At 26.7% G+C, this 72,089-nt stretch overlaps 15 protein-coding genes across 15 annotated transcripts in view; 13 read left to right on the forward strand and 2 right to left on the reverse strand.

Annotated features, from left to right (window-relative positions):
* Nucleotides 1-6,113: 6,113 nt before the first annotated feature.
* OCT59_014683 (uncharacterized protein) lies at nt 6,114-7,985 on the reverse strand (the record flags this gene model as incomplete). Its single annotated transcript, XM_066150175.1, has 2 exons — nt 6,114-6,378; nt 6,628-7,985. 2 exons carry the CDS (start codon nt 7,983-7,985, stop codon nt 6,114-6,116), a joined length of 1,623 nt encoding a protein of 540 aa, XP_066002368.1.
* Nucleotides 7,986-14,032: 6,047 nt separating this feature from the next.
* Nucleotides 14,033-14,242, forward strand: OCT59_014684 (uncharacterized protein; the record flags this gene model as incomplete). The annotated part of the gene is made up of 1 exon (XM_066150176.1): nt 14,033-14,242. One exon carries the CDS (start codon nt 14,033-14,035, stop codon nt 14,240-14,242), a length of 210 nt encoding a protein of 69 aa, XP_066002369.1.
* Nucleotides 14,243-24,626: 10,384 nt separating this feature from the next.
* OCT59_014685 (uncharacterized protein) lies at nt 24,627-25,145 on the forward strand (the record flags this gene model as incomplete). The annotated part of the gene is made up of 1 exon (XM_025309723.1): nt 24,627-25,145. The coding sequence occupies one exon, from the start codon at nt 24,627-24,629 to the stop codon at nt 25,143-25,145; it is 519 nt and encodes a 172-aa protein (XP_025190060.1).
* Nucleotides 25,146-28,697: 3,552 nt separating this feature from the next.
* On the forward strand, nt 28,698-29,278 carry OCT59_014686 (uncharacterized protein; the record flags this gene model as incomplete). Its single annotated transcript, XM_066150177.1, has 2 exons — nt 28,698-28,981; nt 29,092-29,278. The coding sequence occupies 2 exons, from the start codon at nt 28,698-28,700 to the stop codon at nt 29,276-29,278; spliced, it is 471 nt and encodes a 156-aa protein (XP_066002370.1).
* Nucleotides 29,279-29,883: 605 nt separating this feature from the next.
* Nucleotides 29,884-30,405, forward strand: OCT59_014687 (uncharacterized protein; the record flags this gene model as incomplete). The annotated part of the gene is made up of 1 exon (XM_025329863.2): nt 29,884-30,405. The coding sequence occupies one exon, from the start codon at nt 29,884-29,886 to the stop codon at nt 30,403-30,405; it is 522 nt and encodes a 173-aa protein (XP_025190059.1).
* A 783-nt stretch (nt 30,406-31,188) lies between these two features.
* On the forward strand, nt 31,189-32,226 carry OCT59_014688 (uncharacterized protein; the record flags this gene model as incomplete). Its single annotated transcript, XM_025323717.2, has 4 exons — nt 31,189-31,303; nt 31,617-31,664; nt 31,743-32,040; nt 32,115-32,226. 4 exons carry the CDS (start codon nt 31,189-31,191, stop codon nt 32,224-32,226), a joined length of 573 nt encoding a protein of 190 aa, XP_025190058.2.
* Nucleotides 32,227-36,379: 4,153 nt separating this feature from the next.
* Nucleotides 36,380-37,443, forward strand: OCT59_014689 (uncharacterized protein; the record flags this gene model as incomplete). Its single annotated transcript, XM_025331016.2, has 4 exons — nt 36,380-36,407; nt 36,524-36,569; nt 36,653-36,908; nt 36,984-37,443. The coding sequence occupies 4 exons, from the start codon at nt 36,380-36,382 to the stop codon at nt 37,098-37,100; spliced, it is 447 nt and encodes a 148-aa protein (XP_025190057.1). The 3' UTR covers nt 37,101-37,443.
* A 3,094-nt stretch (nt 37,444-40,537) lies between these two features.
* OCT59_014690 (uncharacterized protein) lies at nt 40,538-42,032 on the forward strand. The gene has a single exon (XM_025312233.2). The coding sequence runs from the start codon at nt 40,690-40,692 to the stop codon at nt 41,650-41,652; it is 963 nt and encodes a 320-aa protein (XP_025190056.1). The 5' UTR covers nt 40,538-40,689; the 3' UTR covers nt 41,653-42,032.
* Nucleotides 42,033-47,085: 5,053 nt separating this feature from the next.
* On the forward strand, nt 47,086-48,806 carry OCT59_014691 (uncharacterized protein; the record flags this gene model as incomplete). The annotated part of the gene is made up of 3 exons (XM_025323716.1): nt 47,086-47,440; nt 47,514-47,636; nt 47,710-48,806. 3 exons carry the CDS (start codon nt 47,086-47,088, stop codon nt 48,804-48,806), a joined length of 1,575 nt encoding a protein of 524 aa, XP_025190055.1.
* An 8,617-nt stretch (nt 48,807-57,423) lies between these two features.
* On the forward strand, nt 57,424-57,804 carry OCT59_014692 (uncharacterized protein; the record flags this gene model as incomplete). The annotated part of the gene is made up of 3 exons (XM_066150178.1): nt 57,424-57,500; nt 57,578-57,663; nt 57,731-57,804. 3 exons carry the CDS (start codon nt 57,424-57,426, stop codon nt 57,802-57,804), a joined length of 237 nt encoding a protein of 78 aa, XP_066002371.1.
* Nucleotides 57,805-57,927: 123 nt separating this feature from the next.
* OCT59_014693 (uncharacterized protein) lies at nt 57,928-58,137 on the forward strand (the record flags this gene model as incomplete). Its single annotated transcript, XM_066150179.1, has 1 exon — nt 57,928-58,137. One exon carries the CDS (start codon nt 57,928-57,930, stop codon nt 58,135-58,137), a length of 210 nt encoding a protein of 69 aa, XP_066002372.1.
* Nucleotides 58,138-59,085: 948 nt separating this feature from the next.
* OCT59_014694 (uncharacterized protein) lies at nt 59,086-60,050 on the forward strand (the record flags this gene model as incomplete). The annotated part of the gene is made up of 3 exons (XM_025309722.2): nt 59,086-59,225; nt 59,304-59,427; nt 59,577-60,050. The coding sequence occupies 3 exons, from the start codon at nt 59,086-59,088 to the stop codon at nt 60,048-60,050; spliced, it is 738 nt and encodes a 245-aa protein (XP_025190054.2).
* A 4,979-nt stretch (nt 60,051-65,029) lies between these two features.
* On the forward strand, nt 65,030-66,445 carry OCT59_014695 (uncharacterized protein; the record flags this gene model as incomplete). The annotated part of the gene is made up of 4 exons (XM_066150181.1): nt 65,030-65,051; nt 65,118-65,188; nt 65,506-65,802; nt 66,110-66,445. The coding sequence occupies 4 exons, from the start codon at nt 65,030-65,032 to the stop codon at nt 66,443-66,445; spliced, it is 726 nt and encodes a 241-aa protein (XP_066002373.1).
* A 1,230-nt stretch (nt 66,446-67,675) lies between these two features.
* OCT59_014696 (uncharacterized protein) lies at nt 67,676-68,266 on the reverse strand (the record flags this gene model as incomplete). Its single annotated transcript, XM_066150182.1, has 3 exons — nt 67,676-67,782; nt 67,860-68,015; nt 68,257-68,266. The coding sequence occupies 3 exons, from the start codon at nt 68,264-68,266 to the stop codon at nt 67,676-67,678; spliced, it is 273 nt and encodes a 90-aa protein (XP_066002374.1).
* A 3,062-nt stretch (nt 68,267-71,328) lies between these two features.
* Nucleotides 71,329-72,089, forward strand: part of OCT59_014697 (uncharacterized protein) — a gene marked incomplete at both ends in the record, with an annotated part of 1,685 nt that continues 924 nt past the window's right edge. The window contains 6 exons of the mRNA XM_066150183.1: nt 71,329-71,333; nt 71,440-71,483; nt 71,563-71,582; nt 71,687-71,730; nt 71,813-71,833; nt 72,051-72,089. The exon at nt 72,051-72,089 is cut by the window's right edge and continues 7 nt beyond it. Coding sequence (XP_066002375.1) covers nt 71,329-71,333; nt 71,440-71,483; nt 71,563-71,582; nt 71,687-71,730; nt 71,813-71,833; nt 72,051-72,089 — 173 coding nt within the window. The remainder of the gene's footprint in view (nt 71,334-71,439; nt 71,484-71,562; nt 71,583-71,686; nt 71,731-71,812; nt 71,834-72,050) is intronic.

The following is a 72,089-nucleotide window of genomic DNA, read 5'->3' on the forward strand; positions in this document are numbered from 1 at the left end:
ATGAATTTTATTAATGATAATGTAAATTTTTCGGGTTTAATATAATTTCACAAATACTTATTGCGTATGCAATTTGGATATTAGATAATTGATTTTTTCCTTTAAGGATTTGTAAAATTCTAGACATATGTGTTTCCGGATCCGGATTATTAATTTTTTTGAATAAATTTTCGTAGCAAATTTTTACGGCCGCGCTCCCCTTCCATTTTGCGCTTTGCGCATATAAGAATTTTTTTGAATTTATAACACTGCTTCCCGTACTTTTAATTCCAGTAGAAAGCTTTCTAATTCTAGTGGAAAGTTTTCCCTATAAAAAATTTTTCAGAAAAATGATCACGTGTCTGAGTTTCTTATCATTTATTGCAGAATTTGCAGAATTTTTTTTATAAAATAACTAAATTTTAAGTCCTTCGTTCCTTCAATTTCGAAACTGCCTTTTGATATAATTCAAATTTTTTGTTGTTCACATCTAATAAAAGATATTGATCCGCTGTTCACATCCAATAAAAGACATTGATATGTTTGTTCACATCTAATAAAAAATATTGATCCGCTAAACGAAATAAAAACTTTCGCCATGCTGATCCATTTATCAGAGCTTATAAATTATAATTTTAATATAAGGAATAAATTGTTGTAAAATATTCCTATGCATCAGCTGTTCTCACATTGTTATTAATCAATCTTAAATAATAATCTTTTTATCAAAAATAATAATAATGTCCAAATTAATCTTTGACCTTCTATATCCCATCTTTAACGAGTTGCATAATACTTCGTTAATAAAATGTTACCCTATAAAAAATTTTTCAGAAAAATGATCACGTGTCTGAGTTGGTTAAAGGTATGTCGATAAGTCACGTGAAACTGCATAACGGCCTCATCTGTGATAACGAGTCTTCAAATATATTACGCAGTAAGGTTGGTTGCCGTAAGTAACGATTATTATATATCGAATTACAACATTTAACGGTTGTAATATTATAAACGTAAGCTGTAAATTGGCTGTAAATACTACACCATTGTGGTTAGCTAATAGATGGTAATTCTGCAATATTACGCTGTATGTTTGATGTCATAAATATTTTTATAAAATATCATTAAATGATAATTATAATATTAAAATATTTCCCAAGAAATTCCGGAGCTTTGGCATGTCGGAGATTTTTATTCAAATAAAAACTATCATTTTATTAAAAAATTTTTTTTTTTTAGATTATAGATACATAGTTGTGAAAATTGTGGGAATTTTGTGGGAATTGTAAGAGCTTATGAGATTTAGAAGTTTGTGAGAGGTTTTGATGAAATAATTGAAATTTAAAGGGGAAAATATTATATATTTTATTTTTTAAATAATTTTGGAGCATAGATTCTGGTGCCTTTAAATACATAATTAGATTTAAGATTGATAATATCAACCGTAAAAAATGTCATCTGGCTGAGCAGCGGAAGTTAAATGCTTTAACCGCTAAGCCGCATAAGGCTTTTGCTTTTAGAATTTGAATTTTATTTACTGATTTTTTTTTAACTACCTGTTTCTTGTAACTTGAAATATCGAGTTTCTATTGAAGAAATTTTATCATTTCTATATCTATAACATTGTTTTAAAAAAATAAATTTTTAACAGTAATTTTCACCGTTGATCATAATAGGTTAAAGATGTGCGTAATTTATCAAGACAAAATAACCAGACAATCCTAATTCTGGCCAAATTTGTAATTCCAGCATCCGTTTGTCAGGCAAAATCTCAGCCACTGAGATGGTTAATTACCGAAAAGGAGAAATCAAATTTCGTTTCTTAAAACAGAAAAATGGCCAGGAAATGTTCCGACTTCGCTAAGCCATTTCCGTACCGCCTATAGCAGCAAATAATCCAGGTGCTGTTTAAAAGAAATAAAATTATTAATACAAAGGATCCTCAAATATTCGAGTCGATAAGAGGTGTTAAAAAATAAGCCTCCATCGGTCCGTCCATAGTTACAATTCAACACTGCCTCATTACATGCGGATTTCATATGATTCGATTTCATAATTAGACGAATAACGCAAACCGTGAAAAAATTGGATTAATATATAAAAGTTATGCTCATTTTATTTTAGTAAAAAATTATGTGTAACATATAAAAAAATGTTCTCAATTTGGCCACCACATTTCTGGTTAAAAATTTAATTTTTATGCTTTTCAACATCAAACCTTTCATTGAAAAATAAGACAAGATTATCAATGATTATCATAATTATAAATTAAATGACACTATACAATTTTTCTTGAAAAAAGTAATAAATATATCTAAGTATCTGAAACAAATATTAATGTGAAAATAATGAGGAAAGTTTGTGTGGAAAAATGATGATGAAATTATACGGGAGTTCAAGTAGTGGTGTATTTTCTTTTTTAGAAACTAACATTGATAAAAATAAAAATACATTGACCCCTTTTTGTTTAAAAAAAAAACCTTTTTAAAAAAATTCGTTCTTTTTTTTTTAAAAAAAAAATTCTTCTCATGAAAAATAATTTTTTTTTAAAAAAAACGAATTTTTTAAAAAGGCTTTTTTTTTTAAACGAAAATACAAATTTTTTAATAACAAAAAATGCCCGTTCAAATTTCAACTATTTTGTTTATATCCGAATACAGGGAGAAAACATAAAGTGGATATTTGGTTATACTAGACTCGAGGAAGATGGTGAATTTTAATGAAATATTAGCAAATGTATCGTTCTTATACGATCAGGTGCTATGTTCTTATACGACGTATATGTCACATAATATAGGTCGTATAAGATAGTATGTCGTACACGTATAAGAACGATACATTTGCGAAATATTACATCCCACCAACCCGCAAATCAACTTAAATAGGAAATTTGTTAATGCTAATTTATAATTCGGGCCAAATATCACGTAATTTTCACGTGACAATCGCTTAAGTGCTCGAGCTGTAGAATGTAAATATATTAAATATCAATATTAAACCATAATGCTTTGAATATTTATTAAGTATGAAAATTATGTTTAACGGATAAGTATAGGTTGACGGTCAGACATTACCATTACGTATAACTAGTGATGGATTTTTGAACTAATTAATTGGATTAAACTTTTGTTCAATCTAAATTATCCAAATTCAAATTTCATTGAACATCAGAATTTCCAATTGTTACTTTTATATTTTAGTTAATTATATATAAACACTTTATAATATAAATAATAAAAAAAGCTTTAACTGATAAAAGTATACAAAAATGTTGGATGAAAACGATATTAATTAGAATAATAATATTTTTTAAAAAAAGAATAATATAACTATTAAGAATTTGGGAGCAGACATTGTGTATGACGTTAAATGACATCAAATAACATCAAATTCATCAAATGACATCATCAAATGATATTGAATAGTTTTTTATTATGAAAAAAGTATAAAAATGGTAAATATAATTTAATAATATTGCAACTGACTACTTGAAATGGACTATCTCCAATTAATCCAAGACTCCAAGTCCAAATAATCTAAAAGGTTTTTAATTCAATTTCATCACTATGTATAATTACTTTTAGTTTACTAGTATAATTTCAGTTATATACTTAGCAGCCATTCATTGTATTTCATTTTAATAAATTTTTTAATGTTCATATATGTAAAATCTAGTCCTGAAATGTTCATTCTCCTCCCAAAAAAAAAACCAATAACAATTACTTTATTTTTAAAAACATAACATTTCATGTACTCTATGATTCAGTATTTCATTTAGATATAAATTGTGGATAATTATTCGCGAAATATATTAAATGAATTTAAAATTTACGATCAGTTATATCTATATTTTTCAAATTTTACTATATTTATTAAAAATTGTTAGTACGTACATACAATACTTTAATAAATGCGCATCAAAGGAAATATGAGAGTGCATAAATTCTTCACCAATTAAAAGTTCAATCGTAGATATAAGTTCGCACATGAAATGCTAAATCATCATCAAATTTTGCCTAGAATGGCCGGAATTGCCTTTTTTAGTACCAGCAAAATTTGCAACCACTGAAATCTACGCATATATGGCATACAATATATGAGAGATTAAAAATCCATAAAGTAAAAAATTGTCTCGTTGCTCTTTTATGTTTCACCTTAAAAAGAGGTTTAAATTCTTTTAAAGGCATGTATGTCCGAGAATAAAGGCTATGAGGAGTAATTTTGTTCACAACAGTAGGATGCAATTCTGGATTTTAATAATTCATACCGAATACCGAATCGCTCGAAAAAAACATTATGATGTATGATGCTTTCTTTATTATATAACAAAAGAAAGGTCAATTATTGCTCTAATTGAATCTCCAAATATACAAATTGCTTTAAATCCAAAAAAAAGTCATGAACAAAAGATTTTATAATACTTATCCTAAAAAAAAAAGTATAACAAAATCAGCTTGAAAAAAGCTACATAATAAAAGAATATCAATATTGATACAAAAAGAAAACACAAAAAGATTCAAAAGATAATATCCGTTATTAATCTTATAAATTACGCACATCGCATTTTGACATGAGATCATAATTATGCAAGCTAAATAAATTTTAACTGGCAAAACATTAAATATAATTATTATAAAACATTAAATATAATTATTATAAAAACATTTTAAAAATATAAAATTATAAAACATTAAATATAATTAAATGAATTGTAAAGTCCCAGACCTTTTAATCTAATTTTTTATAAAAAAAAAAAAATTTTTTTTTTATATTCATAATTCATAATTATTATAAAATCAATTAATTGTCTGTAAAAATATCATGAAATAATTACGATTTATTTTTTTAATATATACAAATAAATAAAAAAAAAAAATTACACAAAAAAAAATATCAAGTATAAAAAAATTTTTAATTTATAACATTTATGGTAACATTTTCAAATAATAATTGTAATAATAACAAATAAACATTACGCAATTTTAAAATAAAAAAAATAGTTTTTTTTTATTTAAAAAGTAACACCAAAAAAAATAAAAAAAAAGAGTTCTCATTTATAAACAATGATATTTTTTTGTCGTTTTTTTTTTTATTTTAAAATCAAATTTTTTTTCGATTCAAAATTTACTTATTAGGAAATGTTGATAAAAATGTGATATCAACGTGGTGTAATAATAATGCATCGTTATGTAAAGTCAATCATCCTTTTTGTATATCTTTTTTTAAATGAATATTTTAGCTTTGTATTCTTATATTAACCTTTTCAAGGAAAAATACTTTTTTGATGATAATCGTTTCGTATTACGTTAGTATAATCTTTTCTTTCACGGAAGAATTATGTAACGAAAAATTCGTGAAAGGTGTTACTACAATGACTTTTTTTGAAATCCTTCCTAAAAATTGAATAAAATCCTTATTGTTGAAAATAATAATGATTCTTAATTTGAATAAATTTAAACGCGTTTCAATATGACGTATATATTGTACATATCTGACATTATCAAGAATTTCTGGAAAATCCGAAAATCGCGTAAAAAAAAAACTTTACATACTTTAACATCTTTAACATTCAACGTTTTTGACGTTATCCGCAAATTTATAAATAAATCGTTGATTATGATTTAATTACGTCAAAATGATTCAGTAATTTTCAGGGGAGATAAAAAATTTTTTTTTACGCCCACATAATTTAAAAAAGTTTAAATTTTTTTTTTGCGTTTATTTTAAAATAGCAAAATGTATATATATATATATATTATATATTATTTTTTTTAATTTAAATCATATGTTATAAAAAAAAAATGTAAATAAAAATAAATATTTGTATGTTATAAATACAGTACATTAATACAAGAATAATAATAATAATAAAGAATGTAATACCCCCCTTTGATGTGATTCTAGAGAAGAAAAAAATGAATTTTGACTTTTTTTTTTTTTTTTTTTTTTTAAATAAAAGTACAAATTTTTACATTTGTACACACAAAAAATAAATAATAATACAAAAAGAGAAAATTATATACAAAATCAGTATCACTCAGGTGGAAATTTTTATACAAAAGAAAATTATTATAATCCAAAAAAATAAAAATGAAATCTATAAATAAAAAATAATTAATATATAATATTTAACAAGTCTAGTCATCAAAATTATAAGTATATGCTTCAAATTGAGAATGACCACGTCCACGATATGGTGGAGGAGAAGCAGGAGATCGTACAGGTACTTTCTCATTATTATGGTGGTTATTAGGAGGAGATCGTCCATCAGCATAAGGCGGTAATTTTGATGAATTAGGAGAAGGATTGGGCGAAGGCATACCATCGTAAAGATTAGGTGTGGAGATCGGTGGTATAGGAGTAGGTGGTGGTCTAGGTGGTGATTTTGGTGCTACGGTCGGACTAAGATTTGAGTGAAGGGAATTGGAAGAAGACGTAGATGGTGTTGAAGCACGTGAATAATTGTATTGAATATTATCATAAACGTTTTTTTGTTGTAAAAGATGTTGTTGTTGATGTAATAAAGCTAATTCAATCTTTTTTTTGTACAACAATAAATCATAATATTCTTCTTCAATATTATTACTAACTATAGAATCAGTGTAAGAATCACGTTTGTTTCTATTATTTAATGGAAACTTTTTTGCATACCCTTCAGGATGATAATGAAATGGAGGTGGTAATTCGCTCGATAGTGATGGTCTCCTAGTACGTTGTTGTGGTATCATTTGTTGTGGTATCATTTCATAATGACTTTTTTCAGAATATAAATATCGATCATTATTATTATTAATATTACTTTTATTAATATTAGTACTATTATTATTACTATTATTAATAATATTATTAATACTAATAATATCCTTATCCCTTATATCAATACTAATTTCATCAGGATCATAAACTGATTGATTTGGAGAATAATGACTATTATTACTATTATTAGAAGAATCATAAGGTGAAGGTGAAAGTAAATTTCTATTAATTTGAGGTGGTGAAGAAGAAAGTTGTTCATTAGGAAATTTTTCATATATATTAGCTACTCTAACACTTTCTTCAATTTGAAAGTCCATATCAGCACCCCATAAACAAAATTTAAGACATAATTGATGAGTGATACTTATAAATCTACCAGAATAAGTTGGTTGTACACTACGAGGTAAAAATAAGTTTATAGTATGAACACATTCTCCTTCATAATGATGAGAAAGAGGTTGTAAATATCTAATCTCTTGTCTTGGAATCACGAGAAAAGCTGATTGTTCCTTAACATGACGAGTTTCATTTGGATTATTACATCTAAAATCCATACAAGTTTTTAAAGCAATTTCAACCCTTTCAACACTTATACCAGGTCTTAAGAAACGAATTCTCATTGGTATAGAAACATAAGTTCCTAAATTAAAATTTTTATTTGGAGGTAAAACAAAAGTATAATCTAAACCACTTCTAGATTCTCCTCTTAATTTATAAGGAGTAGAATTTGCATTATCTAAAGATATGGTTCTTTTAAGAGGACATTGAATTTCAACAGATTGAGTTGTAGAAGAGACCAAACTTCCTTTCCTATTTACAATAGCACGTAAAGTATAATTTACCGTACCAATTTCTGATACGATCGTTTCAGGAAGATTATAAGGTAATTTCACCTTAAAAGGAATATCAAGGTGAAGAATTTGAACCTCTTCTTCGGATTCCCAAATCTTGTAAGGCTGATCAACAAGAATTTGTTCACCAGTGTATAAAGCCTTTGATCTCGCTTGAGCTTTATGCCATGATGTCCTTTCGGCACCTTTTAAGTGTAAACTTACACTTTTGATTTGATGTTGTTTTTGATAACTGAGATGTAAAACACCAGTCAAGAAACTATCCGTATCACCGAGAGTTCCTTGTTGAAAAGAAACCGAATCAGATTCATAAGAAAATGTAATATTTTTATGAGGTTTTATATATGAACTTAAAGGAGGACGATTTGTTTTTGTTGGACTTGTTGATGATGGTGAAGTCATTTTATTATTAAGGTAGTTACGTTAGGTATTTAATATAATATTCGTAATATCTTGATAGATAAAAGGATGGTTAAAATTTATTCATTAAATTATTATAAAGGATTTCTTTTTTTTTGAAAAAAAAAAAATGAAATTAATTTTTTGTTTATTTCGAAATGAAAAAAAGAAGATATAACTATTAAAAATGAATGAGTTATAAAATAAAAAATTATTTTGTTTTTTTTCTTAAAAGTTTAACGAATAAGGAGAGAAAGAATTTTTTTTCTTTTTTTTTTTAAAAGAAAAAAAAAAAAGAAAAAGAGTTTTTTTGATAATGTGTATAAGTAAGGTAAATAGTAATTTATTTTTTTTATTTTCTATTTCAACAATAGAATTTATTTTCAGATAAGAAATGGTTCGAAAAGAGTTTTTATAAAAAAAAAAGTATAGATAAAAAAAAAATTATTTTTTTTTATTCACTAGAAAAAAAAATTTTTTTACAAATATTTTGGTCAGCGTAAATGGATCACAAATTATAAATATTTTTTTTTTATATATGCACAAAGCAAAAAAAGATAAAAATTTAATATAAAACTATCTAAAATTAAAAAAGATTAGGCTTCATGCAATTACATACATTGATACAATTGATATATGGGTTTTACGAGATTCCTGATAAAAAATGGGATTGAGCCACGTGCTGATGCAAGGGTCAGAATAGTGTAACTTATGGAATAATTCTTTTTGTTTATTTATTTTATTTAATAAATTTATATTACTGATAAGAAAAATATGCATGATTAGGAATTGTAACAAATCACACATTTATTATATGTTACGAAACATTTCTATTTATTTGTATTGTACAACAAATTCAATTTCTAAATATTTTAAAATATATATTTTAATTATATTAATATTAATAAATATATTAAATATTTTAATATTTTTCATATTTTTCGCCGAATTTTCGATCAACTGTAAATATTTTATTACACGCGAAAAAACAATAATATAAAAGATTTTAATGGTTATTTTTACTGATAATAATTCTAATATTTTCACGTCTCTTTTTTTTAAAAAAAAAATTAAAAGAAAATTTTTTTTTCTTTATATTTTTTAAAACCACATGATATACTTTTAAAGCTTTCAATTATACTTAAAAGAGTAGTTTAAAAAGGGGGTAAAAATTTTAAAAAAAAACTTGTTTGAAAAAAAAAACACGTAAAATACTAAAACTATGAAAACTATGAAAACTAATAAAACATATTCAATTTATATAATATTAATAACGTATTACGTAAACTATATAAACTTTAAAAAAAAAAAATTTTTTTAAGCTTTTTTTAAACTTTCATTTAAGCTTTTTTTAAACTTTTTTTTCCTTTTTTCTTACCTTTTTTTTTTAAAACAAGATGCTTAGATTTGTAAAAAACCGTTTTTAATAAAAGATATAAAAGATATAAAAGATATAAAAGATATGATAGTAAAGATAGTATTACGTTACATTCTTTTTTACATTTTTTTATGATATCTGGTATCCCTTCATTTTCCCCCTGTGAGAAAATACAGTAGAAAAAATAGAAAAAATGAACTTCTAAATCATGACATATTTAATGATCAGGGAACGTGATAACCAAAATATTTTGTCGATTCCTTAGACGTTGTTAAATGCTGTATGAGTTTAGTATATACATTTAAACAATTATTAATGAATACTTATTTGGTTTGTCTGTAATCTATAATCCTATAGTTTATGATAAAAAAAAGAAAAGAAAAAGGAAAAAAAATAATAAAAAAAAATAATAATTTAAAATAAAAAGTAACAATAAGAATTCTTTTTAGGAAAAGTCCGACTTTTGTTTTCCAGAGATTGGGGGAAAAAGAGGAATAAGTTTAAACTTTAAAGAATGATTATTACCAGGCGCCAAGCGATAAGAAGAAATTCTTGGCAAAATGATGTTAAACAAGGGTTTAATGATGTTTGTCGTATTTCATATGAATGACATATTTTAAACTTTTTTTTTTCTCCCTTATTTTTACGGATAATTTTATTAGTTTAAGATTATAATAATAATGACATTCATAGAATCCATCTTCGTTTCGGAATTATAGAAAGTTAAATAAAGTAGAATATTATTAAATTGAATTTGTAATTTTAGAATTATTATTTTTATTTATTATAGTAATTATTATTAATTTATATATATATATATATTGATCGATTGTCAAAGGAAATAAAAGGAAAATGGCCGATCAATTTTCAATCAATCAAAATCACATGATATTTACCTTTGTTACCTTTGTTACCTTGGATGCTTTGTACCTAATGTACTTCATTATTAAATTTACTAAATTTACTATAGTAAATTTTTTACATTGAATGAATGAAATATTCATTCCACATTTCGAATAACAATAAAAGAATGAATGTATAATATACGTACATGATATTGATATTGATATCGATATTATGTCTGTAACGTTATTTTTTAATATATATAATATATATTATTATTACCTTCCTTTATATGAACTTTAAATTTAAAGGATATGTAATACAATATAATTAATATATCCAAAACGAGCTTATCTATAAAAAAAAATAAACAATCATGTGGTGGAACGATAGACATCCCAAAAGATGATTTTTTTTATGGTTCGACTGGTTCGTTCTAAATGAGATGAATAATGAAGTTGATATTTGTACAATAATATCCGGGCGTACATAAATAATAAAGTTTAAATAAAAAAGAAATTTTATATCATTTTGTAAATTATTAGTTTTGCAAATATTTATCTAGCTGTCATTTTTTTTTTTAAAAGATGTTCATGATATCCGTTTTCTTTTGCCACGTTATTTTTTTACGAAAATAAAAATCTAAGAGATTTTGATATTTATGTAATCTGATTTTTATCGTTATGTTCACCTATGACAAGTGAACTTTTTGAAAATGTCTAATCAAATCTATATCTACATATTGATTAGATCATTGTTTATTGTTACTCAAAATGGCGGTTACAGATAATTAGATAATTCCGATCAATAATTTATTTTTAATAGGATTGGTATTAATTATTCCGATTGCATTAATAATGATAGGTAATTAATAGGTAACACTTTCCAGCTTGTTTCCTTAAGAAATTTTTTGATTCGCTAGAGATATGTCAACTAATTGCTACAAGGTATGATATTACATGGGTTATTTATCATTATTTATCATAAAAAAACAAATATTAAATTTCCTATTGGTACTCTACTTTATAATATTTTTAAAAACAAATTAATTAAAATTTCCATAAAATTTTTACATTATTAAATGCTGGAAATAATATTTATAGAAAGTGAAGTTACAATAGTTATGAAAATAAATGTACGGAAATTTATTACGTTTCAAATGTGTATGGTGCAGAAAAAAATTACCGTAATTTAAACATAAACTTTATAAGGAAAATAATTATGTACAGGTTTCGGGAGAGGGAATGTTAATGTGTGCAACAAATAGAAATTTTACGTCACGTACTGCGTAACAAATTGTCAAATGGTAATTTCTGTTAATAAACAAATAGTTGATGTTATTAATTCGTAATTCAACAAACCTATTATTGAAAGTTTGGTCCCGTCCGTTCAAAACGTTCTTGTATCAATGGTATCAATAAAGGTCCAATCAAATTTATTCAGCTAAAATTTTGATCTGCGTAAAGTTACGCAGATCATTATTTTTTTTCAAAATATTTTTTATTATTTTATTTTATTTTATTTTTTATTTTTTTTTTATATTTTTTTTTATTTTTTTATTTTTTTTTTTTACGCGGGAAGTAGAAAAAGTTTAAATCCCTGCATTTCTTATTTTTTGTTTTTGGTAAAAATGAAAAAAAAAATTTTCTTACTTTTTATTCAACCCTACGTTATACAGCGCATTACATAATGGCAGATCCCAGACGATTTGATTTTTCCCCTGCTTTCTTATTTACTTATGTGAATAAATTACTTTATAATGCTTGGTTCTTTAGTTCTTTCATTATTCTAGTGGTAGTTCTTGATTATTTGTTTTTTCCTCATTTTTTTATTGTTTGTTTAATTTTGTATAAATTATTTTTGTTAAAAATTGAATCCCTTTTTTTTTTCTCCTTTTAGTCTAGTTTAGTCTAGTTTTTTTTGATTATTTAAACAAAATATCAAAATATTTATTTGGTAAGTTAATTTTTCATCCTATTGTATTTCAATTAACTATTGTTTTGTTAAAAACAAGTTATGCAGCTTACATGAAAATTTTTTTTGATAGGAAAATAGTTCGGGTAAAATTTTATTTATCTAAAAAATAAAATTAATTTAGAAATTCTTTCGGCCTTCTAAAAGAAAAAAAAAATCAAACGATTAATAATAAATGCATCAAATATTATTTATTACTTCGTTCTAATCTTTTTTAATCTTTTTTTTTTTTTCAGTTTTTTTTTTTTTTTTAACCTACAAAAAGGTATCAAAGGATTTTTCTGAAACGAATATCCTGATTATCTAAACAGCTTTGATGTTCATTTGGGAATTTTTAATTTTTAATTTTTAATTATTCTAATTCTAGATTTTTCCATAATTAGAATGATTGCTCGATTTTTACTCGATTAAGTATTAACCAAAAAAATAAATTTCATATGAGGGGAAATAATTTTAACTATATATATATATATTTAATATACTCGTGGTTAATTAGATTTCGAACATAAGATCTGGCCATCCAAGTGAAGTGATCCAACCCATCATGTGTATATTAAACTTTAAAGATTAGAGTTTAGCCAAAAATTATAGTTAATTTTGACCGGAATTAACCCATAATTTAACCACTTTTTAAAATTATACTTTATATATATATCGGTAACAAGGTCAAAATAAATACAGTAAAATCTAATCTTGAATTTGTATTTAACTGTTAATAGATACTGTGACTTTTTTTAATCTACATATATATAGACTAGAACGAATCGTACAGAATTTTGTGATTATCTCATTTATTCTATTTATTCCGTAAAAAAAAATGAACGCTTTTTTTCTCAGAAGGATTGTATCAGAATTTAATAATTATAAATAAAAGTACCATTATTCAGAGATCATTATTAATTAACAAGGTACTGTATTCAATGCTATTTTATCAAAATACATTCATTATAAATAAATTTTTAGCTTTTTACTTATATGCTGTAAATCAGATTTATAAATTTTTTTGAATGAAAATAATAAAATCGAATTTATGGTACGTCATTTTTAATTTTATTAAATTAGAAATGAACGCATACTAAACTTTATACACTGTGATATAATAATATATTATCCAATTGATTCAACTTTAAAAATCTTCATTCTCTTAAAACTTAAGTTGTCCAAGTAAAGTGAATGTCTAGATACGAAACATGGATGGTTATGTTGTGCCTCAGATCGATTCAATTACACTTCGGATATCCATTATCCGGATATCCGGCGGATATTTGGATTCTAAATCCATTATTACAACATCACGAAATAAATTATTAAAAAATTTATCATTATAGATGTTCATTGGCTTAATGTCCAACTGCTAAACCATTTAAATATACAGTCTTTATTTGATCATCCAAAATTATTAATATTTCAAACAACGGATTCAAACTCTACCTCTTAGAAAAAAAAAATTTATATATAAATATTTTTTTTTATTTACATATTCCTATAAAATTCACTTTTTTTTAAAAAAAATATATCAGTAATCATGCAAAATTCGTATCCTGAATACTCCGAATACTCCGAATACCCCGAATACCTGAATACCACCCTCTTGAAGTCACTAATGATCCACCAAACGAAAACGAATCCGTCACTTTCTTAACACATCCATCACTAACTCAACGAATTATTTCTCAACAAAATAATAACCTTTCCATGCATCAAAATCTCCAAATCCTTTCCAATTCTATTAATGCATTTGAAGAAAATATTAATAGACAACTTCAACAAAGTTAATGAACTTAAAAGGTTATTAAATCAGATAAACCAATTTATTAACGCGCAACAACAATAACTACCACCACAACAACCTTCTATGTCTATTCGTTATGCTACGCCAACTTACCGTCATGAATGTTTTACTAATATTACCGAACAACTCGCTTCACCGAATATTCTTCCTTGTCAACAAACAAACGTTCCTACTGAGACAATTGATAATGAAATTTTCTCCCGATATTATGGATGGAGTACTATCACAGGAATATTATTTTATTTAAAATCATTTCTAATAAAATTACTATAGAATTTGTTCTTTATTTTTTTTTCTTATTTCATTTTTATACTTTATATACTTTATAAATATTTGATAAAAATTTTGACAAATGACAAGGAAAATAAGACGTGAACAAGAAAAATATTAGCAAAAATTAAGAATTTGGATTGAAATGGTTACAACCGCATCTCGATATAACGAACTCGCATTTTCATAACACGTGATATTTAACCAGTAAATACTCCATATATCGTTATAATGAATTATTAACTAACTAAAACTGACGCGGAACGACTCCTATTTTGTACATATATATCTATCTATATATACTGTATATATAGGTAGATAGATATATGGGGTTAGGCAGATACTTATCTATTAGAATAGTCTAGTTACTTAGTAATTTAGCGTCTTCTTATTTGTACTCTCCTCTGTTCTCGTCGGTATAATAAAAATAAAATTAACCATCTAAACTTTAAATTCTTTTATATAATCTTATAACGAATTTGAGGTGAAAACCAAAGGAGTTTGTTATATTGAGAGCTGATTGCACGTTGAGATTATGTTGCCCTGTAAAAAAAGTCAATCCGTTTTTTATATTCCATTTTTTTTCCGTAAAGGGCTCATATTTCCGGAATTAATAACCTTATATCGCGGAATTTATCGAATTATTTACATTTTCCGTGAATGGATCCGTGAACTCATTTTTGTAGAGTTTTTACAGAAATAACGGATAAAATTTTTATAGGGTTGCAGAAGCCTACATTAATAACCCTATATGACATCTTTAATTGCGTCAAATGATAGGAATTTTTTATTTTTAATTGACATAAAGTAAAAAAATTTAAAACTCATTGTATTCAATCAAAAAATTAAATTTTATTATAATATCGTCTTTTTCCTTTTTCATTTATGGGGTCATTACCTGCGGAAATCAGTCAGTATGTAAAAACGCTCATCTCCTTATGACAAAACCTCATATGAACAGACCAAAAAGAAATATCACCTTCGTTCAAACAAACAAAAACGTTCTTCTGCCGATGTAAAATTAATTATGATTAAATTATAATAAATTGTTACAATTACCCGAACTACGGTAAATGTTGCGTTTAACAAAGCATCAAACAGGTTTTTATCTCACAAATCTTTACTAAAGTACATATTAACATATGTCATTAGTAAACTATAATGTGGGCCAAAATCTATATTTTGCTCGCAACAACCATCACTACCACAACAAACTTCTATGCCTCGTCATATATACCAAAACCATGTCCCCAGATCTCATCCTTATTTGAATAAACGCCTTTTAGTTTCTTCTCGTACACCAACCATTCGTTATGCTACGTCAACTTTATACCGCCATGAATGTTTTACTAATATTACCGAACAACTCGCTTTCACCGAATATTCTTCCTTGTCAATAAACAAACGTTCCTACTGAGACAATTGATAATGAAATTTTCTCCTGATATACATCTGCGGGATGGATGGAGTACTATCACAGGAATATTATTTAAAATCATTTCTAATAAAATTACTATAGAGTTTGTTCTTTATTTTTTTTTTCTTATTTCATTTTTATACTTTATAAATATTTGATAAAAATTTTGACAAAAGATAAAGAAAATAAGACGTGAACAAGAAATATATTAGCAAAAATTAAGATTTTGGATTGAAATGGTTACAACTGCATCTCGATATAACGAATTCGCATTTTCATAACACACGATATTTAACCAATAAATACTCCATATATCGTTATAATGAATTATATTATTAACTAACTAAAACTGACGGCGGAATGACTCCTATTTTGTATATATATCTCTATATATACTGTATATATAGGTAGATAGATACATGGGGTTAGACAGATACTTATCTATTAGAATAGTCTAGTTACTTAGTAATTTAGCGTCTTTTTATATTCTCTTCTGTTCTCGTCGGTCTAATAAAAATAAAATTAACCAACTAAACTTTAAATTCTTTTATATAATCTTATAACGAATTTGAGGTGAAAACCAAAGGAGTTTGTTATATTGAGAGCTGACTGCACGTTAAGATTATGTTGCAGAAGGACATCTCTAATTGCGTCAAATGATGGAATTTTTTTTAATTGACAAAGTAAAAAAATTTAAAATTCATTGTATTCAATCAAAAAATTAAATATCGTCTTTATTTTGTTAGTTTACGTCTCATATTTCACCATTTATGGTGTCATTACCTGCGGAAATTATGAGTTTTGGTAAAACTTGTAAACTTGTATACAGACAGCCTATTACAGTATACAAATTATATGGCTTTATAATACAGTCTGGTGCAAAAGTCTTTGGACAATAATCGGCAAAATTAAAAGTCACACAGATCGGCCAATTTAAACCCAAATCAAGTTAAACTTTGTACATCATTCATACTACCTAATTACCATCTTAATTGCTAAGCCACACTTAAAAAAAAAAAATTTTTTTTCATTACAACAAAGAAATGAATAGTAATGCGAGTGCACAGGCCCAATCTATCTTACATTTATGGAATATCGGTATTAGAACAGCTGCCAAAATACAACGTAGGACAAACATAGCAAGGTCCACAATATATTATAACTTGAATAAGTTAAAAAAAACTGGGGATACCAATTGTACTAGTACAGTACTAGTACAGTATAGTACAGTACTAAGTACTGTACTTGTACTTGAAAATTTAGTACAAATACAATTTTAGTACATACTATTAATAAATTTTATTGGTTAATTTTATAAATATAAACAATATTGATCACATGATATCTACCTAAAATGGTTAAATTATATCCTAAAAAGTAATAATTGTATTAGTACAGTGTACTTAGTACTTGTACGAAATTTTTGCTAGTACAGTACGTACTAGAATTTTGCTAGTACAGGTGTACTACCACAACCCTGCACTAGGTCATCCCAAAAAGATCACTTCGCAAAATTCAATAGTTGTTGGGCAGTATATTAGAAGAAATTCTGCAATTTCTTCTAGGAATTTGGCATTAAAACTATCATTAAAGGATATAAATGTGTCCTATAGCACAGTATTGAGACATTTAGCCAGTTTAGGCTACGATAAAAAATGTGCCCTTGCAACTCCAATGTTAACCAAATTGCATAAGGAAAAACGAATGGAATAGGCTTGAAGATATCAGTCTGCTTGAAGACATCAGAATGATGACTGGAATCACATAGTCTTTACAGATGAAACATCCTTTTGGCTATTTAGTAACACTATGCAATATTAGTATCAAGGTCAAAGACCAGTCCATCGCATTCTAAAATCCAAACGAAAGTTAATGCATGGGGTGGATTTTGTGTCTGGAGAAAAACTAGTTTTTACTGTTTTCGTGAAAATATGACTGGAACTATACATGCTACTCAAATTATTTTGGACTGCCATAATTATAAGTAAAATCCCAAATTCAATTATGGCATCCCAAATTATTTTGGCACTTTACATAGTAAATTATATATAAACCGAATGAATTATAGCATTCCAAATTATAATTATGACATCCCAAAATAATTTGGGCAGCATGTATAACTGAAACAGTTTATGTTGAAATAATAAGAGATCATTTTCCTGAGATCAAAAGAATGTTATGTGGCAATTAGCATCTATAACAAGATAATAACCCTAAGCACATGAGCATGTTGTGAAGGAATTCCTACAAGAAAATGTCACAACTGTTATAGACTGACCTTTCAACAGTCCTGATTTAAACCCCATCAAAAATTTGTGGTTTATTCTTAAAAGGAATGTAGAGTTGTGGCAACTACGAAATATTGGGAAATTAGAAAGTTTTATGGAAAAAGGATAGTCAAAAATTCCTCAGAACATTATAAGAAATTTAGTTGGGTCAATGAAGGAGAGGTGTAGACTTGTTATTGAAAATAATGGAGAATGTATTCCTTATTAATTTTTTTTTAAATAAATCTCCTGCTTTTTGGCTTTCAAATGAATGCTTAATCACATGATTTGGTACAGTAATGATGTAGCTACAGGAGAAAACATTTGTTCAAAGACTTTTGCATCAAACTGTAAAATAAGATTATAGAGTTTGTTCTTTATTTTTTTTTTCTTACCTCATTTTTATACTTTATAAATATTAATAAAAATTTTGACAAAAGACAAAAAAAGTAAGACGTGAACGAGAAAAATATTAGTATGAATTCGCATTTTCATAATATGTGATATTTAACCAATCAAACAACGAACTACAGTATATGATTTGATCTGTGAATATGAAATCTAAATATCTATGCGGGTACACAGATATCCAGATATTAATTTTAAATAACGGATAAAAGATTACAAATATACAAATATCCATGGATATTTATACTAAAGTTGCCTGCCTAAACCTCTCCAAAATTCTATGATTAGTTTTTCCAAAATTTTACTATAGTTTAATTATAGTTTCGATAAGGTTTTGGCAGTTTTGGCATTTATAATAAGTTTCATCAGGTTTTGCTTTTCTTCAGAGTTTCGCCAACTTTTTAATAAGACTTTCATATAGTTTCAGCAAAGGTTTGCCATTTTGGCATTTTACCAACTTGCCAAAACTCCTAGTTTCTCCAGCAACCTTAATCTATACAAATATATATTAGTTTTGTATAACTTTATTAATCAAAAAATACGCTATAAAATACATTGAGCAAATGTGCGTCAGTGATTAAAAAAAGGCTTATTATAGTCTAGTCTTTGTTATAATAATATCTAGTAAGAAGTTGGCAGAAATTCTGCAACTAGAAAATCTTGAAACCTTAACTTGTGGGTCAAAAAGGCTAAGGCAAAGGATATGTAAACTATTAAATCAGCAAAATTTAGCTCTAAATGAACCTTTAATTGAGCTAGATAGAGTCAGACACAGATTCTACAAATAACTAGCATAAAACTGGCAAGAATAATAAGAAATGCAATAAAGTTTTAACAAAAACTGATTTAAATAAAATAGCTGACCAACTAATTTTAATCCTAAATGCCAAACCACCAGGACAGAGTTGGATATGGAGTTACTTTGAACAATATGAACTAATTAAACAATATAGAAGGATCGTAAAGTGTTTATTTTAAGTTCAACAGACAAATGATGTAGAACTATGTAGTCATTTTATGGGTTCTGATAGGGTATATAGCAAACATGTATTGTATGGTTAGCTTTGTATGTATTGTATTATTAAAACTTTTTAATGTATGTAATGTATTGTCTTTTTCCAATTATGTATGTATTGTATGATAAATGCATATGTGGTTATTGTTTGATTTAAGGATAACTTCTTGCCACACTTATTATTACCAAATTTAACTATTTCACATTTTTCATTATGATTGTGTACTGGCTAAAACAATTCAACTCATATTATTATAATCTTTCTTTTCTTTTTATTTAAAAATAAGTATTTCTACCATGTTTATTACTACTTTTTCATTTAAAAAATTTAAAATAAATATTTCTATCGCGTTTTTATTACTATTTTTTCATTTAAAATATTTTTATTACGTTTATTATATGTTTAAGTTATTCTTTCAGATATTGAGACTGTATCTGATGACGAAACTATATCAGAAAATGAAATTTAATTCCTTATGAGTCATCATCTATGAATATTGTAAATGTTTGCATTATCTCTAGTATTACATTATGAATATTTATTTTATTTATAATAAAAAATAAAATTTTCTGTTTGTAAATCCTAATCTTATGTATGGCGAAAAATAAGTATGCCATACATAGCATACGTTCATTTTTAATATCCATACATGTATGGATACAATAAAAGCATACATAAGCATACAATACATACAACGTCAAGCATACACTACATGTTTTATAATCACCTGTTCTGATAATTCTACTGGCAATTTTATTGTTCATCTTTCTACACATAGAATTACTGAAGAAAGCCATAGAAGAAGGATGAGTGAGATATGAAATAACAATTAGTTATCACAAACCCATATAAATGAAATTATTTGAAATAATCTAGACATTAAAAATAGTCAGGACAGGAAGTTTGAAATATTGATTAAAGATAATAGATCAATTAGTATATGTAATAATGAAGGTTTTGTTGAATTTATTCATGAACTTGATCCAAATTATCAAATTCCAAGTGATAAAACAATTCAACAACTAATAGCTGAATTATACAATCAAATCAAGATTGTTTTAACAAAAAAATTTAGTAAAAATATTATTTCTTATTCTATCACAACGGATCTATGGACAGCACGAAGTAGAAATGGATATATTGGTATTACGTGTTCTTTTATTGATAACAATTTTAATATCTGCGAAGCAATTTTAGCAGTTCAATATGTTTTATATCCTTATACAGGTGATAATATTTGTAAAGTATTACGTGATATAGGGTCTTTGCAATAAAAAGGTACGAAACTCAAAAAAAAATTTTAATTTTACTTTATATGCTAATTATGTTTTTTTTACTGAAATAAATGCAAATTTAATATTAATTCAATTTTTAATTTTTTTTGAGTTTTGTACCTTTCTATTGCAAAGACCCCATATTATTTCAAATTGGAATTTAAATGATAAAGTCTTTACAATAATGACCGATAATAGTTTCAATATAGTAAAAGCTGAAAAATTAATAAATGAACTTACAAGATTCCCCTGTACAGCTTATACATTACAGTTTATTGTAGATAAAGGATTAATACCAGCAGAAGTTTTAATTGTATGAGCTAAGAGACTAATAAATTTTTTTACATCATCTAAACAAATGGAAAAATTACTGGAGATTCAAAAAAATACTAACCATCTTAATAATAATGAGGTAATTAAATTTTTATTTATTACTAATTTATTAGATTATTTATTACTCTATTATGTTAAAAAAATGCACTCCATTTTATTAAATCAATTTATTTAGTATTAATTAATGTATTTTCTTCAAAAAATTATTTTATTACAGAATTTAGAAAATAATGATGGATACCTCTGAATGATTGCTAATGTAGAAACTCAGTGAAATTCTAGTTATCTTGTATGGAAACGTTTAATAAAAATCAAAGATCTTATTGATGTCCTAGTATGATCTACTATGTTGATTGATTCTGATGCTTCAACATGACATGATGGAAAATGACTAAAAAAAATAAAGATGCACCAGAAGATGAATCTATTTCTGGACAACCTATATGTAGAAAAATTAATATTAATATACCACAAAATTGCATCAATTTTGATAAATGTGTTAAAGCAGCATTATACTAAGCAATGAATCATTATTGGAAAGTTCCACAGGAGCAAGGGATGTTAGCTACTTTATTGGATCTACAATTTAAAGAACTTGGATTTGCGTCTAATTCATTGTGCCTTAGATCTCAAGAGCAATTAAGAATGCATATCAAAATATGAGGATATTATTGTAACTGGTGAAAATCAAGAAGTTGAATTACAATCAGTTTCATCAAATTCATTATTAGCAAGGATATTTCAAGATAATGTTACTCATGTTAAAGTAGCTAATTATTTAGCTTTACCTAAGATTCATCATGACGATTGTCCTTTAACATGGTGGAAAACTAATAAAACAAGATTTCTGGTACTATCAAAATTAGCAAGGAAGTATTTGGCCATCCCTGCCACATCCACTCTAAGCGAAAAACTTTTTAGCGAAGCTGGTAATGTTATGACCATAAAAAGAACACAGTTGGCGCCAAATATGTTGGAAAATTTGGTGTTTTGTAAGAAGAATGAATTGGCATTTGGTTGGAGAGATTTTTCCTTTAAATATTAATTATGCCAATTAATTACACGAAAAGTATTTAAATCTTTTTGTTCTTTTATTTTTTTTGAAACTTTATTTTTTACATTGTATTGTGATATAATAATGGATAATATAATAATAAATAACAATAAAATAATAAACCATACTGTGACTATTATTTCAACTTTTCAATTATAATAATAAAATTTTTTTATCCGTTGTTATCTGTTTATTATGTTATTATCTATGGCAAGCCAAATCAGACAAAAGTCTATCAATGCACAGATGAATTATCACAGTTATTTCTTTCCATTTTTGGTAATTTTTCACAGATATTTTACATATATTATTTGCAAAACTTTCCAAAAATTTTTACAGACGTTTATTCTGAATTTTCCCATTTTTTATTATCTGAACTTCAACAGATAATTTATCTGTATGTTAACAGATAATTATCTGAATATTAACAGATAATCATCTGGGTAATAGCAGATAAATTATCATCAGATTTATATATTTTTTTGTGTAATAAATTAAAAAAAAATTTTTTTAGAAGTTTAAAACTTGTCAAATATAAACTTTTTTCATAATTTTTTTATTTATTGCTTTACAAGGGAAGTTTTTAATGTTTATTAATATACTTTTTATAATATTTTATTAATAAATAATAATTACTTTATAGTTTTTGATACATAATTTATTTATATTTTTATTTTATACTATAACAGAAGTGAATTGTTTTTTTTAATATCTCAATTGTACTATTTGTTTTTAAATTAAACAAATAAATTTTTAAAAATTATTTTAAATTAATACATTTAATATTATTCTCTCTAAAACTAAAATACAAATTATTGTCTTAATAATTAGAATAATTTTATCTGTTAATATTCAGATAATTATCTGCTAACGTACAGATAAATATGCACAGATAATAAAAAATGGGAAAATTTGGAAAAAATATCTGTAAAAATTTTTGGTAAGTTTCGCAGATAATATATGCAAAATATCACAGATCATCTGCAAAAAATTCCCAAAAATGGAAAGAAATAACTGTGATAATTTATCTGTACATTGACAGACTTTTGTCCGATTTGACTTGCCATAATTATCCGGATAAATCTGCAATCCGGATTATCTGTGAATTGCACAGATTTATCCGGATTTACCCGGATTTTTTATTGGTAGAAATCCGTAAGGTCACGGATTATCTGTTCGCAGATAAATGGATATCCGGATCGGACCACTAATTTGAGTAGATACAATCTTATTCTTCACACATTATTTGTCACCGCACTGTTCACGTGACTGTGCATAATTCCGTGATAACGCTAGGGTAGTTATTAAGAATTTTTCAGAAAAATGATCACGTGCCTGAGTTTCTTCGGAGTTTTTTTTATAGGAGTATAAATTCTTCGATATGACCCTTCAGTTGAGGTGAAAACCAAAGGGGTTGTTTCTGTATATTGAGATTGAGAGCTGACTGTACTGTACTTTAAGATTAAATGACGAAATTTTTTTAATTGGCATAAAAAATTTTAAAACTCATTGTGGTCAGATTTATAATGTGATTTATTCGAAATTTATTACCAAGTCCACCCAGAATTTCGGCAAAATTTGATCATAAAATCATTGAAGGAATAACACATAATCGTTTATTAGTAAGTAGTAACAGTGGTTGTTTAATGATTCCGTATTCATTCTAATTAACTATAATCGTAATTAAATTCAACCAATTAATCTCTTCATAAAAAATATCGTCTTTTTCTTTTTAATTTATGATGTCAATACCTGCGGTAATCAGTTAACTATGATAGTTTACTTACTTTACTAAAACAAAAATGTCAAAATTTCATTTATCAACAGAAATCATTTAACATAAACAAAAAAATTAAACATACAGTAGCTCCATTATACACGGATCAGATTTCGGTTTTTATAGTTTCGGAAATGATTTCGGGTAGTTTCGGTTTCGATACCCATGTTTACTGCTCCATTAATGCATGATAATTTAGTTTATGAAAAATTCCCAAATACGTAAAAACAGCGTAGAAGCGGCAAAAAGATTACCGAATGTTGCGCAAAAGTATGTTGCGCAAAAGTATCAGACTTGACCCTTCTGGGGGTGTCATCTTAGTTAGCACCGCGTCGCGGGGCAAGTCCGATACTTTTGCGAATGCATTTGACAAAGAAAAAGGAATGTATAAACAGATTTGACAAATGAATTAACAGGTTTGAAGATCAGGCCATCCCGCCTGCTTCTAAAAATAGATTTCATTTGTCACACCCCTTCGCATTCCCGTAATCCAATAAGTCTTATCTGCGTCAATATACACACTTAGTCATCACTTTGTTGTTTCCGCGTTCACGTGTTGGGACTGGTTGGGACGTGTTTAATTAGTAAAATCTTATTATTAGAAGCGGGTGACATTATCTCGTAATCCGTAAATCTTTACTATTTCTTTATTTATAATTTATTTCAAATGCTGAGTAGGAAAAATTAAAGGATAATTTGGATTATCTTCAATGAAAAAGTGATATAAATACTCCAGTGGCAAAAATAAAATAAAATAAAATAAAATAAAATAAACATTTCTTTTTTTTTCCTATAAATTCACACTGTATTTTTTTTTTAAAAAAAAAATATAACATTAATAATGATGCAAAATTCTTCAACCGAATACCCCGAATACTCCGGATACCACCCTTTTGAAGTCGCAAATGATTTTAATGATCCGCCATACGAAAACACTCTCTTAACACACCCACCACTAACTCAACGCAATGTTTCTCAACAAAATAATAACTTTTCTATGCACCAAAATCTCCAAATCTTTTCCAATTCTTTTAATGCATTTGAAGAAAATATTAACAGACAACTTAATGAACTTAAAAGGTTATTAAATCAGATAAGACAATTTATTATCGCGCAACAACCACAACAAACTTCTATGCCTCGTCGTATATACCGAAACCATGCCCCCAGACCTCATCCTTATTTGAATGAACGTCCTTTAGTTTCTTCTCGTACGCCAACTATTCGTTATGCTGCACCAGCGTACCGTCATACTACCGAACAACTCTCTTCACCGGATGCTCTTCATCGTCAACAAACTAACGTTCCTGCTGAGACAACTGATGATACTCAGGATTATGAGTTTTGGGAAAACTCGTAAATTTGTATACAGACAGTCTATTACAGTATACAAATTATATGGCTTTATAATAAAATACGATCTATGTTCTTTATTTTTTTTTTGTTTTTTTCTTATTTCATTTTTATACTTTGTTATTTCTTTAATATTTATATTTTATACTATCATATTTTTTTTATATCTTATCTCATAAATACATAATATAAATTTATATCAAGAAGTGTGTAGTTTTGTTTCATGGAAAATTTTGCATACAAGTTATAAAAGTTGAGAATTATTTTTTTGCAATTAGAGATTAATAGTCACGCCGGCTACCATTCTCAATCGTTAATTCTAGTGATATCATAATTGAATAATTTAACATCAAAATATAAAATAATCTGTTTTTCAGAGAGTTTTTTACTTTTTAAAAATAAAAGTCTAATTCTTGGCCGCATTATGTTTATAGTAAAGCGTCAGTTAATCTTACAGTGGAAAAAGTTCAGTTTCGATGTGCAAAAAATGTTGTTTATACTGTAGTACATTTCTTATAAAAAATACTCTAGTAATAAGATCCTTTGATAAAAAATACATATTCTTATAAATTTACACTAAAACATATATTCTAACAATCATGCAAAATTCTTCAACTGAATATCCTGAATACTCCGAATATCAACCACCCTTTTGAAAAGTTAATGATCCATGAAAACGAATCAGAAAAATTCTCGCATTCTTTGAGTATTGGTTTCGAAAGACTTATCGTTATTGAACCTCATTTGCCTTTATATAAAAAAAGCGAAACAATATTTTTTTTCTTTTTTTTTTATCGAAAATTATGTGTTGCACTCCTACATAATTCTATTCTCAATTTGACCAATAAAGCGGGTATAATCAGCCAATTTCATAATATAGTAGGGAACACCCATCATTTTACTCCATACCAATAATAAATAAATCTTTTTAACAAATAAGATATTGATTACCGAGCAAAAATATTACAAAAAAAAAAAATTACACTTTCTGAATGAAATCGCCTTCTTATCTTTTATCGTGTTAGATAATTTAAATAATCAGGAAATGCATATATATAGTATATATATACAGTATATATAATATATTATGTTTTATATGAGAGAAACTCAAATCTAACATATAGTTTTTGCCTTTATTCTGAACTTTACTGAGTTTTACCGAATGTACCGACGGTCCAATATAATACAAAATAAACAATAAAGATCTTAAATATTAACAATTTCTTTCTACAATTCTACCTCACCAAAATATGATTTTCGTATTTCTAGCTATTTGATTTAGGAAATTGCAAAAATTTCACGGAAAATGAGAGATTTTTAATTGTAGGAAAAAAGAAATGACAATCTATAATTTTTTTTTTAATTTATAGATAAATTACAATCATTGATTATTGCTACAGTCAATTGATAATACTGAATAAAAGTTTTTGACCTATTTGCTAATAAATAAAGAAATACTAAAAAAAAATAGTATCAAAATCACATGATAAAAAAGGAATTTACTGACTGACTACTAAAAAGTTAACATAATGCGGCCAATAATCCGCAGCTAATGACATACTCTCAGATTTTTCTAGAATCTAGCAATATGAATTTTTTTGTTACACATGTAAGTGCAACCTATTTGCGAGTTATTTACGGAAAAATCGTTTTAGTAAAGATTAGCCTGTTTAATGCGGAGCAACTTACAGTAATTACAATAAGAACTTTTTGAATTTAATTGGTTCTATTTGAGAAAAAATTTCATTTATATAAATTATCATACACTAATGGAGTATAAAACTCTTGTATTTGTAAAATCATTATATCTACACGTGAACATTTGGAAGGACCCAATGAGTCACTGAGTCACATCCAAGAAATAGAGTATACATACATTTTTATCATATGACCTTGTATGTATTAAAATATTAAACAGTCTTCGACAGATATCCCACATCCAATAACTATCGGTCATTAGGAATACTGCGGTGACCAATATCCTAATATTGATTCAATATTAGATGACTATTAGATGTCTCATAAAAATATCGGATGACAAGATTCTTGAAAAAAAAAATATAATAAAATATACCGGCATTTCTTTTTTTACATCTTCCTATAAAATTTACACTATCTGTTTTCTTTAAAAATATATATATATATATATTTATACCAGTAACCATGACGCAAAAATTCTCCTTGAATATGATTTTAATGATCTCTTAACACCCACCACTTACACAACAAAAACTCTATGCACCAAAATCTCCAAATTTTTTCTAATTCTATTAATGCATTTGAAGAAAATATTACCTTTTTTTTATATCGGTGTAAGCCAATATCCTTTTGAAGAAATTTAATAAAGTTTAAAAAAAACTGTTACTATGATTCGCTCATAGTCTGAAGGTATTACGTAAACCATTTTTTATACGGAGTAACATCAGGAGATTATATGAGGCGAATAATAGTGTAAAGTTGTCAAATATGTATAATCTCTGGAAATTTATAAAAATCTATAAATATACAATTATAGTTATTTAATAAGAAGCATCTTAAAAAAAGTGTCATAAAATTTTTATGAATATGTAGTTTCAAGTTTTATATCTTGAAATAACTTCTTGAATTAAAAAAAATATTTCGTTGATTTTGTATCTTAAAAAGTTTCATAAATTCTACATAACAGATAAGTAGTTTCAGCGATCTACGCTCTAGAAATTTGCATAAATACATGATTTTGCATAACCCACGCGAAAATGTAAAAATATTTTGAATAATTTTGTATTTAAAGAAGTTGCGTAAAATTTACACAAATAGGTATATACGCTAAAAAAAAATTGCAGATATTAAATAATAATATATGATAACAATTAAAAATATTTTATGAATGCAAATTGGTATTTTTATAAAAAAATTATATAAATACATTTTTATTCTAAGATAAATACGAAATATAATACTAATAATAAAAAAAAGAACAAATAGTGTAGTGGTCGGATAATGAGACTTAATATATTAATAGTTTATCTTGAATTCGGTTCGATTCTAAGGTATTCAGTTTGACTCTTAGTGTAAGTAAAAAAATAATAAAATGCATTCAGTTCAACTCTTAGTGTAAGTAAAAAAAAATAATAAAATGTGAAAAAATTAAGAGAAAAATTTTATTAATTTTACTACATTATTTTTTACTATTAAAAAAACTACGTCATTTTTAAAAATACACTATTTTATACTATTGAAAATTCCCCTAAATTTTTCACACTTGTATATCGTCGTAGATTTGCGTAGTTAGATCTACGCTTATTTTATTCTCCTGATGAATTTTTATTTAAGATTGATTTATGGTAAGGATTTACTACAATACTGCGGTAATATTAATTAATGATGTGTAACAAATTTTGAAAAAGAAAATTTTTTACCCTCTGAATAGACATTATGTAGGTGTTATAGAAATCTTTCACCACTGTCTTTTCCTGTAATGGAAATCTGTTCAATTAACCAGTTCTGGATAAATTAAATAATTCGTCAAACTTTAACCAAATTGAGATAAATGACAACTTGAACAAATTAATGAACTTAAATGGTTATTAAATCAGATAAGACAATTTATTATCGCGCAACAACCATTACCACCATAACAAACTCGTCATACTGTATATACCGAAATCATGCCCCCAGATCTCATCCTTATTTGAATGAACGCCCTTTAATTTCTTCTCGTACGCCAACTATTCGTTATGCTGCACCAACGTACCGTCATACTACCGAACAACCCTCTTCACTGGATGCTCTTCATCTTCAACAAACTAACGTTCCTGCTGAGACAACCGATTTCTCTTCTGATATTCAGGATTATGAATTTTGGTAAAACTTGTAATATGACTTGTATGCAGACAGCCTATTATACAAATTATATGGCTTTATAATAGAATATTAGATTATACATTTTTCAGAATATGTATCATTTTATTTAGGTTCGAAGAAATTCAGTCTGATATAACAATTTGGCAGGAAATTGAATGCAAACAATCATTCGTAATGAATGAATTTAATGCTAACTTGGATGTTTTGTTAATAGATAATTCAGATAATGAAGACTCTGATACAGAATTTTGTGAAAATGCGCTAATCAAATTCAACAATTTATTATCTTTTATTTAAAACTAGAAGCAAATTTAGCAATTAATAACTGTCATTTGTTGCTTATCACGTGATTAACTATACGTATTTTTTTAAAAAATTGATTTACATTAATGATCGACTAGTGTAAGTAGAATTTCAATTTTTGGTCTGTTAAAAAAATAAAATAATAATAAAATTCGGATAATGTAAATATCTGGAATTATCCGAGTACATATTATACGTTGTATATTCAAATTAACAATGTCAAGAACATGGAAGGACAAAACTAAAACACATTCTATTGGTAGTAGTAAAACAATAATAAAAAAAACCGAAGGGTTGTTACACAATAAAAGTGCAACATATTTCCGCCTCCATCTGTTTATCGTGTTTATCGGAGTATTTTCTTATATTAAGAATGGTGTAACACTTTATAAGTCATATTTTCTGAATAACACAGTAACACCGGTTATGCGGGGATTCATGAATTCCCCATTTTTTTTTTTTTTAAAACGATATACAATTTTGATATAAATACTCCAATAACAAGATTCTTGAAAAATAAAATAAACATTTATTTTTTTTTTTACATTTTCCTATAAAATTTACACTATTTTTTTTCTTAAAAAAACATACCAGTAATCATGACGCAAAATTCTTCAACTGAATATTCTGAATACCACGATGCAAATAATTTTAATGATCCACCATACGAAAACGAATCTGTCACTCTCTTAACACACCCACCACTAACTCAACGCAATGTTTCTCAACAAAATAATAACTTTTCTATGCACCAAAATCTCCAAATCTTTTCTAATTCTATTAATGCATTTGAAGAAAATATTAGTAGACAACTTGAACAAGTTAATGAACTTAAAAGGTTATTAAATCAGATAAGACAATTTATTATCGCGCAACAACCATCACCACCACCACAACAAACTTCTATGCCTCATCGTATATACCGAAACCATGCCCCCAGACCTCATCCTTATTTGAATGAACGTTTAGTTTCTTCTCGTACGCCAACTATTCGTTATGGAGCACCAACGTACCGTCATACTACCGAACAACTCTCTTCACCGGATGCTCTTCATTGTCAACAAACTAACGTTCTTGCTGAGACAACCTCTTCCGATATTCAGGATTATGAATTTTGGTGAAACTTGTAATTATAACTTGTATACGGATACAGATTATATGGCTTTATAATAAAATATTAAATTATACATTTCTCAGAATTATTTCTCTTTGTTTTTTTTCTTATTCATTTTTTATACTTTATTATTTCTTTATATTTATACTATTTATATTTTTCTATGCTTAGTATTAAATAAACTTACTCATCTTATCTCATAAATACATAAGACAAATTAAGTTTTTGATTTTTATCAGGAAGTGTGAAGTTTTGTTTCATGGAAAATTTTGCATACAAGTTATGATAGTTGAGAAATTTTTTCCCGGCAATTAGAGATTAATATTCACATATCATTCTTTCGCATAAATGACAGCGGTAACATCTTGCGATTCTCTTTACTCCATTACTTCTTCCCATATTATTCCCATTCATACTCCTCTCCAGAATACAAAAGTGAAGCAAAAGTATCGATCCTGACCCTGTACGACATATTAACTTTGATCATTGGTGATTCAATATTACTTATATTGTTAGCTTATCGTAACAATTTCTAGATTCCCACGAATATTTTTTTGTTGTTGCACAGCAAACACTAAAAAACCAGGAAATAGGACCGATGAAAAGGCGTAATTTTAGAAAATAGCACCTGATGGATCAAGAGCGATACATTTGCAAAAGGGATGTGGCACGGACAACAAATATTTTTCATGAAAAATTTTCACTCACCCTCACGCGGCGGTACCGTGACGTAAAGTTACGTGTCTGTCGTTTTAATTTTTTTTTCTTTAACCTTTAACAGTGATACACGATGCATCATCAGCTTCAAGAATATCTAGAAGGAAAAAAAAACGAAATCCGCGCAACGAAAGTCATTTGTTGTCCTCCAATTCCAAAATATAGCGAATCGAGTTTTTCCAACAAAGGTTTAAATCAAATATGATTTAAAAAACTTTTTATTTAATAGAAAACTTTATGATTGATTAATTTATCAGAATTCTATTAATAATTACTCCATTCCTTATTTTTTTTAAAAACATATAAAAAATATATATATATATATATATATATACTGTACATAAATGATATATGTACGCCATATTATAACACTTTAGAACATATTTTCTAACATGTAAAAAATTTTCAAAGTTTTCCAAAAAGGTACTCATTTTTTCAATATTGCAAAAAAAAAAAAAAAAAAAATATTTAATTTATCAAGTAGTTACTGATACTTTTTAGTACCTGAAGAAACACCTATACAAAAACTTGCCCGAAAATGGGGTAAAAGTATGTATGATACAAACATTAATAATCAATAATCCAATTTTAGATGCAATCATCGAGTAATATTTCCTATGTATTTAGTGCCATTGGATCTACCCGTTGCGCTTAGAGATGATAATATAGCCAAGATTGCACTTTATGCCGTGAAAAAAGTAATGGCAGTCGAGGATCCTGCGATTGTTATACAATGGAATTTCGCAGGATTCAACGATGTTCCCGCGGTGCCCGGATTTAGAAACGGTGATATGAACCAATCAAAGCAAGCTATAGTCACACACTTTATAGAACATGGAGGAGTAGATGTCAAAAATTTAAATACTGTATTTGTGTTTAGAAGTAATAATGAACTTGGAGAGGCCGAAAACAAACTTCCAAAATGGTATGAAAAAATTTCATTATATATAAATTTATAACTGAATTCCATACACATGTTTTTCTTATTCTTTATTATAGGGTTCGCCATCAGAATGGTGTCCCGGATGTTTGTGAATCTGCAGTAATTCACAAAGTGACATCATCAGGTCAAATTGATGTTACAATTTTCAGGTATGCATTTAATCGATAATAGAATGTAGTGAAATTAACGTATGTACTTCATCATAAGTTCTGTTTATACGAGTTTTAATAAAGTATTTTTAATAAAATAAGAATCATTTCATAATTTTTATCGATCATATATTAACATAATTATTGTTTCAAAACTATTAATAAAATGTAATTGTAATTTATTATAATAAATCTCGAAAAATCGTAATCGTTTTATTAGAAGATTTATTTAGTATATCTTTTGAAGTACATGATTTGAGAATTTTTTTGTGGTACTTTTGATGATTTAGTTTTTAAAAGGGCAAGTAATTAAACCATATCTATATTAACCAAAAAACTGATCTATTGTGGGTACTTATTTTTACGATTAGCGTAAATTATAAAGTTAACGATCGATAATAATACACTAATAGGAAAAAGAATCACAAACGTGATTGCTACAATTTTATTTGACATGTATATAAAGACTTACTTAATAATTTAAATCGGCATCCTGAATACACTTTTACCATAGTGTACGGTGAACTTTCTTTAATGACTATTCTGTTACTCATGAATTTATTATTTTTAAATATAATTCCATCAAATTATTTTGATTTAAATAGTTTTATAAGCATTAAAAATAGAGCTTCGAATCTGACCTGGCAGATCGGGTGACCCCACGGGTTGTCCAGAAATATTCATCAAATTCATGACCCGTATTACAAACCATTCATACCCCAGTGTAAAGGGTAGTCCTGTGGTCATGGTAAACTACGGATACTAAAACGGCGAATTGTATTCCGAAATAATGTGCCATCACCCGGGCACCCACACCTCTACCTTCTATATTGTAAAGCTGATCTATTTTTGTTCCTTTGGATTTGGTAACATATCTTTTTGTATTATTAGGTTTAATGACATTATTAATTTTTTCGAAGTTGTTATATTCAATTATATAACCAGTATCGAATGTGGTTTAATATAAAAAAGTATCCCATTGATTATGATGATTATATAATAATAATAATAAACACCAAAACAACACAGGGATAAAAATAATTTGCAGGGGAGGAAAAAATGCACAGCTCTAATAGCACACCCATTATTTTTATTTCACCTTTCTTTGCTACATGTCCATGATTCATTTTTTCTTTAAATAAAAAGTTCCATAATGACTCAATGCAAATAGGGAGCTTGTGAAGGTTATACAACTAAAATTTATAGAGAAAGAAATTAATGAACAAAGTAGATACCCTGTATAATATGGAAGAAATAATTGTACTTACCCTTTTAAAAAATAATATCGTTGTTCAATCCAGTAGTGTATTCATCGTAATTTTTCCCACAAATATTACATCCATATTGTTCACAATTTATGATCTTGATTTCTCGAGATTTGGTTCAAATTATCCATTATAGATAATGACGAATTCCACTTTCGACAGCTTTCGACAGGCTGGTTTGAATCTTTAACTCTCATGGAGAACATTAACCAAAAACAGCTGATAAATTCTTTTGAATTTCATTGTTAGGTGACAATATAGTTCGGAGAATCTAATACCACAGTTTGCTGCAATATAAATCTGGCTAACTGACTTAAATAATGTAAGTTACTATGACGGTTCTCTAAAATATCTCAAAATCTTAAAATAGGCACGTTAAACAAGTGAGTTTGAATGAAACTTTTATGTTTTCAACTCATTTAACGTTGAACTGAACCAATACTTACATACAGTAAGTACGTTCTAATAATTAGGCGTAGTAAATGTAAAAAATTTTTACATCGGATGACTGAAAAAAATAGATTGGAATAAAAGATTGTTCACCCATATACTCTGGCCTTTGTGGAAGCACTTTTGTAAGGCTCAGCATTAAATAATAATTTATCTATGTTCTTAATATTAATAACGTCTTCCTTCATCTCAGAAGAAATCCTTGATGAGTCTCTGTATAATCTAATTATTATGCGCTCTTTTTTAACTAATTAAAAATATATCCTGGGCTTTAGGGTATATCCATACCCTTCAAAGAGTGGAAGAGAGTAATTATGTGTAAAATTGGTCTTTAATATGCTGACTATAGGGAGAAATATAATTCTGCTGGAGCTGATTCCCAGAATAAGGTGTAAAAACGTTACTCTTTTGTAAAGTTGAGCCTCTGTATAATCTAATTATTCTGTGCTCTTCCCTCTCCTTTTTTAACTTATTATTAAGAATATATCCTAGGCTTTAGGGGTATATCTATACCCTTCAAAGCGTGGAAGAGAGTAATTCCGTGTAAAATTGTTCTTTAATATGCTGACTATAGGGAGAAATATAATTCTAAATTGGAGCTGATTCCCGGAATAAGGTGCAAAACGTTACTCTTCTGTTAGGATGAGCCTCTGTATAATCTAATTATTCTGTGCTCTTCCCTCTCCTTTTTCAACTTATTAAGAATATATCCTGGATTTTAGGGTATATCTATACTCTTCAAAGCCCAGAATAAGGTGCAAAAACGTTACTCTTCTGTAAGAATGTAAGGATGGACATCTTAGAGATACTTGTATAATAAATATCATTGATGTGGCTAAATCTTACCTCATAAAAGTCTATAAAGTAGGATTTTGAGTATTGTTGTTGTTTGAATTATTTAATTTGAAACATTTTAAAGTTAGGGGTTGAGTCTAAAAGCGGATATCTTGGCCATTAAGGACAAGAACTTCAGAAGTACTTGTGAACCATCAGGATATTCTTCAAGAATTTTACGTAAACAATTAGTATAAGTTCATACGATATCATATTCAGTTGTTGAACATGATTTGAGAACGTTGTTGTATCCCGGACGTCTCGCGGTAAATAGCAAATTGTTGCATAAAAGACACCATAGTTCCGTCATATGGCTGAAACCAATCAAGGCTCAGCATTAAACCGAGGTGCGAGTCGGACACTTTAATTTGATAAATTTTTTTTTTAGTATTGAATCTAATGTTTGATATAAATACAATAAAAAATAAATTCATGGTAAACGTGAGAACTTTTTAAAAAAAAAAAATTGTAAAAATTTTTTACCTATAACTTTAAGAATCGTGTAAATATTTATGACATTTTTGAAAAAAAAAAACATTTTCCATTAACTATATTTATAAATTCAAGAATAATTACTTATTCTTCAATGTCTATAAACTATAAAAATGATCATTAATCAGAATTTTTCTCAGAAAATTTTTTATAAGGTAAAAATTATCATGTTCTCCTTATGTAAAGATTAAATAGATTAAATAATTCATCAAATCTGGCTCTTGATCAATTCATAATAATTACAGTTCATATGTTGTTTAAAGAATCTTTTTAACACTTTTTCCTTTGTACGAACATCCTTTTCTCAACATAATTCCATAATAAATTCCTTCTTTTGCTCTATAATATTTTCACTATAAAATTATTAAAATAAAAATTTTAAAATATGAAAAATAAAAGTAAAAAATCAATATAAAAGTCACGTTAAAAAGAAATATTATTTACCAATTTTTCATTTTCAAGAGAATACGTAAGAAATATAGTTTTAGATCTTACAAAAGGTTCATTAATATATCGTTAATGTTTGAAGATGACTCAAGGTATTTTGTTGACGATATTTAAAAATGTGATGGGTAAAGAATCTTCAAAAGGTTTTCCCAACCAGTTTGAACTTTTATGATAACCACCACGTGAAAAATAAAGACGACTAGTCTTTTTTCAAGTAAATAGTATTACGTTAACAAGAGCATTTTGTTTTAACCTTACTTTTTCGTCTCTATTCTCGTAACGTTTAGAGTAAGATTATCGGTCGTTTACGCAATTGAATACAGTCCTAAATAAATTACCTTATTTGACTAATTTGATCGTATTTCATTAAAATTCACGTGAATAATTTGAATTTTAGAGAGAAACTAAACTAAATTCAGGAAGTTACATCAACAAAAATGGAGAAATGTAATACTTTTTATAACTAAAAAAATATGTTCCGATGCAAAATTTATGTACGAAATTAATTAAAAAAAAGACCGAAATAATTTTTTTTTTTTCAAACTTTGATTCGTTTCATTCTTTTCACACTTTTTTTTTTAAAAAAAAAATAATAATTTTTTTTTAGATAATTTATTGATAATTTTTTTGACTTTTTGTAAGGGATTTATATACAAATTTATATACAATACAAATTTATAAACAATGGCCGATTGTTCTGACCCTGAAATTCGTACGTATCAAAAAAAAATAAAATAAAATAAAATATATATATCAATAGTTGATCTTTAATGGTAATCATTATAATCATTATTGTCTAATATAATGAAATAACTAATATATTCATAGGTGAAGCATATGATGAAGTACGGGATGATAAAAATCCAACAAAATGGTAATTTAATAACATATTCTATTTTAATGATAATATTATTTATTTTATTTATATTTCCCTATATTAAACGGTAATTATAATAGGTTACTTCTTCAATATGCATCAGATAAATCCGATAAATTGGTGCTAAAATCAAAGGGAACAGAAGGATTAAAAGAATTTGTTGATTCACTAGATGAGAATCAAGCAGCATTTGGTTATGTAAGAATTAATGTATCAAATGATGAATTATCTGTAAGAACAAAATTCATTTTTGTTACATGGATTGGAAGTGGTGTTAAAGTTATGAGAAAAGCCAAATTATCTGTACATGTTAGTGATGTAAAAAACATTCTTCGGGTGAGTGTTTTTATATGATTTTTATTTTATTAATATTCTGAAATAATTCATTATTTACTTTTCTTTTTTTTTAAGGTATATGCTATTGATGTTAATGCTCGTGATAAATCGGAATTTAATGAGGAAGAAATTCTCGTACAACTTAGAAGAGCTGGTGGTGCAAATTATGATAGACAAGCTCACGATTATTAAATAGAGAGGGGGAAAATTTTAGTTATTAAAAAATTATTACTATTTATTTATTTGATTTTTTTTTTTAAAAAAAAAAATTAATATATATATATAATTTTTTATATTGACTTAATTTATATATATATATTTTGTTTATTTATTTATAGATCAATGAATTTCTTTTTTATTTTCAATATCTTTTTGAGATGTTAAATAATTTTTTTTGGTGATGAAAGAAGGGAAGTGAAAAATTGTTATATATATAATACATGTTATTTGAATAGATTGATCTTTTTTTTTAAAGTTGTAAATTATTTTCTTTTTTTCTCCTATTTTATAAAGTGTTCTATTTTATTATATTAAATAAAAAAAAAAATTAAGAAAGTTAGAAATTGTCATGTGATTTAGATTAAAATTCTATTGGATTAACGTAAATACAACGCAACACCGAATTTGATTGGGTAAAGAATTTTGTGTACCAAATCGATGGGAAAATTACATTCGGATATCCCCTCAATCTTTCTTGCAAAAAATCGTAGTGAAACGTTACAAACCTATAATGTCAATACGCCATTATTATGTCATTATACAATTACATCATGAATACTCAACTAAAACCTAAAAATTTTTGTGAAATTTGAATATTTTTATTTGCGAATAATATGGTATAAAAATGGTTCAGTAATCCAAAAATTCGTTTTTTGTACAATGAGTTAATTTATTCGGATTATTCGGATTATATTTTATGAAAAAAAAAAACAGACAAATAAGAAATTAATACTCAAAAGACAAAAATATACGCCAAATGACGAGAGTAGAAAATTTTTTTTTGGTTTCAGAAAGTAAATCAAAACCTTAAATAGGATTCATTGCGATCCTTGATCTGAAACTTTTGAATGTAATGACTAAACATAATTTTCCCCTATTCTCCTATTCTACCTAAAGGAACGAAAGTGTGTAAAATTAGATAATAATATTAACCTAAATAACGAAATTATGTTTTTGTAATATGTATGAAACTACCAAAACAGTAGGCGTATTGAATATTCATGTTTTGATCGAATACCTATTTTTAACGCCTCCGCACGTATTCAAACGCGGTTCATTCTTATTAAGCACGGAAAATTAAATCTTTCATCCTTGAATACGGTAACTATTTATAAAATAGTGAGTTTCCATCAAATTAATATTACATATTAGTAAATTTAATTAAGTACATTAAATTTTCAAAGTAATCACGATACAGTAATTCTGTAATCACATCCAATAATCACAATAATTGATTAATCACCTTATAAAAATTTATAGAATTAAAATGAATTATTAAAGGAATAAAAAAACCTTATAAAATATAATTATTTAATTTTTTTTTAAGAGAAAAAGAAATTTCATATGTTAATTAAGTATAGAATTGTTTCAGATCTCAAAAAAAAGAAAAATCAAAACGCCTCAATCATGCAGCGTTTCAAGTTTGAAATATAAAAAAATGTTTAAATTGTAATTGTAACAATTACAATTATAATTAAATAATTAAATATGTAATCTTATCTAATTTGATTATTATTGACGAATAAAAATGATGTAGTTGATCTCATTAGATCATCATTGTCACACGAAATTTTCGCGTATAGAAACTCCGAATTACTTTTTTGAATTTTAATAACACCAAATTTAGAAACTTCATTGAATTTTATAAATTTCTTCCATTATTCTATTCTATTAATTCTAATTACTTAATTATCTCTTTCATTTATTGTTTATGTTGATAATATGATAATATGATGAATATTATCAATTTATGGAATAATAATAAAAAAAAAAAATACAATTATTTAGAAACAATTATTATTACCTTCCAAAAATAACTAAATTGTAACTACGAAACAGTTATAAACAATTGAAAATATCTAATATAAATGAGGTTAATACTTGGATGCAATTGACTCATGCTTAAAAAAAAAATCGATCTAATAATTATAAAAAGATTCTTTGATTCTGTATCAATAATTCTCTTACATTTTATGAGAATTATTTATAATTTATTGTATCTAAATTTACTTGAAAATTTTATTGGATCTACCCAAAAAATCATTTTTTTTGGTAAACATTGTATAGATTATTAAAGTAACTAACTATATTGGTTGAAGATCGATATCCAGCCCACACACACACAGTAAACAACGTACAATGATTCTTTTTATAGTAATTTCATAGTAATGTGAAGGCATGCGGTTTAAATGGGCGAAATCTAAAATGTTTTTAACCGAGACATGAAACAAAATATTTTTTAATCGATTTACCTTTTAAATATATACGGATATAAAATGATTAAGATAATGTAATGATCATAGTAAAAAATGTTTCATTGTTAAATTATTTATTTTTTTTTTCGGAAAAATAATATCCCGATTTTTTTGGTGAGGTTGATTCTATTTCCAATAAAGAAAAAAAAAATAGAACAATAAATATATCCTTTTTCATTATCTTTAATGAAGAAAAAGAAAAAAAATAATTTCATGTCCTATTTCATATTTACTATAATTTTTTTTGTTTGTTGACTAATAAGGTAATCAGGTGACATATTGAATGGAGTACAAGACGAAAATCAACTTTTTATACTATTTTTGGAGTGATATTAAACATTGACCGTTGTTTTTTTAAACGAAACTTCAATGGGATCAAGTTCTATGGGAGAACTAACTTGAAAAGGATTGACATGCTAATCATTATTTAAATGAATTATGATATCAAAGTTTATAACCTTAAAAGTATATTCTATTGATTAAAAAAATATTCTGATTTGGATTAAAATTTAGTAATAATTAAATTAACGGATTTTTTTTTTTTGATATGATACATTAATAACGATCAGAAGAAGATTAGTTAGTAATTTAATAATTTTAGTAATTTAGTAATTTAGTAATATTACTAATATTACATATTGAAAAATATTTTAAATATTTATGTCCATATATATTATATATACTTTTTTTATACTCCTTTTTTTTCGCGGAGAATGAAAGTTTAAAAGAGTTTATCAGTTAAAAAAATAGTCCAAACTTTAAAAAGTTTAATTTACGTGACTGTGATTTTACTTAACATCACTGATCATCAATAGGAATATATATACTGTATAAATAACGACCATTTTTAATTTTAATAGTAAACTTTCATTAAATTTAAATTGTTTAAATTAAAATTTTAATTTATTCTATTTACTCCTTTTTTTATATTTTATAATCATCATATTTTAATACCTTTATTAATTGTTCAGTGTTACATTATAACTATATATTTTACTAATATTATGTTTATATATAATAATAATAATAAGTCGGTTCAATCATTCCGGATTTCCTTATTTAGTGAACTCTCATTTATTTTTATTCAGATAAATAGATGCCGTGTTGTTTGATTTTTTTTTTAAGAAACAAAACATTTTTTTCTTTTTTTTTTTAAAAAAAAACAATACCTCTTTTTTCAAGAAAATAAAAAAAAATTATTATTTACATTTTTATAATTTTTTTTTTTTAACAATTAAAAAGAAACCAATAATTAAAAAGCAACCAACAATTAACCCATAGATAAAATCACGCAAGAAATTCATAATATGGATACTTCAGAAACTCATAATATGGATATTTCAGAAACTCACAATATGGATGTCTCAGAAACTCATAATATGGATATTTCAGATGTTCAACCATTACAACAATTCGTTCATAATGATGATGAATATCAAGTTGATATACCACATTTTACAAATCCTGTAACAAAATCATTCATAAGCGAATCTTGGTTAATAGAGAAAGATTTGGATGTAATACTTTCAAATATTTCAAATATTCAATCTACTCAAACTCAAATTGCTATTGCTACTTCAAAAAGACAAGAAAATTCTTTGATTTCAACTCGTGATTCGATAATGGATTCCACGAGAAATTTATTAAATGATACAAAAAATAGAATAAAAACACTCGAATTACAAGATTTAAGAATAAGTAGAAATTCTATTACTTGGGAAGATTTTGAATTAAGAAAACAACGTGTAACTCATCTTAAAGAAAAATTCGTCACTTGTTTACAAACTTATAGAAAGATTGAAAATATTTATATGAAACAACAAAAAGAACGTTTGAGTAGACAATATAAAATTGTTTATCCTGATGCAAAAGATGAAGAGATCGATGAATATTTAAAAAATCCTACTGATCAACCCGTATTTCTTAGTAGTCGAAGAAGTATTATTGATTCAAAAAATGTTTTAGAAGAAGTGAATAAACGTCATCATGATATTAAAAAGATTGAACAAACTATTTCTGAACTTGTCGCTTTATTTGAAGAAATTCAATTGCAAGTTGAATTACAAGATGAAATTATCATTTCAATAACGGATGAAGTAAAAACTGTTGAAGTTACCACTAGAGAAGCCAAAGTTGAATTAGAGAAAGTTGAAGTAGTAAATAAAAGTTCAAGAAAGTTAAAATGGTTATGTGCTCTATTTACTTTAATTCTTTTTGGTATTATAATATTAATAGTAATCCTTATTACAAATAATAAGATGAATCATTAATTCATCATCATAATTAATTTTTCTGGACGTGTATATTTTTTGTATTGTATGAACTTTTTTTTTTGATATGTAATATAATAAATCATGTGTTATTTTCACATGTTTTTTTTTCTTTTTTGTTGATATATAAATAGAAGGTATATTTTTAGATATTTTTTTAATTTAACCTAATATGGGAAATAGGCTGAAGCGGATATATGCATCCGAGTGATCCGATTTGTGGGGTAAAAAAAATTGGTAGTAATATATTAATGTAGTATAGTATCTTATGTCAAGTACGAAAATTTTTACTTAATTGAGAAATAATAAATAGTTTTTTGTTAGTCAAACAATAAATAAATATGCCAATTTTGGGTGTATAGTCAAACATGATGACATATATGTTCATGTAATTTAAGTATTCTTTTAGCTAATGGTATCCGGAATTCAACATTTCATTATAAATAAATATTACTGTATCATACGATAATAACTATGATTTATATAGCAAAAGCAAATGGTTCTTTTTAGGTCTATGAGAAAGGTGCATTAAAAAATTTTTTCTATCCCCTCCCTTACGCCCTATCATACTAATTACTAATCCATTCTCCTTTTTATTAAAATTTAAAGTTAATAACTATAAAATAAATCGGTCGTCGGTTCTTGGATTCTTTAATTTTAACCCCTTACTTAACTCCGACAATAAATAGGAGTACATCAAAATTTCAAAGAGCATATAGCTAACAAAAATTCTCTTTAATGAAATCAAACCGATGTCTAAATCAAGCAATAAATGATATCATTACAACGCATTTCGTTAAAGTAAATATTGCTCAATTTAGAATATTTACCGGGATTTTTATTATTAGAAAAAGATATGCGTATTTATTGGAAACATTGTACATTTAATAGTATCTTATATACCTGAAATAAATCGAAGCCATCCATATAAGTGCTCATAATTTAGCTCTGAATTTAACTCCGAAATTTAGCACTCGTGACGTATACTCAACTTATAATATTTTATATTAAAAATACTTAATTATCACCTAATGCTTATTCATAATAAATGACCATGGAAATAATATATCATTGTATGGTAATTCCGCAGTTTGTGGATCCGTGCGTTTCACGAGGATTGTCAGTTTACAATAATAGTCAATAGTCAATACCGGTATAAAACTTGAATGCTTTGTTTTTTTTGGTTTAGCATCAAGTGATCAAATTCATCGGTTGTTTAAAAACAATTTTTTTTTTTATTTTTTTTTTAGAAATAAATATAACGATTATTACAATGCCATTCTCTTTCAATATAGCAAATCCGTGCCATTTTTTTTAAGTTTTTTTAGATCTTTACTAAATTGTATTCTAATATAAATTTATGTAAATCATAATAAATTTAATGTTTCCCTTTTACTATTTTTGATTATTATCTCATCGATTTTATTGATTTTATTTGTGTTTTTCTATAAACAAAACAATCAATTTCTAATAGTTTTACCTTAATATTGTTTTAAAATATATTTTACTTTAAAATATCTTTTGGTTAGAGTAGTTAGAGTAGTGACATTTTCGAAAATATACGACTTTGCGATGTTATCACGCGATTTCTAGTATTATCACTTTTTGCACGAATTTTAATCATTTTTTCTTGTTACATATAATACATATAAAAAATTTAAGGATACCGGATTTTCCGCATAAGTATTACACCTATTAGGTATACAGTATATTGGGTACCCAATATGTTTAAAATAGATTGCTTCCGCATTAGTGAATTATAAAGCAAATCATCTATTTTTGATTGTTAAATTTATAAAATTGCAAATTTGACAATTCTAATTTTAAATCTATATATTGAGAGAATAAGACTTGTTCATAACTCATAAACATACATGTAATCAAAAGTTTTATTTTTAAATCTCAGTTAAAGTCACATTTATATCTTGACCGGACGTATTATTCCTTTACGACTTGGTAAAATCTTCCTGCAAAGATATTACTATGCAAACTACATATAGTACTACTGCATAACTGCATGTATTAAATTATTATGCATACTGTATAATTTTGTCAGATTACTTTTTAGAATTTTTAGTTATTTCAGAATTTTTTTAACAATTCCAGAACATGAATGCATTTAGAAAAAAATTTTCTAAATTTATAAAATCGTTACATCATCATAAAAATAATATGGAGTATATATTACATTTAACTTTGAAACAAAGTATAAAAAAGATGTAATTATACATTTATAAAAAAGTGCATTTAAAAAAAGAATTAATTGTAAATAAATAATTATTTAATCCAAAAAGGAAATAATTAATAAAGTTATATAAAAATAATTATTTAACTAATCCAATTTAAATATTTAAATTAAAAAAAAAATATGTTGTTTTTTTAATACTGTATATGTATATAATAATAAGGGGGTTATGTATTACCCTGTCGCCATAACATTTACCCCAGTATCACCGACACTTTTATAATTAAAATTCCACCCCCACGTGACCGGTGACATTTAAAGGGATGTGAAAATAATAATTTTGTGAGGCAAAAAAAAACCGATGACAGACAATTTCCCGACAACCATTTTCCCAACATAACCTTTGTCCGACAACAATTGCCCGACAAGACTTGTTCCCAACATAACATTATCCCGACATGATATTATCCCGACATGACATTATCCCGACGTGACATTATTCCGACGTGACATTATCCTGACATGACATTATTCCGACAACCTATATCAGGATTTGCTTTATTTAAATAAATTTACTTAACTGAATTATAGAGGTAAATAAAAGACATTTTATTAAAAATTTTCATTTTTATTTATAATTAAATAAAAAATTTTATTTGCTTTTTTTTAAAAAAATAATTACGTAAAAAATTTTTATTTTTTTTTATGTAACAATAATCACTATATTTATATATTAATAATAAAAGTATAAAAGTTTTAATGCAATAGTTTTGATAATTTAATTACTATAAAGTTAATTTTTCGGCAATGATTAATTTGAATTCATATGAAATCTGCTAATATAAAATTCTCATAAGAAAATTTCTTTATTAGACTAGTGTTCCCTTATAAACAACTAATTATTTTCAGAATAATATCGTCGGGATAATGTCATGTCGGGAATAAGTCTTGTCGGGAATAAGTCTTGTCGGGCAATTGTTGTTGGACAAAGGTTATGTCAGGAAAATGGTTGTTGGGAAATCGTGGTGTAACCCTAAAAAAACTAAGTCCCTCAGATAAATATAAACAGTGAAAACGCGGTGGGGTGTGATGCCGGTGATGAATATTACAAAATCACGTGGGGGTGGAAAAAGTGTCGGTGATACTGGGGAAGATCGCCATAACGACCTTATCACGTGATTTAATAAAATTTTTGATTGGCTAATTTTATGAAAAATTTTATTATTTTTTTTTTAACTCCTAAAAAAAAACTTAAAACTTAGCCAAAAAAACTAATCTAATTTTATTTGATTTTATAATTTAATTTCTTAAATAAAAAAAGAATAAATAAGGAAAAGAAAAGAGAAAAAAGGAACAAAATGGAAAGAAATAAAGGAAGAAAAAGAAAAAAAAAACAAAGGAAAAAAGAAAATAAAAGGATAAGAAAAACTTTATTAAAAATGGCCAATTTTTTTATAATAATTTTAAAATACTACTAAAATACATTTAATATTATTAAATGTTTTTATTATACTTTTGTTATTACTTATTAGATGGAAAATGTATATAAATCCAGATAAGATTCTTAAAGAAATTTTAATTTATAGGATTTGGAATTTTAATAAGACATATAATTTGTATATGTTAGTAAAAGATTTTGTACATATAGATTTGGTTAACTTATTCAAGAATTAAGAGTTTTAGAATATTAGATAAAAAAAGAATAAGTTTTATTAGACAGTTTAATTAACAAATTGATTTTTGATTTAAAATTTTTATATAGGAGTATATTAGGAATGTTAAATTAGTTGATTTAGAACATTAGAAAGGAATTAATACTAAGATGAAAAAATTGGTCAACAAATCTAAATTAGTGATCAACAAAGTCGATAAAATAGTAAGTTACATTGGGAACTATAGAATAGCTTGGTGTTTAAATGGGAAGGTTATTAGTTAAAATTTTATCTTTTATGATATATCACCTTTGATCTCAAGGTGAAAGGTCAGTCACTCAGTCTTTTTCTTTGGGAGAGGCAGTATATTAATAATGTTTAAATTATTTAGAATGCTTTATTTTATTTTACTTTTGTAAATATATTGTATTACTTTAACATTTTTATCAATAAATATGATTATACCTTTACATGGAAACAAATATATATATATATATATAAATCATAATGGCCTTTTGGTCATTTATATTAAAACTCAAAAAATTAACATCTAGTAATCTAATTTTAATAAATTGTAAAGCTTAATGAATTATAATGTTTGAAGTTTATATTTGACAATAAAATATAATACTAAAAATATTTTAACTTTTTAAAAAAAATACAATTTAGAAAAATAAACTGATAACTTTATTTTTAAAATAAACTTTATCAAATTACCAGTTAAATTTTAAAAAAAATTTATATAAAAAATTATAAGCATTTAAAATTGCATGATTTTTATATAATTGGTTCAAATTTAAAACAAATATATTAGTCAAAATTTATAATAATTCAGATTGACTTCATGTATTATAATAATGCCAACCTAAATTATTATATTATGCCCCAAGTTGACGATTACCTCAAATCAATGATCGGCCTAAATTATTAGCCTATCTTTATAATGCCTCAAGAATTTTTAAAGCATTACTTTTCACATATAGTAATCATCGATGATTATTATCAATTTGGGACATATTGAGATTTGGATTATAACAATTATAACCTAAATCAAATATAATTTTTTCAAAAAATAAATTTTTATTAATATATGACTTTATAAATAATAACTGCTTTAGTGATTTCACATAGATTTATTTTTTTTAAATCGTTCTGTGGTACATACAGTTAAATTAGTTAAATAACGGAACTTAATCGATGAAAATTTTATATAAATATCCAGATTATTTGTTCTGATAAAAATTTTCTTTCGTACTGATCAATAATCATGAACTGGTCTGTTATTTAAGGGTTAGAACTCAGAAGTTAACTAAAAGTAATTTTGCTGTATTTAATCATAATAAATAATAAAATGTCAGATTAAAATTTTTTGATACTCGAAAATATCCTGGCAAATAATCAACATGAAATAAGGTATTTGTTTGACATGATAACTGACATATGCATTGTGGTATGACTTAAAATTATCAATAATACATACAATATGATGTATCTATGACTCAAGATTATTAATACTTAAAATATGTATATAATGTTCTGCAAATTTAGTATCTTTTTCCTTAAAGTTTTTAATTATATTGCAAGTATTGCGACATCATGGTCTTTTGTTTTGTCATAGGTAACAGCGTTAATACTGCTTTCGAGGTTATAGAAGACGAAAAAACTACCATTTCAAGACTCAAGGAAATAATTTTTGGAAAAAATCAAAAATGTTTCAGTGATATTGATGCAAATAAGTTGCGTCTTTGGAGAGTTAATATTCCTTGGGACAGTGGCGATAAACTGGGAAAACTAGAACTACTTCGAACTAGATCTTCTAATGAAGATATCATTATACAAAAACTCGGAGGCGAACTGTTATATCCTAATATGGATATTGGTAACATCTTTACGCAGGATTCCAAAGACATTCAGATTATTGTGCAATTACCATCTTTACCTGCTATCACTGGTAAGTGTCTCACAATAGTTTACCTCTCAAACAAGAAATTCGCATTATCTCACATATTTTTTTATTCGATTAGGAAAGAGAAAAATGGTAGAGGATGAGGAAGATGAATTCCAGGCAAAAAAAGAAAAACTCAAAAGAATTCAATTTCATATTCCAGCTGGGATACTACGTGGGAGTTTAGAAATGCACCAACAAGGTATTTTTTTTCTTTTAACACTGATTTTTATTTTAGAATAAAAAAATCCTAACTTGTTTTGCATTTTTTCCAGATGAGGAAAAGTTTCAAAATTTAATAAATAGCTTACCAAATATTAATATACAGGATAAGGTATTCAAAATTCCAAGATTACCAGGAGATAATGAAGATACGTATATTTATAACCGAGAGTGTTATAAATATTTATGCAATTTTATACTCGAAGATACAAAATTCAGGCGATACCTTATAACTGGAAATCCAGGTATTGGGAAAACCTTCTTTGGAAGGTTAATGCTAATAGAGCTTCTTAAAAGGAATAAATCAGTTTTATTAGATTGTGAAACCTTTACAGTTTGGATTCATCCTACAGGTGAAATATACACTGTAGTGAACAAGACACAATACAGGCAAATGGCGGAACAACCAAATGTTTGGTGTATAATCGACGGAAAAAGAGACCAAGTGGGTCATGATTTTTCTAATGGAAAGTTAATTATGGTGAGTTCACCAAAGAAAGCAATAGTCAGAGATTTTGCAAAACAGTGGTGCAGAAGTCTTTACATGCCAACATGGAATGAGAATGAGCTTGAAGAATGTTGGAATAATCTATATAGAAAAAGTGGAAAATTTACTCTAAAATCAGTAAAAGATAAGTTCAAGTTATGTGGTGGGATTGCACAATGGATCTTTAATGATCATCAATCACTGTCAGATATTGATTCAGTTATCAAGCAAGCGCTTATATCAGTTGAACTGAACATGCTCTATAATCAAGCTAAAGACTTCTCAGATGATGAATATACTTACAAACTAATTCATATAAATACCAACATTAAAAGAACAGATGAAGCTGAACCATACACCGAATCCTTCTACTTTTTTGCGTCAGATAATGTTGCAAAACAATGCTTAAAAAAGTTTAAAAAAAATTATAAACAGCGTCTTTGTAGTTTTATTGAGAGTACAAAGAATATACCAGAAATGAGATCTCTCTGTGAACAGTTATTCAAATTAGTATCACATGAAATTCTTCGTCAAGAAAAAGTCTTTCCGGTACATAAACTCACAGATGATGGTAAATTAGAACCTGAAACAACTATTACTTTGGAATCTCTGAAAGAAATTTTCTTCAATAATTTTAGCGATATCAAAGAAAATATCAGATAAACCAAAAAATATATTATTGGCAAACTTTCAAGATTTTTGAAACCATTGATAGTTATATTCATCACAATAAACTATTTCAAGTTACTGTTGCTAAGTCACATGAGTGGTATTAAGCAAGAAGGGTTAAGGGCAATTAAGGGTATCTTGAATTTTTCTTGTAGAATTAACTTTTACTTCGTATTACCAAAAGATGTATTTATAATATTTACAAAAGAACATAAATATCAAAAAATGGGAAAAGAAATTATAATTGATGAATGAATTACTAAAGATATAGATCAATATGCATTATGCATAGATCTTGCTCAGTATTCATTTTAAGTTTTGATCACATAATCTAATGAAATAATAAATGATTGCTTTTAATATCAATATACCTTTACTTTGTGATTTAAAGAATTCAAAGTAATAATTTCTCAAGCATAAAATGTCCTACTATTCCATACTATCTAAATCCTAATTTTTTCGCTATATGTTAACCAATTTTCAAATATATTTCGTTTCTATCTATACTAAAATTTCGCAATTATGTTTATCCAGCTCCAATATAGCTGGAATAACAAAAAAATTACCTTGACTGTATAATTGACTTGATCTTGGCTTTTTTCACAAACTATTCTATATTGAGGGCACATGCTAAGCTCTTTGTCTTATTATATCCATGACAATATAAATAGAAGCATGTAAATTAAGTTCTATCATTAAACTGATAATTTTTAAATGCGAAACTATCTTTTTTCGCATCATTTTTATTAAAAAATATTTACTAAATTAGGACATGATCAGATAGATAAATTGGCCAATAAAATTTTGTTTTCAGTGTGTTCAGTATTTTTGTAATTGTATTATCAAAATAATATCACAACAATTTTTAATGCTTTTATTATTATTTTATTATTATAATATAATTAATTTTAATACAGTCAAACCTCTATATAGTCACCTAATCAGTTCTGCAAAAATTAGTGACTATATAGAGGCTTTTACTATGATGTGATTATATAAAGGTTTTTTTATATAGTAATTATATATATTGGTATTTCCCAAAGGTGTGATTATATAGAGGAATTTTATATGATGTGACTATATGGGGTGTGATTATATAGAGGTCTGACTGTATTATTTTAATATTTTAATCTCAAAAATACCTTTATTCCTATAATATATCTTAATATATTTTAAAAATTTTACAAAATAAATGCACAATTTGTTTTGAAAGTCATTGTATCTAGATCTATAAAAATATTTTAAAAAATTGGCAATTTTAATAAAAAAGTGAAAATAAAATATAAAGTAAACAAAATAAAACAAAAAATAAAATACAAAATGAATATAAAGTAAATAAAATGGAATAGAAAATGAAATACAAAATGAAATATAAAGTAAAGAATAAATTAATGAAATATAAAGTAAAAAACAAAATAAAAATATGGGACATAAAGTAAAGAACAAAATAAAATATAAAGTAAAAAATAAACTGAAATATGAAGTAAAAAATAAAATGAAACATAAAGTAAAGAATAAAATGGAATGTAAGTAAAAGATAAAATGGAATGTGAAGTAAAGAATAAAATAAAATGTAAAGTAAAGAATAAAATGAAATATAAAGTAAAGAATAAAATGGAACATAAAAAAAATAAAAAACAAAATAGAATATAAAGAATAAATGGAATATAAAGAACAAAATGGAATAGAAAACAAAAGAGAAAAGAAATAAATAAAATGAAATAAAACAAAGTGATAGAAATAGATGGAATAAAAAAATAAGATATTATAGCATCAGAAAAATGAAATTTTTTAATCTTAATTTTTAAAATTAAAAAAATAATAAAATATTAGTAAATGTTTTATTAAAAAATCAATAAAACCTCTTTTTTAATATTATCTTTTCAACTTTAGCATTCAACTACTTAAAATCTAAAAAAAAAATAATATTAATAAATACTTTATTAAAGAAATCAAAAAAATTTTGAATATTACTTTCAAGTCCAATAAAACATTAATTTTTATATACTTAAAATATATTTAAATTGAATTTTAAGCACATTTTAAGAATATTTTAAACATGCAAAAAATACACTTTTATTGTACTTAAATTCTAGTTTAAGTATATTTTAAATATAATTTAAGTATTTAGGCAAAAAACAAGTACATTAAAAGTATATTTTAAGAGTATTTAAATAGTACATTTTAGGTATATTATAAGTATATCATGAATTAAAATTGATACTTATTTTAAGTATATTTTAATAAAATTTTAAGTATATTTTAAGTATAAAAACTTTTTATAGGGTAACTTAAATATGCCATTTTTATTAGCTTTCCTCAGACTTTTAAGAGTAATCTATAATGATAAACTGGATTGACTTCTTTGGTTTATTGAAGACTAAAAATCATATTTTTAGAGTTTCGCATAAATCAGTTCAGATTGGATTTTATCAGATTTTAATCTGATCTGATTAGATTCAGATCTATCAATTTAAATCTGGATCTGAATTTCAGATTTATATTTGAAATCTGAATTCGATTCATAAATCTAACTAAATCTGATTTGTTTAGTAATCTGATTCAAATCTGAATCTGATTTGAATCCAATTTCAGATAAATCAAATTCAAATTAGATTCAAATTTGAATCAGATTCAGATTGGATTTGGTTCAATCTGATTGATATTTTTTAAATTTTAATAATAAAATAAGCATTTATTTCATTAAAATTTCTTTATTTATATATATAATTATATTATTACTTAATATTTGTTATGCTAAATTGCTAATTATTAATTTGCTAATTGCTATATTATTTATAATAAAGATTATTAGATTAATAAAATTAAAATTTGAAAAAAAAAGCTATAAAATTCATTAAAATTTGAAAAAAGCTATAAAAAAAAATTAATATAAAAAAAAAAGTTAAAAAATTATGAACATTAATAATCAGATTAATATTTAAAAAAATTATGAAAAAAAATTAATATTAAAAACTAAAAAAAGAAATTAAAATATTAATTTTTTAAACCTTCCCACCAGGATTTCAGATATATATATGCCCTTACTATTTTTTTAGCTAATCTATTACATGTATCAGTAATTAAATATTTACTTGTTGAAAAACACTGTTCTGATGGGACTCTAATTGAAGGGATTGCTAAATAATCTCTTGTCATATTAGTTAATCTTGGATACTGAAATTCATTTACTTTTTCAAAATTTAAGAAGATCAGTATCAGGTGGTAATAATAGTAATAAATTATACAATTAAAATCCATCAATCTTATTGTCAGTATATTGACGTTTAAACAATCTTTGAGATAAAAAATTCTCACTTTCATTTGAATTTGAAGATTATGGCTTTGAAGATAAATAATATTTGTTGTAAATTTCTAAAAATCTTTCATTATTTTGTTTTTATATAATTATATTAGAATTTGTTAATTTATAAAAAAAAAATATAAATATAAAATGTACTTACTTATTACGCATATCATTTATAAGTTCATTTTCTCATTCATTCTGCTTATAATAACTCATCTTAAATCTGAAATCTAAAATAGTTACAATTAAATATGCATCATTAGTCTTATTATAATATTCCAGTAATTTTCTATTACAAGCTTCAACTGCCTTTTTAAAAAAATCATTTGGTATTATTGATTTACTTGTTTCTAAATATTCTTTTATATGAGTTATAAGTTTATTATACAAAGAAACTGTTGCAAATAAGGTGAAATATTTAAAACCAAATATCATTTCTTTAAATAACTCAAGAAATTTCTTAATTAATTCAAGTTGATTCCAATTGTTATCTATGATTACAAAATTTTTAAAATCCTTATCAGAAGTTGCAGTAAATATAAGTGCCTAAAATAATATACAGTTATAAATTATTAAATTAGTAAAATTAAAAATAAATTATAATAAAATATAAAATCATATAAATTTATTTCTTTTAACTTGAGAGCTCAATTAATCATATCAAAAGTGGAGTTCCACCTAGTTGATATGTCTAAGATAGGTTTTAAATCTTCAATATTATAAAGCTTACAGTTTGCAGATAACTTTTCACATTTTTGTGAAAAATGTTGAATTTTAATTATTAATTATTTTAATTACATTCATCAGGAAATTTGTTTAGGCGTAATTTAGTGTAATATTTCGAAGGTGGTGTAAAATTTCGAAATATTACACTAAAAACGTAATATTACAAAAGTTTACGCTCTTAAATTTGAATGATTATAGTAATTTAAGAATATCTCGCTATCTACTGATCCAATCAAGACGATCTATAGCTCATTGGAATCAGCTCATCAAGACGAATCGAATGGTAGTAAAATCGTATCTTTACGTTCGATAGATGATTTTCTATTAATTTAAAAACTTTACTGCATACTATAGAGCGTTCTATCAACTGTAGAAATGCGATTTTACTACCATTCGATCCGTCTTGATGAGCTGATTCCAATAAGCTATAGATCGTCTTGATTGGATCAGTAGATAGCGAGATATTCTTAAATTACTATAATTATTCAAATTTAAGAGCGTAAACTTTTGTAATATTACGTTTTTAGTGTAATATTTCGAAATTTTACACCACCTTCGAAATATTACACTAAATTACGCCTAAACAAATTTCCTGATGTTGTAAAATAAAAAAAATTTAATTAAAAAATTATTTCATTCATCAAATAATTTTTAACAACACCAACCTGATTTAAATTATCTTTTATAAAACTTAATGCAATTTGTATACTTAAATTTATTACATGTACAAAACATCTGAAATGATAATTTTTATCAAAAACTATATTTCTTTCTTTCATCCAATTACTTAATGCATTAATAAATATAATATTGTTGGATACGTTATCAGTTGTAATTCCTATTATCTATTAAATTTTTATTATTTGTAAGGTTGCCAAAGAAACTAGAGGGTTTTGGCAAGTTGGCGAAATGCTGAAATAGCAAAACTTTGCCAAAACTATATGAAAGTCATATTAAAAAGTTAGCAAAATTCTGGAGAAAAGCGAAACCTGACAAAACTTATTATAAATGTTGAAACTGCCAAAACCTTGCTGAAACTTTAATAAAACTATAGTAAAATCTTGAAGAAACTAATTGTAGAATTTTGGAGAGGTTTAGGCAGGCAACCTTAATTATTTGTTAATTATTACCATACCATTCTAAAATTAAACAACCCCCAAAAATAATCAATCTATTAAATAGTATAGTTCTGAAAATAAACAACTTATGAATTCCTGTAACAAAAATTAATAAACATAATAAAGAAATAATAAATAATACTTATATTATTCAAAAAAATGGATATTTTATTAGGTATTATAGTATAAATGCTAATTATATAAATACAGTAATTATTTATTACTATTCGTTATTAACTTATAATTATCACCATCAACATTATCATTACCAACATCGGAATCTTTATCAGTAATTTCATCATCTAATCTATCCAAGGAAGTTGAAATCCTGCAAGTCTTGAAAGATTCAATAACTATTTCATCTGGAATTTTTTCCCAAGAACGTTTAATCCATCCACAAATATTAGATAGTCTAACACGGCGAGGATTTCCTAATGCTATTACTCCAGCACTACCTCCTGCCATTCAAAAATGCTATTCCTTATGAAGATTGTCTTTAAATGGTTTAATAATTGTTGCATCAAGTGGTTGGCATATGCTGGTTAAACTACTTGGAATAACTGTCAAATCAATATAATGATCACAAAATTTGGCTTTAACTGATTCTTTACTAAGATATCTTCTAAAAGAATTATATACCATTATTGTTGATGTATTATTGATCACCAGATGTTCTACATAATTAACATATTTCTTCATTAATTCGGTATCCATCCATCCATTTTGCTGACACCAAACGATAATACCAGATAGAATTTGTTCATTATGTGGTAGCCGTTTCTCTTTAAATATACAAATGGATGGAAATTTTGTACCATCTATAGTACAAAAAATTGGATTAGTAAAACAAAAAAGAAATGAAATTGCAGAATAATTCTCACCTGCAGCAACTGTCAAAACAACTGTAAAACAGTTTTTTTTATTGCCAGTTCTGCAAATTTGAATTGTTTTTTCACCTGTACTATTGATAGTGAAGTTCCCTGCCATGTCAAACCAAATAGGAGTTTCATCCATATTAAGAATATTGGATAACTCAAATGATTTTTCAGTTCTAAGGCGGATGATAAACTCTTGGAAGTTTTTTAATACTTCATTAGTTTGTGATGGAAGCTTCTGTAAAATGTTAGTTCGCTGCCGCTAAGATAAATTATATCTTTTTATGAATGCGAACATCCAGCGGTTTGATATTTTAAATTCATTTGTTGAATCTCCATAAAGACTTATCATAGTAGATTTCTTTAAAATATCTATTATTTTAACTCGTGCAATTGCATATGTGATGCCTAATCCCTGTTTCCTTTGTTCTATAATCCAATTATAGAGTTACTTTTCAGCTTCTAGATAAAAACATTTTCAACCAGAACCAATTCATTTGCTATTTTGGTTTAGTTCATTTATCCACTTTTCGTTTGAATTAACCCAGCGACTAACTATACCTTTATTAAGTTCAAAAGATTTTGCTGCTTTAACCATTCTATTTTCCTTAGCATAAGTGACAACCTGTTTTTTTTGCTCAACAGAATATGAGTTGCAGTGTCATTTAACAGTTTTTTTACTAATAGTTTTTTTACTAACAACTTTATTTTGCCTTCTTTTTCTTTGTGGTGGTATATCATGTGGAAAGTTTTAAAACAATGGAAATAAGTATCATAGCTGATTTATTAATCACTAATCACGACTGATTTATAAATCATGAGATTGTGTTACGTTATTACATTATGCATATAAACTTTTAATGCGCAATTTTCTTTTTTATTCTTTTAGATTTTTTTATAAAGAAAAGTATCCAAAATTAAACAACTCTACCCTATAAAAAATATTTTTGCTAAAATATACTTAAAATAAACTTAAAATTTTATTTTATACTTAAAATATACTGAAATAGGCAAAAATTAAATATCATTTAAGTATAATTTAAATATATAATAATATACTTAAAATATTCTTATTTTAAATATCCTTAAAATATACTGAAATAGGTAAAATTTAAATGTAAATTAAATATATTTTAAGTATATATTAAATACAATTTAATTCAAATTTTGCGAAAATTCAATTTTCAGTATATTTTAATTATAAAATAAGAAAATTAAGTATATTTTAAAGAAAATTAAATATATTTTAAATATATTTTAAGTAAAATATTTTTTATAGGGCTATAGTAAAAATAAGTTGTTTAATTTCAGAACGATATGGTATTTTATTAAAAAAAAAGAATAAAAAATAAAAATCACCTAATTACCTTATGCAAAATAGAAGTGTAATTTTGTAATTGAAGTTTCCAAAAACAGCTTTATCTCTGTTATTGCAGATAGTATCTGTACCACTACTGAGTAGTTTGAGCACAGTTTAGAACTGAGAACGGAGCAGCGCACAAAAAGTTTTTGAAAAAATACCGGAAATTTTCCGAAAAAATCAAAAAATTTCGGAAATTCATTTTTTGCATCGGAACATGTGACTGGAACCAATAAAAAAAAATTTTTTTTATTTAATTGGCAATTCGGCATAAATTCTAAAGTCTCAAATATTTTCATTATGTCTTTATTACAATATGGATTTAAGCATTAAAGAATTAATAATAGCTTGACTCAAGAAAATGAGAATTAATATTTTAACGTTTTTATTATATATTAATAAAATTCCGGCATTCATAAAATTTACCAGAAATTTGCTGTGCCATGTTCGAAGAAATTCCGGGTTTAAAAAATTTTTACGGATTTATCAAAAAGCTTTCAGAAAATCCGGCAAAATTTAAATAGATTTTGTGCGCTGGAACGGAGTTGAAACTGAGAACCAATTTCAGTTTCTAAAACGGAACTGTTCAATTTGAGCAGTTCAGTTCCGTTCAGTTTATATGTATCTTACCAAATAACCTTTTTTTCAAATAGCATTTAGTTAACTACTTGGACCATTCTATAGAGCTCGAACCGCTTAGAACTGACTTTTTGAATGGTTCTGCTCAGAAATGGACTATTCTATAGAACTGAACTGCTCAGAATTGACTTTTTAAAATGGTTCTACTCAAAACCAGTTCCGCTGTTCTATAGAACCAGAACTGAACCAATAGAACCGTCCCCATCCCTAAGCAGTGTTGGAAAATGACCAGGTCATATTGCAATTTCTGGATGACCTTTGGTCATGGGTCATTAGGTCATAAATTTTATGACCTAATTTTATGACCTTTATAATTGTAGATTATAAAGTTATGACCTTGGTCATTAGGTCATTTAGTATATGATCTTATTGATCTTGTATAATGTTAATCAATATAAAATAGTGATAATTTTTTTTTTAAATAAATTTAACAGAACAAATGAAACAATTCAAACAATTTTTCAATTTTAATAAATAAACGATTCATTTAATAATAACTTTTGAAAAATCCTTTAATTTAGTTTATAAAACTATGACTAAATAAAAGAAAATCATAATTTCTGGAAATTTTTTACTTTAGTAAAAAATGATAATAACAAATCAAATGCAAAAGCTGTATGTATTTGTTGTAGCCAAAATGTTGGAGGTTTGGCCATTACGCAGGTAACACCTGGGTGTTTTACTTTTAATAAAGCAAGGCTTTATCGAAATTACCTTGCAAACTGTGAAAACTTTAAAAGTTTATATAGTAAAGAGGAAATTACTGAAATTTTATCCCGTTCTGTTCCAGAAGACTCTAAAAAGAAAAGTAAAAATTGTAATGAAGGTAAATTTAATAGACAATATATTTATTAACTATTATTATTAATTTATCATTAATGTGATTTTTTTAGATACATCTGATGAAGAAGAAGAAGAGGAGGAAAAAGAAAAGGATTTTAATTTACAAAATCAACCAAAAAGATGAAAAAGCTCACCTTCAACAATATCATCATCCACTTCTTCATTTCGACAACAATCTATCACAAATTTTTGTGCTTAACCAATGTAAATTAATGATAGACCAACATTTAAATTTCTACTTCTTTGTATGATCGTATCTAATGGCCTACCATTTACTTTTTTGAAAAATGAAGGTACACAAGCTGTCTTTAATTTTATTTTGCCGAGTCTTAGTTTGCCAAACCGTAAAGCAATTAGTGGTAGAGTTTTAAAAAAATGTACTAATACTTTAAAAAAAAATATTACAGATATTGCAAAAAAAGATATTGATGGTGTTACTGCAACATTTGACGAATAGACTAATATTAAAGCAGAACATATTTGGGGAGTTATTTTATTAACATCACAAGATCAATTTCTTATTTGGGGTGCTCATGATCTTAGTGGAGAATCTTCTTGAACTGAAAATGTAATTCAACATATTAAAAATTTGATGCTTGAAACAAATAATGAAGGAATAAATATAAAAGCTTTTATATCTGATTCTGTAGAGGAATATACTGCAGCACGGTAATTTTTAAAAATTATCTGGTTTTTTTTTTGAAAATTATTTAGTTTTAATAAAAATCATTATTTAGAAAACAATTAAGAAAAGAATATCTGAATAAAGTATTTCTTCCATGCATGGCACATCAAATGAACCTTGTATTTGGTGATATTTTTAAAGAAAGTGTCCATTATAAACGTACTTCTACTGAAGCTGTGCGAATAGTCAGTTACTTTCATAAATCTCCATATTTTACTGGAAATTTAAGAGATGAACAAACTCGAATTTATAATAAAACTGTATCTTTGCTATTACCTGGAGATACTAGATGAAATAGCTACTATTTTTGTTTTCATTCTATTTTAAAAACTAAGGTCGCATTAAAGGTAATTTTTTTAATTTTTTATTAAGATTATTATTATTATAAAATTAATTATTTCGTTTACTAGTATATTTCTGCAAAATTCAATGAACATCGATCAAATGTGATTCGTACAAATGGTATTCCAAATGTAATACCAAATAATACTTTAAAAAAAAATAATAATGAACGAAAATTACCTGATGATATTGCAGATATAATTTAACGATAATGATTTTTGGTTAACACTTATAGAATTTTAAAATTTATTGTATCCTTTATGTGAATTTTTAAATAAACTTCAAAAAGATACAGCAAACTTATATAAAGTAATTCATTGCTTTGCATATGTAACAAAAATTTTTAATGAGTATACAGATTCAAACTTTTCAGAAAAAATGGTTGAAAAAATGGAAAAATGTTGGAAACAATGGGAGCAACCACTTTTAATTCTTTTGATGGTACTTCATCCTTCATATAAAGTTTCTAAATTTTGTACATCTACACCTAATTTGTCTATGGTACATCTTGGCAAATGGTTAAAATATTATTATGAGGCGTAGTTTGGTCATAATCCTTGAACCATTTTAGCAGAATTTATGCAATATATGAAAAGTTTAGATCCCTATTATGATGATTCATTTGCTCAATTTAAAGGCCAATTGGTTACTTTTTGGGAGTTTACCAGTGGTATACGACCTGAATTAGCAAAAATTGCAATTCAGATACATGAAATATGTGTAAATTCAGAATCAGTTGAAAGATTATGGTCAAGTATAGGATATTTACACACAAATTGAAGAAATCGGCTAAAGGTTTTGTATTTTCTTTACTTTTAAAATTTAAATTAATTTTAATATCTTTTTAATAATATTTTTTATTTATTTAGCCTAAAAAAGTTCTTGAAATGGCACAAATTAGAGGGGATATTTTTTATAATCGAAATATTAAATCTGTGCAAAATGGAGAAAAAAAAATTCATCAGCTTCATATAGCAACACCAATTACTCCAAAAGAAGAATCAGACAATAGTGACGATGATAATAATCAGATGCCAGCTGATGGAAAAGCAGGAAATTCTGGTGATAATGAAAATGAACTATTAACAAAAGAGGATAAAGAATGTTGGGATTCAATTATAACTGAATGGATTAATAATGTGGAGCATGAAAATCAATTTAATAATACTGATGATGCAACTTTGCTTTCTTCAGAATGGGATACAGATTTTGAATTAGGTGGACGGACCATTCATCCTACTGATGATGATACAGCCAAATGGATATTGGAATCACTTTTTATTTCTAATTTAGAATCACTAACTTACTTAGGTACAGATGATATATTAACCGATGTTCAATAAAGCCATTTATTATATATTCCAATAAAGTTTATATGTTAATAAAAGAATAATAAAATAAAGTAAAAATATCATTTAAAACTATCTACAAAATTCCTAAACATGATAAACAAGTAATATATACTTTTTATATAATATGTTAATATAAGATTACAGGTCATAAGATCATAAGGTCATAATACCTTTCGGAATGACTGAATGACTTATGACTGGTCATCAAGGTCATATAGGTCATATAGGTCATAAAAGGTCATGTGTCATCACTGTCCCTAAGTATCTGTGACTGGATATTATGACAGATCATCCAGATTTAAATCAAACCAAATTCATAGTTCCAGCCAGAGGTATGAATTCTTGTATAACATCATGTAATACAAAAATTAGCAAAAATTTTGTGTAATACAACCTACCCAGTGGCTAAACCTTTTATCTGAGATTACGTGACTATCACCATTGTAATTCTGGCTGGCACTACAGAATTATGTTGAATAATCAGATGATCCAAATGATCTATCAAGGATATCCGGATAATGTAGTTATCTGACTTTCAGATATCTTCTACCATATGGCAAGCCAAATCAGACAAAAGTCTGTCAATGCACAGATAAATTATCACAGTTATTTCTTTCCATTTTTGGTAATTTTTCGCAGATGAACTGTGATGTTTCGCATTTATTATCTGCAAAACTTTCCAAAAATTTTTACAGATATTTTTTCTGAATTTTCCCATTTTTTATTATCTGAACTTCAACAGATAATTTATCTGTGCATTAACAGATAATTATCTGGGTAATAGCAGATAAATTATCATTAAATTTTTATATTTTTTTGTGTGATAAATTAAAAAAAACATTTTTTAGAAATCTGAAACTTGTCAAACTTAAACTTTTTTTCATGATTTTTTATTTATTGCTTTACAAGGAAAGTTTTTAATGTTTATTAATATACTTTTTATAATATTTTGTTAATAAATAATAATTACTTTATAGTTTTTGATACATAATTTATTTATTATATTTTTATCTTACACTATAACAGAATGAATTTTTTTTTTAATATCTCAATTGTACTATTTGTTTTTAAATTAAACAAATAAATTTTTAAAAATTATTTTAAATTCATACATTTAATACCATTCTCTCTAAAACTAAAATGCAAATTATTATCTTAATAATTAGAATAATTTATCTGTTAAAATCTGGATGATTATCTGTTAATATTCAGATAATTATCTGCTAATGTACAGATAAATTATCTGTTGATGCACAGATAATAAAAAATGGGAAAATTTGGAAAAAATATCTGTAAAAATTTTTGGAAAGTTTCGCAGATAATATATGCAAAATATCACAGATCATCTGCAAAAAATTACTAAAAATGGCAAAGAATAACTGTGAAAATTTATCTGTGCATTGACAGACTTTTGTCCGATTTGGCTTGCCATACTACCAAACTGATCTGACAGATTCAGATAACGGTTGACGGATTATCCACAGGTTGTAATTCCATATTAGCGCACTATTAGCGCCTCATCTTTCAGTTCGTCCTCATAACTTTCATTTTCAACAAATTTATCCAACCAGTATACAAAGAAAACATATGCAACCAGAGAATATGATTTCTGTTTATTTTCCTGAGAATACGGATGAAGATATAATTCATATTTTTGTCTACCCTCCCTTCCCCTGAATAATAATTCCTACATCATGTATTAGCGATATATTCACAATTTTTATGTATTGTTATGCCGGCTTTCGGCAACTTTTTTTATTTTATAAATTTTATTTATTTTTAAATTCCATGTGAACAAAGTCATGATACAAATTACAGGGACAAACTATATGTAAGCCTAAAGTAATTCTAAATTAAATCATGAACCAAACCGCCAAATCTGACAGCACCACCCTGGTGTCAAAAATGATCCTGTGGAGGGAAGTGCTAAGCACATCCCACCCACCACGCACTAGAGTAAAAATGGCTACAGAAACAAAGAAAGTAGAGCAAACAAAAACAAAGGAAAAAAAAAGGCAGTTCTAACATATACAATCTTTCGTATTTTTCTTCCATCTATGACACCACACGTGAATACTGTCATGTGTGGAATGATGCAAATTAAAAGGTCCTTCATTGTTCTGTCTTATCTTCTAAATCGCCAGCCGGAGTAGGTGGGTAGATGATAGTTGCTACCGATTCCACGGCTGATGCATAAGAGTTATCACTAATGGTGGTAATTGAAGCGTCATCAGGAGGTGGTGTTCGTCATAAAAATACAGACGGGTCGTTAATTATGGAACGGTCTTTATCTGACATCACGTAGGTGATGTTATTATCGGGGTTTTCAGGTATAGTGTCAATAATCATCGAAGATAAACGCTTGGTGAAAGTCAGATGCCTTGCGCGTGCTTGGGTATAACCATAGTTGTATTGAGGAATGGAGTTGACGTCGAATTTTTTTATTTCATAAATAAAGTATTATTTTTATCGAACGTATATGAGAAACGGGTCACGTGACATGATGCAAATGCCTGTGCGACATAAAAAACTATATTAACGCCCAGTACTTTCCCAGAAATAAATTTTTAATCTCATAACACTATTTTTTTGTCCGAGCCAAATATCACTATAAAAACGTAACACTGTGTCTGAAACTAGTACACCTTATACTCCAGCTTCCACCTCTACTTCTGTTGCTGGAAATGAGTCGGTCTCGTTGGCGGACGATATTAAAAAATATGACACGGCTAAGCTTATAGATTTTTTGCGTGGGGAAAAAGACTTAGGTCTTGACGACGAAGACTTGGAGATAATTCGCAAGAGGAAAATTAATGGCCGTGCTTTTCTCAAGACGAGCAAGGAAGAATTTGAGCGTTATGGTTTGGAAGGAGGACCCGCGACAAATCTTGCGGACTTCGCTAAGGAGTGTAAGGATAAAAAATTAAAAGCGTTCTCCTCGTACCTCAGTTTGAGTGAGGTGTTAGCGGAATGTGGTCTTGACTCCGATGGTATAGATTCTATCCCGCTCTTTTCTCCCCCAACATATGAAATTCAAGATAGCAATAAAGTTTTCAAGCGTTGCATGGAAGAGATTTTTGGCAGGTTGCGCTACGGAACTTTCAGCCGGATAGTTTGGAGGCCATGCGTAATGAATATGTCATAGCACTTCTTCACGCTTTCATCCATATCGTCATGGATGAAACTAACAAGGAGATTAGCATGCGCCTCAGTATGGAATAATTGGTGAAGAGAGCCGAGGCCGGATCGATTATGCAATCAAGGTATTTAACTTATTTCCCTTTGGGCCACTAACACGGACTATGCAATATGTGAGTAGGAAGCCGAAGACCTTATTTGCATCACGGAGGATAAACAGCATAAAGTTCCCGTGGGTTTCGCACAAAATATCAAACAGCTTCAGAGCGCATGTGAGACGAATAAGAGGAAGAGAAAGAGGGGTGATGATGATTTCGATTATATCTACGGTATTGTCACAACAGGTCGGGATTGGCATTTTCTCCTATATAGCCCTGGAAAAATATCCAAGGCAAGTGATACCGCTTATTCAATCGAATTTACAAAGAAGGCCTTGGACCCGAACTCCGAAGAATACCTGTCATTGCGAAAGGGCGTGAATAAAGTTTTGAGCATAATCGTTGAGTTGTTGAAGGATAGGGCGTGTGTGGATGATGAACCAGAAAGGAAGAAAATTAGGATAGAGAGTTATCGTTCGTCCGAAGGAAAAAATAATTGTGTAGCAGTTATTAGCATAGACATCATGTATCACGGGCTAGGTCCCGAACTTTGTATTTATTTTTGCATGTATTAATAAAAAATTTTTTTCCTGGAAAAAGTAATCTGCGTTCCAAATTGGAACGGACGTGGGAAGCAAAGATAAGCGTTAAAACTGGATAAAGCTACCATATTTCATTTCAGGCAACTCTTCTGAAACTGGGTTTCAATTTTTACTTAAGCATGCCACAGCTTCCGAATTTTCTCTAGTTCTCCGAATTTCGAGCCAACTGCTGTTTCCCAAAATCGGTTGGGAACCAAGACAGTAATACTACAGCTCGATTTTTGGAGCACTAATTTTTTCCGTGTTTTAGTATTTTTGTTATCGTTTCACAATAAAATTAATGAAGCATTTGTGTATCGGAAATAAATCACATACTAGTTTTGGGTAGGCGTAAGCAAAGAAGCAATGGTAGATTTATTTGAAAATTAAATTTACATCAAATTTGAAATATGAGATCGTATTTTTTTTGAATATATAGATAAAGAAAACACAAAATACAAGTAATTCATTCAACGTTTTCTCTTCCTTGAGTTTGACTAGGACTTGCATCATGTTGATTTGCGTATACGTGAGGAGATTGCGAAGGTGCAAAAATCTGGAGTCTTAGGTTTGGATTCGCGTAGAGTTGAAATAACGTTCCTGTTGTCTGCAAAAGATTTTGTTTACTTAGTTTTTGACTTCTGATGTATAAACTCTTCAGATTATAATTACCTGAGTAATCCTTTCCATTTCAGCTTGTACTGTAAGTCTTTTATTTCCTTGATAAAAGTTTCTTCTAATTGATGAATAGCCTTTCTACCATCACCATCTTTAATTTCAATCGTATTTGACCGTCCTTTAGATTAAAGAGTAATTGAAGAACATTAAAAGTTCAGTGATTCATTGAAATTAATTTTTTGCGTGGAAGAAAATGACTATTTTTATTTTTGGGTAAATTTGATTTTAAATAAACTCTATGATAAACTTCTGATAAATTGATGGACAATTTATTGCATTACACAAACACATGATCATAGGGCACAGAATTTTTTTCGGTGATACGGTGCAATCTTATAAGATTTTTATATAAAGTTCGCGGACGGGACGATTACGCGAATTCAATAGTGAATGAACTCTGCAATGGCAACTTCTGGGATTGTAAACTAATACTCATTATTTGTTCTAGGAATTCTGAAGACATTTAGCTTCATGAATGCGAATAACAAATTTTCAGTGTAGGCTTTACTAAGGTTAATGTTGTTGACTGTTGATTTATTTTCTGACATTGCAAATTCATATAGTAAGCAAGACAGAATATCAAAACTCACTTGCTGAAGACGCACTCAACGATCCAACCGAGTTGCGCAAGAATGTGAGTTTGTTAAAGGATAGAGTAACAATTGGTGAAGAACCCACAAGCAAAAAACGCCATATAGAAGAGATATTCAAGAAAAAATAAATGTATAGGATACTATAGCATAGAAAATTTGTCATGTATCACGGGAAAAGTCCCGAACATTTGTATTTATTTTTCGCATGTAATAATAAAAAATTTTTCTTGGCATTTTTCCGTCCCGGAAACTTTTTGGTAATATTTAAAACATTGAACAATTCCTTTCAAATATAAAATTATTATTGATCATGTCAGTCAACAAAGCTAACACATCTGAGCTTGAATTATTGAGACAGCGCATTAGAGAGCTTGAGGCCGAGAATGCTGAAATGCCTGATCTTAGAAGAAAGATCTCAGAGTTTGATGCTGAGAAAACTGAACTTAAGCATAGGATTGCTGAGGCTCTAAAAATGACTGAGGAAGAAAGAACGAGGCGTGATGCTGAGAATGCCAAACACAAGGCCAGAATCGAGGAGTTGGAATCTGAGTTTAGAGATAGAATTATGAAAGTGGAACAGAAGCAGACTCTAAATGATAATTCTTCTAACAACAATTCATCTAACTTCAATTTGGTTGCAGATCAGGTGCCAATGGTAACGATCACGAGAAACCATTGGTGGATACTTCATTACCTGAAGACAAGGAAACGGACGCTTTCTTGGATGAGATGCATAAGAAAAAGGTTAGTAATGAGATTAGGCAGAGAAATTGGGAGTGCCAAACCGATAGAAAGAAACTTCAAACCCAAGAGTCTCTTTTAACACATCCCGAAGAGAAAATGCTTCAAGAGATCAAATGTCCTACCTCTGATCCAGTGATCCATGATCAAAAGAGAGTTACCGGAGGTAGCAGATCACATAAGAAAAAAGGAATAGATGAACTCAAGCACAAATTATTCAGTCCCCTCTGGAATCTGATAGTCCATCCTCTATAAACTATAATAATGTGAATGAAGTTTCTGAGACAGCCTGTTCCGAAAAAGTTACCTATAGCATTGATGAAGTCTCACAACATCTAGCTCAGTTATGTGACAAAGCCATCGATGCCGAAGATAGGGCAAATCAAGCTAATCAGGAAGAAATTTTATGTTGGTGCCTCTACTGGAAGGATTTCAGAGATCAGCTTAATGAAATTATTAGAAGTAATAGTGGTAAATTTGGTGAAAAGAAGGTGAGAAGTATGCTTTATGACACCTTCGCAAAAAAAAAGATCACAAGAATTGGGGCTAAAAGTTAGGGATGTATTATGGGATAGCTTGCGTAAGAAAACTCAGAGAGCTGAAAAAAACTATAAATTATTCGAAAAAGTGGGTCTAGATAAGATCAAGTATAGCGCGAATTCCATTTCAGAGCTTACTGATGCTTAATTTCAAGAGATTATAGATTATGGTATATCTTTGGAAAAGTTGTCTCCAGAAGCTGATCATGTGACCGAAATTTTCGAGACAGCCCATTAGGGTGCGAAATTAATGAATCATAGTTTGGATTACATATGATGATCATGATGATCATTAATTATTTATGGGATCTGCGGAATAATAATTTTGGTTCTAATCATATAGAATTTTTAAATCCTTATTTTTGTATGATAATGTTTACTATTAAACATATACAATAAACTAATAGAAAGATTTTTTGATTTTATATTTTAAATATGAAATTAATTGGCACAATTAATTAGTACAATAATAAATACATATTTAAAATTAAGTTATACCAATTGTAAAGTTAACAAGATTAATTGAAATTATTTGCTTAATCAGAAATAGTGAAAGCTAAAAATAGAGAAAAAACACAATTATAAATTGTTCAAAAAGAGTTAAACTGAAATAATTTTTTTGTCATAGTATATTACAAATCTGCTTAATACCATTGTTGTAACTTACTTTTTTATGTATAGTTGATTATAAAAAAATAATTATATCCTGCATTACTGATAAATATTATTTAAAAATAATTGTATGCAAGAATTAATTATGTATGTAAATGTAGGGATTAATTATTTATGTAAATGCAAGATAAATATTTTTTTTTTTTGTCGCTGCAGCACATTTATTAATTAATTAAAATAAAATTCATGTCAATACATATACAAATAATACAACATAAATTTAAACTAATTTGGTAATTAATAAACCACTCGTTATTCTATGCACTGTCAGGTGAATTTGGAACTATGAGAGTAAGTCCAATGTGTAATTGTCCTTTCTTAGAGGGAATTCCCCTTCTCCCAGTCTCAGTTCTAGAAAAATTCAGCAAGACCTACTATGATACAACAATAAAAAAAAAGGATTTTAACAAAAAAAATTCAGGGTAAAAAAAAGGTTAATAAAATTTAAACTAGATGGCGAGTGCTCCAATATCCCAAAACTCCAATTTGGCCCAATCCTCCCATCAGTTAGCCAGTGATCTTAGCAACGCCCTAATTTCAGCTAAAATTAAAAGTTTGTCATTGCTGTCAAAGCCTTTATTTTTTGAAGTAGATTGCTTCTTTTTTCCTAAAGACTTCCTCTTCTATTTCTGTCCATCTAAGTCCTTCTGCGAAACATTTGAATTCTTGTTTTGGTTCTGCTTCTGAGTAGAATCTGTCTTTTTTGATGACTTATTTCTAGGCTGATTCAAGGTGGGCAAAAAATATCAAGTCCAAATACCTTTAAATTCTTTGAAGTTGAAATCTGTATTAAATGCTTTATCCAGACTTGCCCAAGTATCAAAATACGCAATCAACTTTCTACGTTCATGATCTTGAATAATTTTGAAAGCTAAAGCACTATCCAGTTGTGATAGCATAAATTGGGTAGAGTTTTCTGCATTGTAAACAAAATTATTAGTAATAGATTTGGGAATATCCATAATAACAGCCTGAAATTTTTTACGCTCTTTATGCTGCTTCAGAGTCTAAGATGCAGTAAACCATCATACAGGCATTCCTCTAAATGGAGCAGTCCAAACTCCATTATTCCAATTCGTCAAAGCCCACTTGTTGAAGTCAATAAACACAGTCACAGTCAAATACTTCTTTTGTGTCTTTACTTTGAATGCAATTACCTGACCCCATTTTCCTAGGTTTGTAAGGATATCAAGTTGTGGCATGGTGGAGGGAATATCATAAATAACTATCTCATGAACATTAATAGAAATATTTTAATATTTGTATTAATAACAATATGATATATAAATATATTAATTAATTGAAAATTAGATTTAAAATATTTAATTGATTTAAATAAATATTATTAAATAAAAATCTTTTTTTTATACAATGCCACAAAATTTAAAGCAGTATAATTATCTTAAAAAAGCATGTTTAATTCATTTAAATTAAAAAAATTTAGTATTTAGTAAAATTAATATCAATGAAAATTCATTAGAAGATATAAATATTGATGAATATCAAAATTTTAATCAGCAAATATTAATAGATCAAATTATAAATCTAACTTGCAAACTATCTAACCAAAATGCTTGAAACGGCAGGTTCATTATATCCAATGGCGATTGTCACTGGTCGAAATCAAAAAAATCGGACATATGGAAAATCGGCCAAAAATCAGACCAAAATTGGCTAACATTATAAATCGGCACATCTGATTGATGCCAATCAGACAATTCGATAAAAATTCAGCAAAAAATCATCATATTTGATTAACGGCTGATTGATGCTAGTTGAAATCAAAAAAAAAATGGACAAATGGCAAATCAACCTAAAATTTGCCCGATATTCAAATATGATACTTCAGATTTATGAAAAATTGACAATTCAATAAAAATTCAATAAAAATTCAACAAAAATTTGGCAAAAAAATCATCATATTTGATTGATGGCTGATTGATGCTGGTTGAAATCAAAAAAAAAATCGGACAAAATGGCAAATCAACCTAAAATTTGCCCAATATTCAAATATGCACTTCCGATTTATGAAAAATTGACAATTCAATAAAAATTCAATAAAAATTCAACAAAAATTTGGCAAAAAATCATTATATTTGATTGACGGCTGATTGATGCTGGTTGAAATCAAAAAAAAAATCGGACAAAATGGCAAATCAACCTAAAATTTACCCAATATTCAAATATGATACTTCAGATTTATGAAAAATTGACAATTCAATAAAAATTCAATAAAAATTCAACAAAAATTTGGCAAAAAAATCATCATATTTGATTGACGGCTGATTGATGCTGGTTGAAATCAAAAAAAAAATCGGACAAAATGGCAAATCAACCTAAAATTTACCTAATATTCAAATATGCACTTCCGATTTATGAAAAATTGACAATTCAATAAAAATTCAATAAAAATTTGATAAAAATTCGGCAAAAAAATCATCATATTTGATTGACGGCTGATTGATGTTAGTTAAAAATCAAAAAAAAATCAGACAAATGGCAAATCAGCCTAAAATTTGCCCAATATTGGTTAAAATTACAAATTGGCACTTCTGATTTGTGGCATACTGGTTAATGATTTATGGTTGAATCTTTTCATATTATTGATATATGTAATTTATGATAAATAATAAATATTCGGTTATCCTCATTAAAAATTGCATGAACGGTCCCTAATATTATTGTTGGATGATTTAAACTATATAATAGTTTAAATCATAATCTGTCACCTGATTTATTCAATAGTTAGAAATTTGCTCATTTTTCAATTGGGTATCAATCAAAATTAAACTATTATAATATTTACTATTTGTTGATCAATTATAATAAGACGTGACGCGTATTGTATTAAAAGTATAATTAGTATAATTTTAGCTTTAAGATTAATTTAAGATTACAACCTTTTAACCTTTTTTTTTCCTCAAAACAAAATATTTCTCTTTTATTGCTCTATGGTTCAAATTGGGAATTGATAAAAGAATCTCAATTTTTTCCGATTTAATAAATATCAGTATGCCAGTATTGAAGAAAAAAAATTTTTTTTATTCCAGCATTCCGATTTACTGTAATGAAATGAAATAATAAAAATATATTTTTTTTTATTATTTTTAATATTATTTGCAGGTTCCGGCATTCCGATTTAATGAAAATATTCTTTATTTGTACATGATATCGGGTATGCTGGTATCAAAAAAAATATCTTTTTTTATCATTTGCAGGTTCCAATGTTCCGATTTAACGATTATTTATAGATGGATATCGGTATGCCGGTATTAATAATTTTTTTTGTATTTCTGGCATTCCAATTTAATGATCAAATCAGCTAAATCAAATGGTGGAGGTTTGGAAAAAATTATTCAAAATGAAAAAGGAAATTGCTGTAATTGCAAGTATGAACAAGCAATTTGAACAATCGGCAAAATACCGGAACGTTTTTTCTGCAAAATATTATAATAAATGCAAAAAAAAGCCTAATTTTTTAACGGTAGATCGATATGCCGGTATTTCCGAAAATGGCTCTTTTTTTGTTGATCAGATGGATCATCGGATATCCATCTTTTTTTTTATAAAAAAATTTTTTTTTTTTAACCTTCCGGACACCATTTTACATTCCGATCCTCATGCGGACGGCGGAAAAATTCATTTAGGGCAACCTCAGAACTAACGGAACGGCACTTAGAAGGTATTTAGAGAGGAGAAGGGATTGTTTTTTTTAAATTGGAGCGTTAATATACATTTATTAACGTTCCACTTTCTTTTTTTTATTGTAGACCCTCAAGACGCTTTTCACTTTTAGGAACCTTGAAAGGAAGGTAATGCCCCGAAGAATTTTTTTATTTTTATTTAATGCGGAACGTTAGGTATAAACTAACATTGTTTTCTTTTTTTTTATTAGGTCCAGGACGCCGCTGGATTCCATTTTGAAGGTATAAACCTTCGATCGAAAAAATAAAGACGAAAAAAAAAATTTGGGAGAGGGATAAAGAGAAAAATCGGGTTGAAAAAAGAAACTGAAAAGGAAAAAGAAAGAAAGGATAAAAAAAAAGCCAGCGCAATGGAGTTTTTTGTCCAGCACCCAATAACGATCACCCAAATTTTCCCAAATTAATGGAACCGCCAAAGAAAAAAATTTTCTATTTTGATAAAGACAATTTAATAATCGAGGAGTATCAAGGTGCGAAACTTCTATTAATTCTGTTAGAAGTGTTAAAATTTCTGTTATATTTGACATGATGTAAGAAAGAAGGAGATTTCAATTCTTTAACTTTCTTTAAATTTAGGGAAAAAAAAAATTTATTTCAGCGAAACGTTACTAACGTTTCGATTTTCTTTTTTTTTAGGTTTTGGCTCTTCGGTTTCCGTATGACTGGATGGAATTTCGAAGGTACCTCTTCGAAATTCCGCATTTTTTTCTTTTTTTATTTGAACGAAACGTTACTAACATTTCGATTTTCTTTTTTTAGGTTTTGGCTCTTCGGTTTCCGTATGACTGGATGGAATTTCGAAGGTGCTCTTCGAAATTCCGCATTTTTTTTCTTTTTTTATTTGAACGAAACGTTACTAACGTTTCGATTTTCTTTTTTTTAGGTTTTGGCTCTTCGGTTTCCGTATGACTGGATGGAATTTCGAAGGTACCTCTTCGAAATTCCGCATTTTTTTTTCTTTTTTTATTTGAACGAAACGTTACTAACGTTTCGATTTTCTTTTTTTTAGGTTTTCGGCTCTTCGGTTTCCGTATGTCTGGATGGAATTTCGAAGGTACCTCTTCGAAATTCCGATTTTTTATTCTTTTTTTATTTGAACGAAACGTTGACTAACGTTTCGGTTTTCTTTTTTTTTTTAGATTTTTGGCTTCCCAGGCGGCATTTTGAAGGTGAAACTTCGAAAAAAAAATTTTTTTTTTTATTTTATTTTAACAAACGTTAACTAACGTTCGTTCTTAATTTTGTAGGTCCAGAACACCAAAGTGCGGGGCTCCGATTTGGCCAAA

The sequence above is a fragment of the Rhizophagus irregularis genome, chromosome 22 (assembly GCF_026210795.1).
Source record: "Rhizophagus irregularis chromosome 22, complete sequence".
NCBI classification, from domain to species: Eukaryota; Fungi; Glomeromycota; class Glomeromycetes; order Glomerales; family Glomeraceae; genus Rhizophagus; species Rhizophagus irregularis.

What these genes read in the sequence shown, in the direction of transcription:
- OCT59_014690 (XM_025312233.2), top strand. Translation starts at nt 40,690, where the DNA reads ATGGATACTTCAGAAACTCATAATATGGATATTTCAGAAACTCACAAT.